Source organism: Neovison vison, chromosome 7 (genome assembly GCF_020171115.1).
Source record: "Neovison vison isolate M4711 chromosome 7, ASM_NN_V1, whole genome shotgun sequence".
Taxonomy (NCBI): Eukaryota; Metazoa; Chordata; class Mammalia; order Carnivora; family Mustelidae; genus Neogale; species Neogale vison.
Window position 1 is genome coordinate 49,610,126 of NC_058097.1, and position 60,948 is coordinate 49,671,073.

Consider the following 60,948-nt stretch of genomic DNA (forward strand, 5'->3'; position numbering starts at 1 on the left):
TATTATGACTTAGGGACATCTCAAGAGAATTTGGGGGGGGATGAGAGAAATATTCTGTGTCTTGATGGTCGTCATGGTTACATGGCTATGCATTTGATGCATTTGTCCAAAATTTGGAACTATATACCAGAAAGAGTTCATTTACTTGTATTAAAAGAATATGAATATAAATATAAAACATATTAAGCACTTTTTGAAAGATTATGTTCGTAAAGTTTAAATGAGATAATACAAGGGAACATGTCTATGTAATCTCCCTTTTGGGACCCTTAGGCCTACAGTCTCCCACTGCCTCTTTAGCAGACGCTTCTAGCAAATCTCGACTTTCAAGTGGTCTGAAAATCAGTCATAGCCACAAGGCATTAGGGGGATTCCTTTTAGACCTAGCCCACAAATCTGACCCCTTCACTCCAGTAACCTCTTGCCAAGCACTCTGGTCAGCGTGGGGGTGAAAGTGCCCTGCTCCAAGGCCCCACGTGGGACGCAGGCCTGAGCAGTGACTGCTGACCTAAGCATGTTTGACTGGGAGTCTAGTAACCTGGATCCTCCACTTCCTCACAAAAGCCAGCAGGAAAGCCCTTCCCATGTATGAGACAAAGGTACTGGGAACCTGGAGTGTGAATTAGAGTCTGGACGAGGCTGGGAAGGAGTGAGAAGGTTGAGAATCCTAAGGCCAAGTGGACAAGAGAGGGAATTCTGTCTGTGATAAGTGTGAGGAGAAGATCCTTGGGAGCGCCCCAAGGTTAATTCTGGGGGAGGTGTGAGGGCAAGAGCAGGCAGGCCCAGGTGTGGGGGGAAGGGGAGAGTGCAGGAGGTTATGCTGATGAGGTGGAAGGTACAGGAGGTCCTGGGATTGATGGCCTGGATGCTGAAGATGACTCAGGGATGCTAAAAGTGAGTGAGATGATAGGGAAACCAAGGAAAGAGGAGTCTTAGGACAGTGACTGTGGGAGACAGTTGGAAGAATGGGGGTAAGATGCTGGGTCTTCCGGGAGTGTAAGAGGAAGCCCAGGAGAGGGGAAACTGCTGCAGCTAAGGCAGGCCCTGAGAATCACTCTCTGAACCAAGAAGGTTCTGCTCTGAGGGCTGAGGGGACTGTTGCTGAGTTGGGGAGTGCTGTGTGGGAGTTCTCCAAATGTGGGGGAGCTCCCCAGGTGACCCCCTCCTGAATGCAAGTAACCCTGAAAAAAGATGACAATGGAAAGGATTGTCCCAAATGTATGGCAAAGGGAAAGGGGCGATTCCAAAGAAGGGAGAGACCCTCAATTTTACAGACCTCTTGACAGTGCAGGGAGAGGGCTGTGAGAGGGGAGGCCTCAAGAAAGAGGGAAGTTCGCAGGGCAGGAATGACCCCCTTTACGTGAAAGATACCCTGGAGCATCCTGAGTGTGAGGGAGCTAGCAGTGAGGACAGAGGTCCTAGGGAGACAGTGGGATGTCTAAGGGAGGGAACCCAGCAGAGGAGCTGGCAGAGAAGACCCTCAGGTCGAGGGAGTGGGTATATGAAAGTGTGAGGGTGTCCTACAGATGACCTCCTGAATTTCAGAAGTGTCAATAAAACACCTGGAAAGATGGGGTTGGGGGAGGGGAGAATGGCAGTGAGTGGCTGGGCCCTAAGGAATAAGAAGGGGAAGAAATACAGGTCTGAAGGCAGACATGTCCCTGGAGACCCTCTCCCCCTGGATATGAAGGACACCTGGGATCTCCTGAAGGAGTGGGGGCCTTCAGAATGGCTGTCCCCCCTTACAGGGCTCAAGGACTTCCCAAGGGGATGGTGGCTGGGAAGGAAGGGGAAAGGGGCTAGAAGGAGAGGAGGCTGGACTCCTGAGGGTGGGGAGGTCCCATCTCCTTTCTGAAGGGCCTAGAAGTTGGGGGAGGGGAGGCATAAACAACAAGGGGGGAATGCTGACCTTGTGGGCTGGGAACCACTCCTCAGCCTGCAGGACTCTTTTAGGAAGAAGGAGTAACTCTTGGGTAAAAGTCTAGTGACCCCTGGGCTGGGAGGAACGCAGTGAGGCCAGAGCCCCCAGAGATGGGGAGAGTCTCTAAGGGGGGTAAGGAAGGGCAGTGGGGGGAGGCCTGGGGGGGGGGAGATGTAAGGGTAGGGGCGGCAGTGGGAGGAGCCCCCAAGACCCAGAGGGCCTGACACCTACCCTGCACTCCTGAGGGCCCCCAAGTTGGATGGGTTGAAAGAGCGGGTAAGGCTCAAGGGAGAGCAGGGACTCCAAGGGCATCCCAGGGTCCCCTGGAGGGGATGGAAGCGGGGACTTAAGGGAATGAATGGAGGTCCTAAAGGTCCAGTCTTGGGACTTTGCCCGAGGCCCGTGGGGGACGTGAAAGGAAGGGGATCCTAAGGTGGGGTGGGGATGAGGCAGTTGGCTCCCTCATGGGCCAAGAAGACCCCTGGGCAGGATCCCCCCTCCAAGTTTCACACGGCATCTCCAGGCCTGGGGAGGATCTCCACCGCCTCCCGCCCCCCCCCGCCCCGCCCCAGCATGCTACAGACGCCACACAACAGTGACAATGGCATCCGACGACGCTGGACGATGGAGCAAGAAGGCCCGGAGAAGGGCCGGAGGGACCATAACCAATCACAGAGCAAGAGAGCGCTCAGAAATAAACCCAATCAAAGAGCAAGAGGTCATGCTCGCCGACAGGACGGCAGCGGGGCGGGGACTCGAAAGCAGCGCGAGCTCACTCGCCAATCGGAGCCAAGGATGACTATCTTGCGATACGTTACGTAATACGGAGTGGGCGGAGCTCCAACGTACAGCCTACTGCGTTCCCCAGCGAATCGGAAGTTTCGCTGCCCGGGACTCAGGGGTTGATTGGTCGCGGTCAGAAGGTGCCTGTCCAGTTTGGAAGACGCATAAAGGACCTTCCCTTAGAGACCCAAGAGCCCGCCTCCGCTCTCTAGTGCGGGCGGAGGGCCTTAAGGCTCCGGGTCATTGGTAAATTGACGATTGGCGCCTGATGAGAGAAATAGGAGAAAACAGAGCAGAACGGGAAGCAGTTCGTTCTGCTGCAGTAGAGCAGGAAGCGCCAAGTGGCGAAGAGGGAACTCGAAAAGCTTAGGCAGTTTGCCTTAGGTCCCGCGCTCGTCGGTGGCGGAGCGGGGATTCGAACCCCATTTTGGAGACCCGTCTGAACAAAATAGTCCTGCCTCTTCCGGATAGGACATAACGGATGGATGAGACCCGAAGCCTAATCACACTTGCCCGGAAAGGAAAGCCCCTGCTTTGTGATAAAAAAAATCTTCCCATTCCAGGGACGCCTGGGTGGCTCAGTCGGTTAAGCGTCTTCCTTCAGCTCAGGTCATGATCTCAGGGTCGTGGGATCGATCCTGGCGTGGGGCTTTCGTGGGGCTTTCTACTCAGCCGGGAGCCTGTTTCTCGCTCTCCCTCTGCCTGCCCCTCTGCCTGCTGGTGCTCTCTCTGTCCGACAAAGAAATAAAATCTTAAAAAACAATAACAACACAAAAAAAACTTTCAATCCCAGCCACCTGGCCTTTGCTCACACCATTTCTTCTATATCAAATACCCACTCACTCTAGACCTAGACCAAAGGCCATCTTTCCTAAAAACAAAACAAAACAAAACAAAACAAAAAACAAAGAAGCCCCACGCCTGCGCAGCAATGTTTTCCTGGCCCCCAACCTCACCCCTTTAACCTCAGGAGCATCACTCATTGCTCGCCTCCTGTTCCTGTTTGCAAGCTCTCATCACCTGGGAATGTTACCATCCATCTCTGTGTCTGACTCCCACCCCTCAAGACAGACTCCTTAGAGGGCAGGTGACGTCTCTGAGTCACCAGCATCACCCAGCACAGGTCGTGGATTCCAGAGAACTCAATAAATGGAAGGTCTTGGGTATCTGGGCTTTCCCATCCTTAAAGAGGGATGTTGTGAAGTTCTGTTAAAAAAAAAAAAAAAATCATGTTCAAAGATACTGCTCTGGCCAAAAACTCTGCATTATCCTTTAAAGAAAAAAAAATTATTTGGCAGAGAGAGAGCATGAGCACGGGGAGCTGCAGGCAGAGTAGAAGCAGTCTCCCCACTGAGCAAGGAGCCCCATGTGGGACTCAGTCCCAGGACCCTGGGATTAAGATCTGAGCCAGAGGCAGATGCTTAACCAACTGAGCCACTCAGGCATCTGGGACTTTGCATCATCCTTGATTCCTCATTAATCACAACAAATTCTGATGGTTCTTCCAAAAAACATCCTAAATCCGTTCATATCTTCCCACCCCCACTCCCCTACCCACCCCTGCTTGGGCGTCACCACCACTCCTGGCCTGAAGGATATCAGCATGCTCCCTTGCTTTCCACCAGAGCCTGTTCTCCAAACTGCTGACACAGTGGTTTTTCCTCAAACAGAAGTCATAGTATGTCACACCTCAGCTTACAAATGTTTGAAGCCATCTCAGTGTTCTAAAATAAAAAAACAAAACAAAACAAAACAAAAAACCAACACCCCCAAACCTCAAAGTCTTCACTGCAGCCTATCATGTCCTACATAATCTGGCTCTTACTTGAGTCTCCATTAAGAGCACAGAATTGAGGTTCAAATTTCACTTGTGCCACTTCCTAGCTCTCTGACCTTGAGAAACTTACTTAGACTCTCTGAGGCACAGTCTGATCATCTGTGAAGGGAGGATTAAATAAATTAGAATTCTCAAAGAAATAAATTAGAATTATTAATTAAAATGGACCTCTATTTTATAAAATAAGTGAGTAGCATTCCTCAAAATTGTTAAGGTTGTAAAAAGTCAGGAAAGACTGAGAGGCTGCAGCCGATGATAAATGTCAACCTGAATCAGCTTCTGGAACAGAAAATAGATGACCTGAGTGTGAAAACTGGTAAATTTCAAATAAAGTCTGGATTTGGCTAATAGTCATGTTAGTTTCTTAGTTGCAACAAAGTTTCCGCAACCATGTAAGAAGATAACATTGGGGGAAGCTGGGTGAGGACTATATGAGGACTCTCTGTATTAACTTTGTAACTTTTCTGTAAACAGAAATAGAAATTCTGTAAACAGAATACAAAGGCATTCCAAGAGAGGGGCGCCTGGGTGGCTCCATGAATTAAGGTCTGCCTCAACTCCAACCCATCTACTTCTCCCTCTGTCCTAAAGAGCATCCAGATGACCTGATTTCCCTTTGGTCCTAAAGAACACCATCAGGCCCCCAGAAGAAAAGGCCAGAAATACAGGTGGAAAGATAGGAAAGGGCTGGGGTCCTGACTTCTAGGTCTGAGGAAGCAGAGGTCTGGGGGTCCGGATTCCTGGGTCTGAGCATGGAAGACGCTCAGGGACCAGACTTCTGCGTCTCGGGAAGGTGGGGCTGCAGCCTAAAATATGTAGGGTTGAGGCATTAGATCCTGCAACCCTAGTGTACTTGCCTGGGGCTCTTCACGTTCCGCTGGCCACGCCCCACTCCAGACAAAGTCCCGGGCACTTTCTTCGGACCCCTCCGCGCCTCCCTGGGGCCCGGAGAAATCGTGGCGAAGGTGCTAGAAGACGCTTGAGACACCCTTGTAAAGATGGAACAGCAAGAGAAAGGGACTGGGCCCGAGGGGTGAGACGCAAGACCCTCCTCATGGGGAGGACAGAGGCCAGCGAGGGAAGGGGTGGAGAAAATCAGAGGCAGAGTGGACTGACCCAAAGAGAGTATCAGAACAACAACAACAAAAAGGTTCACGTATCATCAGTTAGAAACAGAATCTTAGCGATCTTACCGACAGAGCTGAGCAAGATACTTAGAAATAGGGACACAGCTAGAAACAGATATTGGAGGAAGAGGGAGAAATTTCAAGAAGGAGCCAAGAGAATCAGAGATGTCAGGAACAGCCATAGAGCTGGAGAAATAATAATTTTCAGACCTAGGCCTTGCCTATGCACCTCTGGTACTACCAAAAGCCATCTTTGGATGTGAAAAATGAAGGTTCAGCACAGGGAAGTGATTGGCCTGGAAACACACCTTGAGCGAGGCAGCCTGCAGCTGGAATTTCATTCTGTCTGATTCTGACGTCCTGGCTGAACTGTCTGTCTCTCTGTAAAGAGAGATGGAAAAAAACAGATGAGAGAAAGATTGAGAGACTGAGCGAAAGAGAGAGAGAGATAGAGAGAGAAGCAGGCACGGGAATCAGAGGTGGACGCTGAGCTGAATGGGCTCCCAGGAGAAGGGCTGGACCACAGTAGGAAAGCCAGAGAGAGATGGTGAGAACTACTGACCTGTACTCTTGTCATTCCAGGAACAACCTGTCCCCGCCATCACCCGGGACTGAGCCGTGCCCCCCTGCACCTTTCCCAGCCTTGCCACCTTTCCCCCTGGGCACCCCAGATCCAGCCCACCTGGGGCTCCCTGAGAGCTTGGCCTCTGTCACTGTCCCCATCCGTCTGGACGCCCTCTCCTACCTCCTGCACAGCGCCCTGCTGGGGGCCTACACCCTTCAACAGTCCTTGCCCTCCTGCCCCTGCAACCCCCAGGCATGCTGCACCCCCCAGGCAAGCTACACCCAGCCAGGCATGGCCACAAGGCCACCCAGGGGACGCGGGGGCTGGGGCGTCCAGCGCAGGCCAGGCCGGGGCCAGGTCCAGCAGCGATGGCAACCTGGAAGGGCTGAGAGGGGCTGGCCGCGGGGGTCTGGGGCTGGCCCCAAGACTCCACTGACGATGCCAACATCACCACCAACTCTGCCTGGTCAGGATGGGAAGAAGGAAGCCCGAGGTCAGGAGCCACCCCAGGACACACCGCCTGCTGCAGCAGAAGACTGGGAGGCAGAGTACTAGGACCCCGAAAGTCCAGCTCCCCAGACTCCTGAGAAGGGTCACCAGGAGGGTTTTCCTGGAGCCCAGGGTGACCTCAGTTATGGCAGAAATACCCCAAGAAACACCATCCTCCCATGTTTCTTCTCCCAAAACCACAGCCTCAGGAGTGGGTCTTGCGAGTCACCCCATGAAAACTGGAGCTGACTTGGGATCCCACACCAGCAAAAGCCCTGAGCCTCATATCCACCCAAAGCTATGCCTCTCCCCATTCCCAGCACTACCCCAACTACAGTGACAGCCCCAACCCCATCCCCACCAGCCTCTGTAACCCCAGTCCCATCCCCACTCTCAATACCACATCCCCAGCCCCACTCATTCCCATTTCCGTCCCCATCTCCACCTTCAGTCTCAGCTCTGCACCCTCTTTCTCTACTACCTCAGGCCAACCCAGTTCTCATCCTTAACTGCCTCCTAAACTTGACCCCAAACCCAGCCCATCTTTGATCCCAGCCAACACCGTCCCATCCTTCTTCCGGTCCTAGCCCCAATTGTGACATGCCCTGTGACCCACCTGCAAAGAACATTGGCCCAACATACCCAGATACCTGCTGCCCCGCCTCCCTCACCCCTGGTTGAACAATAAATGGATGGCTGCCCCTATGTCTTGTGTCTCTGTGTGTGCTTACGCAGCTCAGGCTAACCCAGTGGGTGCTGTGAGCAAGGCCTGTGAAAGGGTGGTGGGGTCGTTGGGAGGGTCACAGAGAGAGGCCAGTGGGGCCAGGGGCTGCGGGGAGGGAGCGCCTGGATCCCTGTTTCAGCGAATTCCATTTGGGGCCTCTGCCACCACTGCACTTCTGCCTGCTGGAAGCTGCTAGGTCACAGGGCCATTGTGTGGGGAGGCTTAAGGGATTTGGGGGACCCAGGGAGCAGAGAGGCCAGCAACCTGGCTCGGCTCAGTCTGCAGAGAAGGGCCGAGGCAGACAGAAGGCTTGTGGTAGGCTCTGCCACTCAGGTAAGGACCAGGCATTGGACCTCTAGGTTCCCTCCTCCACCAAGACCTAGGGATCCATGCTCTAGCTCCTTCCTCCCCCAGGGGCCTGCTGGTATTCCAGCCCCTAGCTCCCTCCTCACTTAGGACCCAAGAGCCCAGGCCTCCAACATCCTCCCCATCCAGGACCCGAGGGCCCAGGCCCCCAGCTCCTTCCTCTCCTAGGGACCTGGTGTCCCAGCCATTAGCAACCTCCTCATCTGGGATCCGGGAGTCTAAGTCTCCAACTCCTCCTCCCTCCACCGGGATTCCAGCTCCTGACCCCACCTCTCCCCATCTCCACAGATCACCATGTACAGCTTCATGGGTGGCGGCCTCTTCTGTGCCTGGGTGGGGACCATCCTCCTGGTGGTGGCCACAGCCACAGACCACTGGATGCAGTACCGGCTGTCGGGGTCCTTTGCCCACCAGGGCCTGTGGCGATATTGCCTGGGAAACAAGTGCTACCTGCAGACAGAGAGCATCGGTAAGGCTCCGGGGCTGGGGCTGGGCTGGGGCTGGGCTCAGAGCCCCCCCCTCAGGGCACACCTTTGCCACCTGTGTGGCCGGTGGGGAACTCTGTGGCTCAGAGAGGGAAAGGGACCAGCCAGAGATCGCTTTGCACAAAAGGGACAGAACTGGGATTTCAGGAATTTTTTTATGAAATGTACTAGAGGTTAAGTAGACAGGTGACATTTCCAGGCACCGGCTCTGTGGAGCAGCTGCAGGGACGGGGCTGTCAGATAGTGTGTCCTAAAAATCCACGATGTATCAGGAACCAGGTTGCGTACTGTGGCATACAGAAGCAATACGGACCCTAAATTTGCTAAATACCGGATGGTAGTTTTTTTTTTTTTTAAAGATTTTATTTATTTAGGGGCACCTGGGTGGCTCAGTGGGTTAAAGCCTCTGCCTTCGGCTCGGGTCATGGTCCCAGGGTCCTGGGATCAAGCCCCACGTCGGGCTCTCTGCTCCGTGGGGAGCCTGCTTCCTCCTCTGTCTCTCTCTGCCTGCCGCTTGTGATTTCTCTCTCTCTGTCAAATAAATAAAAGCTTTAAAAAAAAAAAGATTTTATTTATTTATTTGTCAGAGAGAGAGAGAAGGAGCACATGCAGACAGAGTGGCAGGAAGAGACAGAGAGAGAGAAGCAGGCTCCCTGCTGAGCAAGGAGCCCGATGTGAGACTCGATCCCAGGATGCAGGGATCATGACCTGAGCTGAAGGCAGCAGCTTAACCAACTGAGCCACCCAGGCATCCCCTGGATGGTAGTTTTTAATAGCTACTGTGCACCAGGCTTTGTAATATATATATATATATGTCTGTATGTCTATATATATATATGTGTGTGTGTATGTGCACATTATAATATATGTTGTAAAAATGGCGAAAAATAGCTTTTCTAACATACAGTTCTTGCAAGCTACATTATAATAACATATTATATATATAAGATAATATATAATATACTCTATATCTCTATGTATAGCTCTCCATATGCATATACATATATATGTACATACACACATATATATGGAGATATACTTACATATATTTTATATTACATAATATATAATATGCACTATATAGTAATAAATTAATACACAATATACATTATATAAAAATAAATTAAGAATATATAAGGTGTATTATATATTAATAAATTAAGAATATATAATGTCACATATTTTCTATGTACCAAATAGTAGTAGTAATAATAATAATGATGATGATGACTGGCATTAATTGAAAGTCATTGAGTCCTACATGCTATTCTAAGTGCTTGACGTGGATTAATGCCCTTTGGTCTCCCAACAACACTGAGGGTGGTACCACTGTGTGTGTGAATAAAACAAGAGACTCGGGGCACCTGGGGGGCTCTGTCCTTGAGTGTCTGCCTTCTGCTCGGGTCATGATCCCAGGATCCTGGGATGGAGCCCCTCATTGGGCTCCCCACTCAGCGGGAAGCCTTCTTTTCCCTCTCCCATTCCCCCTGTTGTGTTCCCTCTCTCGCTGTCTCTGTCAAATAAATGAATAAAATCTTAGAACAAAAAACAAAAAAACATGAGCCTTGCCCTCAAAAAGCCAAACATTCTCTCCATGGGGTTTTGGGAGGAGGCGCCAACCCTCCAGAGCCCTTAGGGCAGATTTCAACTGCCCCATCTCACTGAACCTGTCTGGGAGAGGAAAGATGATGCCCGTGTGCAGGAGGGGTAAACCGAGGCAGGAAGCAGTGGAAAGACCTATCCCAACCGCCAGCTCCTGGGCTTGGTCAGCCTCCTGACTTCATGCATCCCTTTCATTCCCGGAGGTCTCATTCGTCACGCTTCCACCATTTCTCCTGCTTCAGCCTGGGAATGCCCTGAGGACGCCCACATCCCAGTCTATCATCTCTCTGTTGGGGATGGAGGAGAGGAAGGCAGGATGCAGGTCTGCAAGTCCATTTGACCTTGAAGCCAAAATCCTCACCCTGATAGATTGCTGGGTATCTGACCACACAGCTGGCTCCCGGTGCAGGTCAACTGTAACTGACTCACCAGGCCCAGAGCAGGCATACGTGAACTCGCCGGGGCCAACTCCAGCCACAGACACGTGTGTATAGTGTTTTATAAAGTTTCTGATGTCGCCAGAAAAATCTGGACTTGCAGCTGTCTTTGAAAAATCCATTTTTGCCTCCTTTGAAGGCAGTCTACCAGTCAGGGGCCCTCAGGAGACAGGTGGCACACCGTGACTTGAACAGGGAGAGTTTTCTCTGAAGATGGAGCTCAGAGGTAGTAATGGGTCACCTGGCATGGGACACACGTGCCTGTTCGCCACAGCCTCCACCTCAGCCTGCTGGGGGACAGATAAGCTGCTCTCTTTTTGCAGCTGGAGGCAACCCTCAGAGACGTTTGCATTTTGCACTCCTACCTCAGTGGGACTACAGGGAGGACATAGGCAAAAACATATCCCGTAAGTCTTCCAGCCTTTTAAATACTCAGAGGCATCCGTAGTTTCCTGGGGCTGCCGTGACAAAGGACCATGGACTGAGTGACTCAAACAACAGAAATGTACCATCTCACAGCTCTGGAGGCTGGGGGTCTGATAACTGAGGTCAGCAGAGTTGGTTCCTTCCGAGGCCATGAGGGAGGATCTGTTGCCTGCCTCTCTCCCGGCTTCTGGTGGAGGCTGTCTGGCATTCTTTGGCATTTATTAGCATGTCAGTGTGTCATCCTGATCTCTGTTTCATTTTCACATGGTGCTCCCCACCCTCCCACATGTCTGTCTTTCTCCAGCTTTCCCCATTTTGTGAGGATACTTGTCAGTTAGGATTAGGAATCCACTCTGCTACAGTGAGACCTTAAATACATTGGCAATGAGCCTATTTCCAAATAAGGTCCTACTCTGAGGATTGCAGCTTCCTTCCACATACGAATTTGGGGGTTTGGGGGTTGCGGGGAGAGACATGGTTCAACCCATGACAACATCCACAGAGAAACAGCCAGCAATTTTTATTTCTCACTGACATTCACACGAGGCAAAAGAATGCATTTTGCAAAGATCCAGACTTTTTATTTTTCAGAGGCAGGATCCAGGCTCTGTCCCAGGGTTGCAGGTGTCCTGGGTCCTCCAAGAGCCAGTGTGGTCAAGCAGATCAGAACAAGGGCTTTGATGCTTGGGTGTCAACGCCAGTCCCACTGCCAATTAGGGCACCCTGGATAAGTTACTTTACCTCTGAGCTTTAGTTTCTTCACCTGAAAAACGGGGATTAAAAATAGTACATACAGCATAGGGCCCTTGGAAGGAAAGAACAGGCTCATTCAAGGAATGCGTGTCTGACACGTATTTGGTAGCTGCTAAATGGAGGATGAAATCTTACCGATTATTCCCAGAGCATGTCCTAAAGGGTCAGCTCAGTGCCAAGCACAAGAGACAAACGGTTCTCCGGGCTCCACGTTCATTCACTCAGCATATGCCCTGAGCCCCCACTATGTGCCAGGCACCCGTGCATGAGGAAGTGAATGAGGAAGCAAGACCTCTGTCCTCAGAGAACTGGGCGATCAGCAGGGAAAGACAGATATAAACAAGTTAAAAATAAATAGGTCATTTTCAAGTATGGGCAAGTGGTTATCCGGGAAATGAAAGCGAGCGATGGGAGAGAGGACAGGAAGTGAGTGGCAGGCAGATAGCGGGGAATCAACACTGATTCATTACCCATCCATCCATCCATCCATCCATCCATCCAACGAATATCTCTCCAGGCCCATTTGCAAACCAGTCTTGTGCTGGGAGTATTCCCAAAGTAGAAACCTGGCCTCAGGGAGCAATCGGACTGGAAGGGGGAACGAGCCAAGAGCCACAGCCCCAAGAGCCACAGCCAGGAGCAGGGGGTGAGGACGATACCTGAGGGGTGAAAGGGTGCTTCCCAGAGGGGATTTGGGAGCTGGGCTGTGGAAGATGATTAGGGGTTTGCAGGTGAAGAGAGGGACTGCAGAGGTGAAGGAGGAGCTGGGTCAGGGACGGAGAGGTAGGCCTCCTGGGCTGGGGGAGGTGCGGGAGTGACCGATCCGTGCTACCACAGCTTATTGGAATGCCACCCGGGCCTTCATGATCCTGTCCTCCCTGTGCGCCACCTCGGGCATCATCATGGGCATCCTGGCCTTCGCTCAGCAACCCACCTTCACCCGCCTCTCCCGGCCCTTCTCTGCCGGCATCATGTTTTTCGCCTCCAGTGAGTGGACCCAACTTCCCCATCTCCCCACTCCCACCCCCAGCTTCCCATTTCCATCCCCAGCCCCATTCCTCATTCTCAGCTCCATGGTTAACCTAGTCTCCCCCCGACCCAAACCCCAACTCCAAGACTGGTTCTAAAGCCTAATGCCAGCCTCTTATATCAGTTGCTGTCCGGTCGCCCGGTGTGGGCACTAACCTCTCCCCCCCGCCGCCAGGTTTAAGGGTGCGATTCCTAACAAGGCTGCCCTTACTTCAGTTGCAAGAGGGGTCCTCAGGTCATCTGCACTTTTGACCCACAGGCTGCGGGTTCGGAGGTCCCCAGAACCCAGTCATGTTCAAAGATTTGCCAGAAGTCACCAAACTCCAGAAAGCACTACACTTACAATTACAGATTTATTATAAAGGCTACACCTCAGCACCAGCTAAATCGAGAGAAGCACAGGCTGAAACCTGAGAGGGTCTTGAAGGCTGAGCTTCTGCACCCTTCCCCCACGGCATCCCACTGAGTGCCTCACCAGCCAGGAAACTCTGGCACATTTGTCGTGTCTGGAGTTCCTGCTGGAGTTTCATTACCAAGGCCCTATTGTGTCATTGACCCTGTGCCTGAACTTGGTCTCTAGCTTCTTTCCCCAGACGGTGGTCCAATACCAAGTGGCTCACAGCCTCTGGTGGCTGCTCTGTTCCTGTGGCTGGTCCTTCTGGGGATCAGGTCCTACCTATTGTCATCTCAGCTCATCAACAAAAACCCAAGAGGCTCAGCAGTAACAAAGACACTCCTATCACTTGGGAGATTCCAGGGATTTAGCGTCTCTGTCCCAGGAACCAGAGCCCAAAACCAGCCCCGGTCAAATTCTTTATTACACAGCACAGCCCCGTCCCATCCCCACCTGACCCCTACTCCCCCGGCACCCTCCCCCTTTTCCCTTCCCACCCCTCCCCAGCCTTTCCCCTTCCTCAATCTAACTCCCACCCCCATCTGCAAACCCCACCCCTACCCCCTTTCCTACCCACCTCCCCCCATCCTCTCCCCTTAGCCTTTTTTGTCCTGTTGGCCTTGGCCATTTACACTGGAGTCACTGTCAGCTTCCTTGGTCGCCGCTTTGGGGACTGGCGCTTTTCCTGGTCTTACATCCTGGGCTGGGTGGCCTTGCTCATGGCCTTCTTCGCAGGTATGAGGGTTTGGGGGTGGGAAGGTCAATGTCTGTGGCAGAGTGGGCAGCACTTCAGAGGGCCAGATGATGGGGTTTCCCACACGGCCCCCCACACTGAGCCAGGAGACAGAATCGAGATGCTGCAGACACCCAGGAAGAAAGGGAGTGCTGTTTTGGGGTCTTGGGCTAGGAGCCCAGGTTAGGAGGACTTGGTGGGGGGCCAATGGGATCTCTTCTCATGCAGGGATTTTCTACATGTGTGCCTACCGGATGCATGAATGTCGGCGCCTGTCTGCTCCCCGCTGAGCCAAATGTACCCCCAACTTCTGGAGGTTAAATGGGACCACAGAAAAGGAGGGGGAAGGTCTAGAGGCTTGAAGTTCTGGTTCCTGTGGGCAGGAGGGGGCTCAATCGTGGACTCTGGGCGGAGGCCTCTGACTCCTGTGTCCCAAGAGGGAGGGAGGAAGATTGGGGCCTGGTGGGAGGCAGTTGAGAAGACCCAAGGCCCAGCCCATGAAGGGGGGGGTGTTAGAGAAATGGGATCTCCATTAGAGCGACTTTTTGAGAATCTAATAAAACTGATGTGAAACTACTAAGGTGTGGTCCTTGAGGGATTGGGGTGATGAGAAACAGGTGTGAGTGGTGGACAGGGTGGGGGTGTCTGGATGACTGCAGGCCAACCTGCTCAGTCTCTGTAGGGATGGGGACAGACATGAACCACAGAGTTCCCACCCAGGGGTTAACTATGACTTCTAGGAAACAGATGTGTAGATCCAATTCTGTATTTTTTTTTTTTAATTCCACATCACCAAGCAGCTCAGTTCTTACACTCTCTATAAGGAGGTATTGTCAGATCTCACAAGTGAAGGACTCAGTCCTAAAGACTGCCCCCCACCCCCACCTCAGATGCCCTCACAAGTGCAGCTTGTCACTTGGGCTTCTGGTCAACCAGCAGTAGTGTGGAGGTTTCCATGACTCACTCTTTGGGTTTGAATAATTTGCTAGAGTGGCTCACAGAACTGGAAGGAAGATTCCACTTACTAGATCACCCGTTTACTATAAAAGGATATAACTCAGGTACAGCCAGATGGAAGGGACCCACAGGGCAAGGTATGGGAAAGGGGCAAGGGGCTTCTGTGCCCTTTTCAGGGGGCCACTCTCTCTATTATGCACACATTCACCAACCTGGAAGTTCTCTGAACCCAGTCTTTGTGGGTTTTCATGGTGGCTTCATTACACAGGCATCCTGAGTGTACCACTGGCCACTGGTGATTACTCAGTCTTCAGCCCCTCCCTACCAAGGTTGGGGGCTGGGACTGAAAGTTACAACCCTCCAGACACCTGACTGGTTCCCCCAGCAACCTGACCTTACCTTCCAGTGCTTTGCCACCACCTCCCTGCCCCCAGTTGCCTCATTAACTATTAATGTAGCAAATATACCTTCACGGCCCTCATCGCCTATGAAATTCCAAGGCTTTTAGCAGCTTCATGCCAGGAATGGTACAAAGAATATGTGTTTCTTATGAATCATAATATCAGTGGGATAATACGATAAACGAAAAGGTCTGTGAAAAAAACCACCTGACTGCTCACACCATCTCCAGTCAGCATTCCTCACAGCCCCTCCCCTCCCTGGATGGACCCCACACCTAGAAGCACCAGATCTCTGATCCACACCCTGTCCTGACTCTTCACATACCATTCATGACCTTGACCTTCTCATTCACTCGCTCATTACTTCATTCAATAAGCAGTGCCCAACTGCCGTGAGATTTACTAATATCCACCATAAATTAATAAGACTATTTAGCAAGGCCCATTCTAATAATAAGAATATTAATTACAGCCTATGCTAAAACTGTCATATGAACAGAGACCTACTCCCTAGAAATATTTATTGGGGACTTCACAAATAACAATAGTTCTGTATTTATAGAGGCTTCCTCTACTAATAATGGCAATTGAGGCCTTCTCTAATGGTAATTTATTGAGGCCTATTTAAGGAGACATATTTATTGAGGCTTATTCCAGGAATCATATTTATAGGAGTTTATTCTAGCAATAATAATGATGTGGTAATTCCAGACTCATCTCCAGTGTCCACTTGAAAAGAAGAGGCATCTCAAATCTCAGGTGTCCTGGTCTCTCCCACATCCCACACCAACTCCTCCCATATCTCCCCATCTTGCCCCATTGTCATCCAGCTGCTCCTGCCAAGAGTCCTGGGATCATCAGCAGCTGCTTTGCTGCGTCCCACATCTGATTCACCAGCAAGCAGCGTTGGCTCTACCTTAAAACTGTGTCCAGGTTCCTTGATCACCCAGTTAGGACTCACATCTTATCTCACCTGGCTTATGGCCTCAGCCTCCTAACCAGCTCTGCCCCTCCTCCTGTCCCCCACCCCCCCACCTCCCTCCATAGTCCATTCTCTACAGTGTGTGTGTGGGGGGGGATGAAACAGGTGGGATTGAGATGAATATGAGTAGGGCTAAGGTCGGAATTATAAAGGGTGGGACAGAGCGGGAGGAAGGTTGGGGTGGCGCTGGAAGTGTGATCTGGTGTGAAGTTCCAAACAAGGTTAGCATTAAGTCTCGGAATGAGGATGGGTTTGAGTTTGGGGCTGAACTTGGATTTGGACATGGGGTTGGGGCTGAGTTTGTGAATAAGAGGGCAAACAGGTTAGTTTGGAGGATGAGGTTAAATTAGAGGCTGGAGCTGGGGTTAAGGAGTGGGTTGTATTTGGGGTTGGGGATGGGACTGGGTTTAGGGCCGGTCTTGGCAATGAAAATAGGGTTTGGTTTAGGAATCAGGACGGAGTTGAATTTGTGGGTAGAGCTGGGTTATGGACAGGGTTGGGTTTGGTTTGGAGATGAGGTTAGGGATGGGGCTGAGTTTGGGGTTAGGTCTGGGGATGAGACTGGGGTTGTGTTGGAGGACAGGGGTGGAGTTAAGGGTGGGGTAGAGGTTGCAGGTGACCTCTGCGCTCTGACACTCCCTTCGCTGGGATTCCTGAAGCCTGTCCACTGCTCTCCACTAGAGGTACACATACCGGATTTTTGCGTCGGTGCCCCTGCTGCTTATGACCCGAATCTGCCCCTGAGAGCCTGCATTCGTGAGCACGTTCTCAGGACTGGCCAGTTACCTCGGTAGTGAGGGTCTGGGTGAGAGATTGGGACCTGCAAACTGGAGACTCCAGTAACGGAAGAGGCCCCGGCCTCTTGAGTCCCTCTAAGCCTCCCCTTCACCGGCTGCTGTGGGACTGCTGGCTTGTGTCATCTTTGTGACAGAGGTCTTCTTCTAGGCCATTCCCCCGGTTCGGAAGTCACATGAGCCTGCACCTTCCACCTGGGCTGCAACACCTTCACCTTCTTCCTGCTCATCGGTGAGGTGAGGCTCTGTCTAGGACCTATTGCCGGGATGGGAAGAGGAGGCTAGTGCTGGGAGGGTGGGACAGTCCTGTGTGCCCACCTCTGCCCCTGAGACACCCTGATCCTGGGATGAGGACCTGCTCAAGTCAGAGCTGTCTGCGAACTCTTATCAGAGGATGATGTGGACATGTCTTGCTCTCCACAGACTTGCAGGATTGTGATCCTCCACCATTGGTTGCCTTTGGGATAAGCTCCAGGCAGGGATCCACGACTGCCTGCCTCCTGCTCAGGACCCGAGTCCAGGCCTCCAGCCCTCTTTTCCTTCAGCTGCAAGCACCTAGTCTCCAGCCCTCCTCCTTCTGTGGACACACTAGAGTTGGGGCCTCCCTCTTCCAGAATGGAAGGTTACAGAACCGACAGGAGAGCATGACACAACCACCAACTGTCCCCTTTGGCCACATCCCCCTGTTTAGCTCACACCCTGGTCTCATCTACCACCTCCCACCCTGGGGCCCCCAAGCCTCTTTCACACCTCTTCCAGGAAGTCTCCTCTGATGTTGAGGGTTCCAAGGTGGGAGGTATAGAACCTAAAGCAGAGGCAAGCTCTGAACCACCACCAAACCACTGATGATGTGACACTCTCCCCACCACATGCTGTGAGGGGAACCCAACCTATGTGGGGGGAGGAAGCTGTCAAGGCAACCGGGAAGGGGGGGGTACCGAGCAAGACTCATCAACCCGGAACTGTGTGAAACCAAACGGCCTGGTTTTAAAATCTTAAAAGCTTCTCTTTCTTGAGCTCAGAGGGCCCAAGAGTCCAGATCACTGGCCCCTTCATCCGCAGGACCTGGACACCCAGGACTCACTTCGATGGAGCTCTGTCGGTCCTTGGGCCTCCTCACTGGCTCCCTGGCCTTGGTGACCATCCTGATTGCTCTGAGCACGGATTTCTGGTTCGTGGCCATGGGGCCCACCTTCTCGTCTCACTCGGGGCTCTGGCCAGAGAAGTCTAACAGTGAGGTACCAGGTAAGGGACAGTGTGTCTCCTATTGCGGATGGTGGGCTGCCCGAGGGCAGGCACTGAAGTCTTACCTTGGGGCAGGCTACATCCGCGCGACGCAGAGCCTCAGCATTCTGGCCGCGCTGTCGGGGCTGGTGTCGGTGATCTTCCTGATCTTGTCCTACGTCCCCTCACTGTCCATTCGAGGCTACGGGCCCCTCTCCTCCTCTATCATGGCTTTTGCTGCAGGTAGGCTCTGGGCTGCACTTGGGTTCTGGGGACCGGTGAGTTTCCGCAGAGGGTCTGAGCCCTCTCTCATCTTCATCCCCAGCCATTTTTGCTGTGGTGGCCATGGCGGTCTATACCAGTGAGCGGTGGAACCAGCCTCGACACCCTCAGATCCAGACCTTCTTCTCCTGGTCATTCTACCTGGGCTGGGTTTCAGCTGTCCTCTGTCTCTGTACAGGTGACTACTGCTCCGGGACCTGGAGAGGCCTGCTGGGGGCTCTGAGAGAGCAGGGTGGGGGCTAATGTTAACCTCTCTTTGCTCCCCCCTCCCAGGCAGCCTGAGTCTGTGTGCTCACTGTAATGGCCCCCAGTCTGGCTATGAGACCTTGTAAGCCAGAGGTGAGCCAGGCAGGATGAAGCATTGTTCGGGGAAGACCTCGTCAGGAGCCACAGGAACCCACAGCCCTCCTCCTAGCCCCTACCCCAGCCCTCCCACAACCCTGCTGTTTGTTTCTTCATCCATTCAACAACAATTTGCTGAGATCTGGTTATTCTGAGATTAATTCAGCCAAGACATAAGCTGAGGGCAGGGCAGCTCCCTGGTGGGTGACCCCAGGAGCCCAGGAAGGAGTCAGAACCCCTATGTGCCCTCAGGCAGTCCCCACGTGCGGATGGGCACAGATGGGCATGGAGCTGGGGCTGGCGTGGACTCAGGCACGGCCCCATGTCGGCTCCCTTCTCCGGTCCTTTTCTTTCTCCCTGTTTCTACCTTGAGACCCTGTCTTTTCTCTTTTCTCCTTTGTCTTTCCCACTCTGGTGCTTTTTCCTTCTCACTCCCTCTCTGATTTTGTCACCCTTGTCTTCACTCTGGTCCTCCTCACTTACTTCATTAATTCATTTACTCCTTCAGCTGGCTTTTCCTGAGCTCATCCTTTATCCTTGGTCTCACTGGGGATGCTGATGAGAGGCTGCCCCAGGCTCTGGCCACTGGGGGGCTGCAAGTCCAGTGGGGGACTGACTCTGTTGGATGGGGTGGAGGGGAGCTTTCTGGGGGAAGGTTGTTCAGGGGCTTCTTGAGGGCCAAGGAAAGGTCATCCAGACAGAGGGACGCAAAGGGGGAGGTGTGGAAAGGCTCAAAGTTTTCAGGGGATGGAGAAGGAGGTGGGAGCAACAGCCCCAATGGTCACAGTGACTCCCTCCTGAGGCCAGTGGGAAGCTAGGAGAAGGTTGTGAGCTGGGGAAGGTCAACACCAGTTCCATGTGCCAAGATTCCTCTGGGGCATGGAGGGAGGCCCAAAGGGAGAGAGGAGCTTGGCAACCAATGGGTGCGACTGGGACCAGGGCGTGAGATGGGAAAGATGGAAGGAGCCAGATGCAGGGGGGCAGAAGGAACCAGACACAGGGATTCGAGGGCTTCGTGGATTGATGGGTCAGAGGGGGCAAGGACAGTGCCAAGGGGTCTGGCACAACCAACTGGGTGGGATGGCAGAGTCAGCCCCAGTTTGGTGGAAGATGCTGAGCTCAGTTGGGATGTGGTTGTCGGGGGTCTGGGACAGAGACTCGGTGAGGTTGCTCCTCTGGTGAGAAGGGGCAGGATGGGGGCTCCAGGCCAACAGGCATGAAGTGGAGGGAGAAGGAGCGGGAGCTTGCATGGGAACCTAAGAGGGCACAGTCACAGAGACGGGGACCTGCAGAGGTATGGAATCAAGGGAAGAGTTTTCACAAGGCTATGGTCTGTTATGGCATGGCCTTTTGGCTCTCCCCAGACCTGTTATCTGACTCTGAGCGGTCTCTCTGCTAGTAGAGTTGCTTAGGGTGTGTGTGTGTGTGTGTGTGTGTGTGTTGGGGGAGGTTTATCTCTTGAAATGACTGATGGGAGAGGGGATTTGAGAACTCCTCCTGTGTCACAGAGACGTGGGGGAAGGGAGACTGGACTCTGTGTCTAAGAAGCTCTGGGAGCTGAATGTGAGTCACTTAGGTGGATGTGTGCATGGAGGGGGTGGGGGGATGGAGAAGAGGGCACTGGACAGACTATAGGGACATTCCTGGGGGCATGGAGATCTTCCAAAGACAGGGAGGTCTCTAAGTACTGATTCCTTGGGGGTAAGGTCTCAAGGCCCCCAGTAGGAGCAGAAGGCCATGAAGGTCTCGGGAAGGGCCTGAAGGAGGCAGCGGTGCTGGGGTGCAATCACACATGGAGGGACATGTGGGAGGGTGTCTCAAGAACTTGAAGGACCCGGGAGAGGGGTCTGGGGACGGGAGGAGTATCGGCCAATCTTGCGTGTGTGGCCCTCCGCAGCAGCCGCGCAGGCATGGGCATGAAGCGGAGCCTCCAGAGCGGGGGCACCTTGCTGGGCTTCTTGGCCAAAATCCTCACGATTTTCTCCACTACCACCAACTACTGGATCCGCTACCCTGGGGGCCACAGTGGCTTGTGGCAGGAGTGTAATGGTGGCACCTGCTCCAACATCCCCTGCCAGAGTGAGGTCCGACCCGCCCAGATGTCCTCTACTGGACAGACAGCCCCCAGCACAGACCACAGATGGCACAACAGCAGGACACATCCTGTGGCGCCAAACCCTTACCCCTTCCACTCCTGTCTCAGGCCCATCTGCTCCACTGCGACAGAGACTACCACCATCCCCCAACTCGGTACCCACTTCCCTCATGAAGTAACTTCCAAGTCCCCATCCAAACCGTCAGCTCTGCTCCCAGCCCCTTACCGGCTGAGGCGGCCCCTCTCCCCAGCCATGCTGGCGGTGACAGGGGCGTGCATGGTGCTGTCGGCATCAGGTGTTTGGTGATGGGGCTGAGGATCCTGTGCCACGAGGGCGACTCACGGGGCCAGACTACGAGCGGCATCTTCTTCCTCTACGGTGGGACGGCAGCGGGCCCACAGTCATAGGATGGGCCTGGGGGTTGCAGGGGACAGGGGCCCAGGGGTCGCGGGGATGCGAGTGGGGACAGGGACCAGAGACCCAGAGGGGGCGTGGCTGAGGGAAAGGGGCGTGGCCCTGGATGGGCGTACTCTGGGTGGGGCCTGGGTGCGCCCCCCACCTCCCTGCCCAGGCCGAGCTCCCCTGGTGCGCCGAGCGCAGGCCTGCTGCTGCTGATCGCCTTGACAGGCTACACAGTGAAGAACGCGCGGAAGAACGACGTCTTCTTCTCGTGGTCCTGTTTTTCGGGGTGGCTGGCTTTACCCTTCTCTATTCTCGCGGGTAACCTGGACAGCGGGAAGAGGGTGGAGGAGACTGCCCGGTGGTCCCCCCGCCGCCCGCAGACTCCCAGCCGCCCTCCCAGGGACTCCTCACCAAACTCCGCTCCCGACACCCGCAGACCCGGCAGGAGCACCCTTGGGGATCCAAGCCCCAGTCCCGGGGCGCTCCCGGCCATCTGCCCCAGGACAAACCGTCTCCCAGGCTTCTGCCCTCCGTTCCCCTCCCGCCGGGCTTCTGCTTTCTGCTGGCGGACAGGGTCTTGCAGAGCACGGATGCCCTCAGTGGATTCCCCGTGTGCTTGTGACCGCGGCCTGCCTGGGGCAGAATAAAGGAACGGCTTTCACCGCCGCGGCTCCGCGTGGCTTTCTGGGGGCTGTAAGGACACGGGGGACAGGAACGCACGCGGGAGCAATGTGGATATGAAGAGGACGGGGGACTGGGACACGGGGACACCTGGGGGTTCAGGGAGGACATAAGCACATGAAGCTATAGGGAATGAGGAACATGGGGACACGAGCTTGGGTGGAGTGGACAAGGCGCATGGCTTGAGAGGGGGAAAGGGGCACAGGAGTGGTGCGGTCAGGAGAGCACATGGGTGCTCGGAAGGGATGTAGGGACATGGACGCGGAAAAACGGATATAGGGGGACGGAAGAGGCATGGTCGTGGGACCAGGAACATGACAAGAAGAAGATGGGGAGACAGACACAAGAGGGCGCAGGGGATGCGAGCACAGCGACTTAAACAGGCGAGGAAACAGTGGGGAACTGGGGGATGGATAAATGCGAGGGCGTTGGGAAAGGTTTGGGAGGCTCCGGAGGAGCTGCGCTGCAGGAGCACCTCCCTACGCGCACGACCTTTGCCCTAGTTCCCGGCCACGCCCCCTTCACTAAGTCCTTTTCCCCTTCCCTCAGGTCCCGCCTCTTTCTCCGGACTCTATTTTCCATTGGTCCGGATCCTCTTGCCACACCTCCCTCCCCTCCGGGCCCCCGATTGGTCCTTTGTCGGGGCGGAGGCGGGCATCGTCGCGGTTGATTGGCCGGCGGCGCGGGGCGCAGGCGCAAAGAGGGGAGCGGGAGAGGGGGCCGGGACGTCCGGCTCCAGAGGCCGAGTGACCCCGCAGGTGGGAGCCGCAGGAAGATGGCGGAGCTGCGCGCGCTCGTGGCTGTAAAGAGGGTCATCGACTTCGCGGTGAAGGTGACCGGGCCCCTCCTTGCACCTCCCGGGGATCCCGAAACTGTATGGGGGGTCTTCTCGTACGTCTGATCTCTGCCGCTCTTCCTCCTAAAAGTCAAAGTCACACCTGAGGGCAAAGATCAAGGACCGTGAGGTTCAGACTTCAGACCCTCCTAATTCAGACCCAGCCCCTTTGGGGTCATGACCCCGCTCCCTTTTCTCAAGGTTTTGGACTCACTGTCTTAATAATTGTGTGCAGTACGAGTTACTTTCTCTGTTTCTTACCGGCTGGAGGTGCCGCGGCCCCTGTGTAACATTTGGAGAAACCGAGGCGCGGAGAGGTCACTCCGCTAGGATGGGGTAGAGCTGAGATTCCCCTCCAGGTCCGTCTGTCTTCTCAGCGCGACTAGTGCTTTGCACACAAGCCACACTTCACCTGTTATGCTGCACTGCCCACTCAGTTGCCTTAACTTGGGAACCCGGAAGCCTTCACCCTACAGAGCCGCGGGGTGAGCGAGGAGGCTCTAGCCAGGAAGGGAGGGAGAAATGTTTGCTGGAGATGAACTTCTGTTTGAGCTGGTGGAATGGCTCCTATTCCCCATGAGAGGGCTTGGCGGGGGTGGGAGGCAGCGTCTTTGAGGTCCTGGCTTGACTCTGAGAGTAGCTGGTGGGGACAGAGGTGAATCAGAAACAGCCTCTCCGGCCAGTTTCTCAAAATACTTGGCTTAAACCAGACTGTAGGTGGTCTCCCCATCTTCTGTAGATGGGTGACTGCGCATCCATGTCTGTCCCCACCATCAAACTGGGATTCCACCTATATGTCCCCAGCATTGTGCAGTACGGGCCTGCCATGCCAGAGGCCTCCTGGTGCATGAAACCGGGATCCCTGCCCACTTGGGGAGTGAGGGCCTGGGAGCCCGACTTGGCAGGGAATCTTCAGTGATCATAACTGCTCACGTTTAGTGAGTGCTTACTGTGCGAAGGGCAGCACTCCAAGTCCTTGACAGACACTGACTCATTCAGTACTTTTCAGTATCCTCTTGCTTGATATTATGAAGCCAGTTGGGCGGGTGAGGAGAGTGAGGCCCTCGGAGATCCTGTTGCTTGCTGGATCACCCCACTCCAGGCAGGTATCGTCAGGATCAAAGTGCACCAGTTCCTGCTCCTCTTTTTTTTTTAGATTTTATTTGTTTATTTGAGAGAGTGAGCAAGCGCACAATAGGGGGAGCGCAAAGGGAGAGGGAGAAACAGACTCCTCACTGAGCAGGGAGCCTGATCCCAGGATCTTGAGATCATGACCTGAGTTTAACTGACAGAGCCACCCAGGCGCCCCTCCTCCTTTTTCACTGTCGGGTCAGGGCTGCAGCAAAGCCCTGACAGCAAAGGGCAGGGGTGTTCTCTTTAGCTGCTCTTGGGGGTCCTGGGACCTTCTCTCCTTGGTTTCTTCCTACTTCTAGCTGTTGCTTTGGGCTCTTTTGCTCTCTGGGCCTTCCTGTGCCCCAGCCCTGGTCTCCATGGCTTGAGGTGCCTGTGTCGTATCTTGTTTTCCCCACCGGCAGACCCGAAAATGACCAGCTTTGGGTCCCAGCCTTATCCAGCACAGGGCCTGGCACACAGGTGTGTGCTGAATGAGAGAACAAAGAGAAGGTATCAGCCACTGTCCTATCCCAGGGGTGTGTGCTGCCCCGGGGCTCCCAACACTGCATCCCATCTGTTGGCTGTGTGTGTAGGTGCCCTTTCTGAAGAAATAAATAAACATTGCCAACTACCTGATCACCGGGCCAGAGCCCCAGCACCATTGTCCTCCCTCCCTTACCAACCCCACCACCTATTACTTGACAGCTGGTCCCCTTCTCCATCCTCATGGGCCCAGCATTTCAGGCTTCTCTTGCTCCCAGCTGGCCCCACACAGGGTCTCCTCCCTGGTTCTCAGTGGTTCCTTTGGTCCATCCTCTCTCAGCTTCAGGGCTCTTTCTCCCCTACTCCCCGAATTGCCCTGAAGCTCCCCAGCATCCTAAGAACAAAGTCATAGCCCTTCAGCCTGGTGTTTGAGACCCTTATGGTCTGACTGCGGCTTCTGATCTGCTATCCACAGTGCCATGTCCCATGCTGACCCTTTGTGCTTCCATGGCTCCCTCACCTGGTCTTTCCTGACAGACCTGGCCCCTTTTTGCCTTGGATCTTTGCCCTTCGCTGTGCCTTCTGCCTGGGCACCCTTCCCTCCATCTCTGCTCCTTGTTCCTCCCTTGTCCTGCCTCACTCTGATCTATCAATTGTATCAAAAGTTTAATGATTCTCTGGGATCACCTCCTCCAGGGAACCCCTCTACCCCAATCCTCTCAGGCTTCTTGATGTGTCCTTGGACACTCCTGCAGCCCCCTGGGCTTGCCTCTCTCAGCTCTGCTCAAACACTGGATTGGGATCCTCTGCTCACCCAGGTGTCACCCCCACGCCCAGAATGACAGCCCCTTGGGGTGAGTGCCGGGTCTCACCCACTCTGTTCCCGGCATGGATTTTCATCTCCTTCCAGCCTTTGCTCAGATGTCCCCTTCTCTGTGAGTCCTTCCCTGGACACTGACCTAAAATTGCAGCCTTCGCCATCCCTGTGCCCTCCCTTGCTGTAATTTCTCCCATACTCTTATCACTTTGTAATCCACAGGGCGATTTTCTGATCGCTCACTTTGATGTCTGTGTCCTTCCAGAATTCGAGGCCCAGGGTCCGGAGGAGAGTCTGTCTGACGTAGTCAGCACTGCCTTAGATACCCGTTAGGCTCTCAGTTCAGGGCCCACTTCAGGCCAGCCACAGCTGGAATCAAGTCTGCTTCCTGCTGTGTGACCTTGGGGGAGTTGCTTAACCACTCAGAGCCCGATTTTCCTCCTCTCTACCAAGGGGATAACAGTACTACCTCCTTTATTGGGTGGCAGTGAAGTTTAAATGGGCCACTAGTATAGCGCTTGGCTCAGGGTAAGAGTCGGCGTTGGCTGGCCCTCAGGAAGGGTGGCTATTATTGGTAGAACTGGTAATGGACATTCTTTTACTCGTCCGTTCAGAACACAAATGCTCTGCTCAGTGTGTGTCTGTGTGTATGTTTACGATTATTTGTCTAGGGTTTTAATTCATAAGCATTTGGCAACCCAGGAATACTCAGTTCTGGCCAGGATACATCTTCCATGAGCTGATGAGGTTGTAACCTTCAGCGTTTCTTTCAAGGCCTAGGCAGAGACTGGATCAATTTTGCATTCGTGATTTGGTATGCATTTTCCTAAAGAGGCTCTCCCAAAGGCTGGAAACTTCAGGCCCCAGAAAACCTGTTTCCAGCTCTGGGCCTAACCCTACACAGCCACGCCTTCCCTCAGTTCTGGGAGCCCCTGGGCTTTCCCCCTTGCCCCTCCTGCTCTCGGCAGGGCTGGCCCCTCCTCATCCCTCAGGTCACACGTGTCAGCTCCATGAGGCTGTTGGTCTTCTTTGCCTTCTCGAGATGAGATCTGCTGTAGAAGGGTCTCAGTGTGGTGACCACCGCCTTAGTAATCTGTCACTGGCATCACTCCCTGGCCACTGTCTCCCGCTCTGGCCTTGGCTCTCCTGGTCACTCTGTGTCCCGGGTGCTCTGTGCCCAGAGTCCCAGCACATGCCCAGTGAGTGACTCACTTGACAGAAAAAAACTAGAGGACAGAACCACAGAGAAGTCCTTGAGCTGTGTCAAAAGTTCAGGGAGAGCTTTCAGAAGTCACTTTATATACACCTGCTCTGAGACCGAGGGCCACGAATAAATGGCCAGGAATAAAAGGACTGGCTCCCTCACCTCTTGAGGGCCCATTTCTCGTCCTAGAGAGTCTCATGATTCCCAAGTCAGACTTGGAGTTAGGCCCCTGGTCCTGCCACTTCCTTGTTGTGTGATCCTGGGCAAGGCGCTTGACCTCTCTGTGCTTCAGTTGCTCCATCTGGTCACTGGCATGGTAATGGCAGCAACCAACCTCCCAGGCAGTTAGGGCAGTTAAATGAATTAATATATTTAAAGCCCTTGGAGCACTACCTATCTGGCTCATGGCTGTTTCTCTTGAAGGTTCACATTTTGCAAATTCAAGAGAAAGAGTAAAAGCTTCATGCAGGATTATCTTCTTTGATTTATAAAACCTCATTATTTAAAATAATAATAATAGAAAAAAATGACTGGCCCTGATCTTTCAGACCAACCATGGTTTCCTGACTTACGTAATTTAACTAAACAGTGTTTTTGAAGCTTGGAATCAACTCAGGCTTAAAATGTCTTCCACCAAGAAGATGGCGCTGGCACGTTTCCCAGGGCCAGAGGCTCTCATCCCTTGGTTCATGGGCGTCAGGAGCTTGGTGTAAGGAGCCCCCTCAGAATAAGAGCAGGATTGGCGCCCTCCACCAGCCGCTGGCTCACCAGCTCTGGCCTGTTACTGGTGGGGCTGCTTTTCTTGTTGAAAGGGGAAGCCTCTGACTTGGATTTTATTTCGGTAACGAGAAGGCTTTTGTGGTTTAGTTTCCCTGCTGTTTCCAAGTGTTTGAGTGGTTCTCATGCAGGTTCTCATGCATGGTTCTGGAAGGTGCTTGGCCTTCGCGTACAGTCCTGAACAGAGCTGATGGAAGTCCCTGTCTGTGGGCAGTTGACATTCTGGTGGGGAGAAGACTGATAGTTAATCAGTCCAGCTTATGTCGTATGTCAGGGGTGGTCAGTGCTACGGTGAGAGTTAAACAGGGTTAAGGGATGCGAGAGTTGGAAGGGACGGGGTTTACACAGGAGGTGAGGGACAGCGGAGGAGGTCAGGGTCAAGCCAGTGTCTGTTCTGGCAAATTCTGGGGATCGTGTGCCACACACTCAAGGTAGGTCCTAGTGGAAAAGCATGGATTCAGAACATGGTGTTGGCTCCAGTTGTATTTTGTAAAATGAATTTATTTAGTTCTGAAATTTGAGCCTTATTTTTGGTGTTAAAATGACTTTTAGGGACCCGTGGGTGGCTCAGTCAGTTAATAAGCATCTGCCTTCAACTCAGGTCATGATCTCAGGGTCCTGGGATGGAGCCTCGTGCCTGCTGCTCCCCCTTCTTGTGCACGTTCTCTGTTTCTCAAATAAATAAACAAAATCTTAAAATGACTTTTTAAAAAAATGAACTAACAGTGATAGAAAATGATAGCTGTCCTTTTTCTCCTCCTCCTCCTCCTCATCAGTGTTATGGGTCCATGAGGTGCATCCAGACTGGGAAGAGACGAAATGTGCAAGGAAGTAATAAGAGATAGTGTCACAGAGTCCCCAGTTCGGCCAGGCTGTCATCCCGGGTCTCTGCTGCCTGAGCCCTTGGTGGCAGTCACATGGGAGGAGAGAGGCAGGCCAGGTCCTGGGCTGGATCATGCAGGCGTCCAAGGAAGGCTACCCTGGGCATCTCGTGGGCTTCTTAGACGCAGAACCCACCTGCCTTCCCCGTCCCGCTTGTAGGATGTAGCCACAATACGCCCCAGAGTCCTGCAGGATTCTTCCCTCTCCCTGCGCCTGCCCAGCACAGAGCTCTGTCACTCCCACCTCCAGGGACCCCTGCGGTCCGTCCATCGGCTTCTGCTGGCTCTGCTGATGATGATGGCTTCATCGTCTCTGCTGGCTCTGCGGTCCAAGGCACTGTCATTCCTCATTTCGTTGACTAACAGCTGCCCAGCCATCTCCCCACTTTCCACCCTTGCTGTGCTCGCAGTTCCCCACCAAGAACCCGGAACGACATCCACTCGCCTCTTTATCGGCCTTGTTCTTTGTCTCTTGACCTATTCAACTCCAGTTCATCTTTCAGGTGTCCCCTCTAGTGCCACTGCCTCTGGGAGGCCTTCCTGATAGCCTCCCACGTCAGACTGGGTCACAGGCCCCCATCATCTTCTCTGAGTTCCCCAGACTTCTTCATGGATTCGCAGGTGGCAGAGCAGGGGATTTGAGCGCTTGGGTCCTAGAAACCACTGACTGGCCAGCTACTTTGCTTGGGCGCCTCAGTTTCCTCATCTGTCCACAGGGACAATGACTGCTCCTCCCTCGCTGGGCTGTCACCAAGATTAATGAGTTAGGTTCTTTGCTTAGAACAGGGCTCCTGCGTGATTCTCCTTCAGTGCTGGTGGCCAGTAATATTCTCTCCGTTGGCTGCTAAGAGGAATATGGTGGGCTAGGAATTGGCCCCAGCAGGCTATCCAGGCCCCAATCCATGGGTGAATGGTAGCTGATTTGGAAGCAGGGTTTTTGCAGTTGGGCCTGAGTTAAGGCTCCTGAGATGGGGAGGTCACCCCGGATCACACAGGTGGGCCCTAATGCCATCTCCAGAGTCTGCATAAGAGAGGGGCAGAGGAAGCTGGAGGAACTAAGGGATAGATTCTGCCCTAGAGCCTCCAGAGGGACCCCACCCTGCCAAACTTGCTGGCAGCCCAATGAAACTGATTTTGGACTTCGGGCCTCAGGAGCTATGAGACAATAAGCCACTGAGTCAGCAGTAATTTGGAATGGCAGCCATGGGAAATTAATAGAGGGACGGTTAGTTGTTCATACTGCCTTCCACCCCATGCTAGACCCAGAGCTCCCAGGCCAGTGGGCCTCACTCCCTTGCTGGTGGCGGTGTCCCCAGAATTTGGCTCTGGGCCAGCCCATAGTCGGTGCTCAGTTAAGACAGACCGTGTGAGGAAAGGAGTGAGTGGAGTTTGCCTGTTTGGCAGAATAGGCCTTTAATGCTAGTGTTTTGCAAACTAGATCAGTCATGAGATCCGTGTGGAGGGTTGACATTTAAAGAAAGAGCAGAAAATGTCAGGGTACAGTGTACAAATCAGGGGAAGCATTGTTCACTAAACCTTGTGTTGCCATATTTATGTTGGTATGGAAGTATATGTTGTGTATTTGTAATACACTCCGGAGAATCCTAAAGTGTATTTCACACTGTGGTTTACAGTAAACCAAAATTCAGGAAACATTGTCTTGGGCCCTAGGAGCAGTGACAGAGTCAGACAAGCATGTCCGATGTCCCCCAGTGCTCCACAAATGCATGAGTGACATCATGAGAGGACGACCCTCTGGCTGTGAATTCTCATCTGCTATGACCCCAGAGCTGCGGGACCTTAACAAGGCCCTGCCCCTTTCAGGGTCCCGGTTGTCCCCATCCAGCCCTTACCTTCTTGCCTGTTTCCCCTGACCCCGTGCCTTCCCTTGCTGATTCGGCAGATCCGGGTAAAGCCTGATAAGACAGGCGTGGTCACGGATGGCGTGAAGCACTCCATGAACCCCTTCTGTGAGATCGCTGTGGAGGAGGCCGTGCGGCTCAAGGAGAAGAAGCTGGTGAAAGAGGTCATCGCCGTCAGCTGCGGGCCCGCCCAGTGCCAGGTGCTCAGGTCCTGGGGAGAAGGTGCCATCCAGGGCCCCGAGTCCTGGGTCTGGGGGAGGAGGGCCTGGGACCAGGCTCCTGGGTCCCCTTGGGGCTGGAAGCTGCGTCACATCCCTTCTCCTGGCAGGAGACTATCCGTACTGCTCTGGCCATGGGTGCGGACCGAGGCATCCACGTGGAGGTGCCAGCTGCAGAGGCAGACCGCCTGGGTCCCCTGCAGGTGGCCCGGGTCCTGGCCAAGCTGGCAGAGAAGGAGAAGGTGGATCTGCTGCTGCTGGGCAAGCAGGTGAGTGCACTTCCACCCCTGCACTCCCTTCCCTGCTCAGCACCCCAGAGGTGGGGGCAGGCGCTGTGATGACAGTGGGCCCAGGCCTAGTGGAGGGTTTGAACAGGGTGGGCAGGATGACTGTGGACGTCAGAAAGACTCCTGGGGTCCTGTGAGGTAGGATCGGAGCCCCAGGGGTTGTGGTGATGGTCCACGTGGAAGAGGAGGCCGGTGGACCATGGACAGATGTGTGGCCAAACCCGCATCTAGACAAAGGCCTGAATGGTATGTGAAAAGCCATATTGTCATACAGTCTTCTCTCTTTCTCCACCGAGGCCATTGATGATGACTGTAATCAGACGGGACAGATGACAGCTGGATTGCTAGACTGGCCACAGGTGAGGTTGGAGTGGGGAGCATCTCCTAGGGGCCAGATCTGGGGGCTCAGAAAAGGGCCACTCTTGTCCCTGCCCTTTTGGAGGGAGGCAGGCTTAGTAAGACAGGGTGGCTTCTCCAGCGGGCAGGAAAGAAATGTGCACAGCCAAGACACTAGGCCTTATCTAGGCCTTTGGTGCTCTGTTTTCATCAGCTCTGTCACTCCACAAGTGCACCAAATTCATCCCCGCCTCAGGGCCTTTGCACTTGCTGTTCCCCCGCAGTCTAGGACATGATTCTCTCAGACTGCCTCATGGCTTTCCCACTCTTTCCTTCAGGTCTCTGCTCAGTTGTTAGCTCTTTAGAAAGGCCTTCCTTCCCCACCCTGTATGAAATTCCAGTGCCCCCTCCCCACCTATGCCAGTCCAATAGGAACATAAGCCACCTTTGCTCTAAAATGTTTCATAGCCAGACTAAAAAAGTAAAAAGACACAGGAAAAATTAATGGCAGTAATATTCTATTTAACTGAACACATCTAAAGTGTGATTATCTTAGCATATAATCAGTATAAGAAAATACTGAGCTATTTTATATTCTTTTCTCTTTTTGTATGAAGTCTTCAAAATCCACTGTGAATTATATATCTACAGCACATCTCAGTTCAGATGCTGAATTTCTATCAGAAATACTTAGTTTAGATTCCCAAAGCTCACAGTTGAAAAAGTAGGCTCACATACCCCAGGTTGTTCCAAATAGACTTACAAGTTTTCTGGAATTGCATCAAATATCTTTTTTTTTAATAGCAACTTTATTGAGATTAAGTGACTTAACGATAAACTGCACATATTTAAAGTGAAAGTTTGGTAAGCTTGGACACACATACACACCCATGAAGCCATCATCACGATCAGGATAATATATTTGGCTTACGGATATTTAAATATATTTATTTATTAAAAAGATTTATTACTTATTTGAGAGACAGAGAGAATGGGGGGAGGGGCAGAAGGAAGGAAGCAGACTCCTACTGAGCTCACTCTTATGACCTGGAGACCATGACCTGAGCTGAAATCAGGAGTCAGGCGCTTAACTGACTGAGCCACCAGGCGCCTCTCGGTCTTTAAATTTAAATGAATTAATTAAGAGGAAAAATCCCATCCCACAATTGCACTACTAGCCACATTTCCTACATTCAGAAGACACTCTAGTCCTGTGGCTGCTGGGTATGTATTTGGTTTCTGGCGGCCTTCCCGGCCAGAAAAAATGCGCACGAAAGCCTGGGCCTTTTTGGTCGTTTTCACAGTGTATCCGAAGGCTAGTTCACGGGGCCCTCGGATGAGACTGGGAGTGATGGAACATTCCAGCTAAGACTTGAAAGGCTTGTCCAGTGAGTGAGTGAGTGGAGAGAACAGGTTGGTTGGACAAAGAGAAGGTACAGGTCTATCAGCCAGTGTTGATATAGGACTGGGGGACCAAGGGGCTCGGCCAGAGCTTGGGCACCGAGCAAAGAAAACCGGATGCTGGCAGATGTTTCTAGGGTCAGCCTAGCAGAGGGGCCTGGAAGGGAGCCCCAGGGGACAGAATGGTGGGTACCGGCAGCAGGGCATGGAGCCAGTTCTTGGCTTGACCGCTGGTGGGTGACAGTGAACACATTTTGGAGTCTTTCTCTGCTTCAGTTTTCCTCATCTGTCAAGTGGGGACAATAGCATTGACCTTACAGTGTTCCCATGAGGGCCTGATGGCTGTTTAGAACAGTGCCCTTCCCTTCCATACATGTTCATCATTATTAAGGTAGGCTGATGATAGGCAGGAACCTAACTGGCAGGTTCAGGTCATTAGGACCCGCATCTTGGTTCCCAGTGAAATTACAGATACCCGCCCTAGATTTTTGAGCTCCCTTTCTGTGGCTTTGTCCTGTTTATGAACTTGTGTCTATAGGTTACCTTGTGGGACTCTCTCCTGTTCTCTCATTCATTACCTCATCCGTGCATGCACTCCTGCTGCTCTGTACCTGTCTTAAGTTAACCTCACCCCCACCCTCCTCTCCCCAGGGCACATTCGCCTCCCAGGTGATACTGGAAGGGGACAAGCTGAAAGTGGAGCGGGAGATCGATGGGGGCCTGGAGACCCTGCGGCTGAAGCTGCCTGCCGTGGTGACCGCTGACCTGCGGCTAAATGAACCCCGCTACGCCACGTTGCCCAACATCATGGTGAGTGCTTGGTGGTGCATGGGTCCCTGAGGTCCCGGGAGTGGGTGAGTGCATTGCAGGCCCAGTGCCTCTCTGGGCCTTCTCTCAAGGGACTTCTGATCCGAAGGAACGGCTCATCTGGCTAAAAGGAGAGTTCACTGACCGTCATGGCCAGTAGGATGGGTTCATTGGGTCATCCTAGCCAATAGGGAGAGCTTAGCATGTCATCCCAGCCAATAGGAGGGCACGGTGGGTCATCTCATCCAGTAGGGTGGGCTCTGTGAGTTAGGTCAGCCAATAGGGAGCATTCAGTGGGTCTGCTTGGCCCAAAGTCCATCGAGTCTTGACTGCCAGAAAGTTGATGTTGACAGTCCATTTCAGCCCGTGAAGGGCCTCCCAAGGCAGCTGACTAAAAGAGGACCCTCAATAGAAGGGCTTCCCGGGCCATCCCCGCCCACAGACATGATCTCTACCGGCCTCAGAAGATGTCCCAGTTGTCTTGGTTGATGGGTGGGTCCCGACAAGTTCGGGCAGTGGGATTGGTTCTGCAGACGTGGCAGTCATGGGGAGGAGGCTGCCGGAGGGGCTGCAGGGGCTCCAGCAGCCCCGTGAACAGCGGGTGCCTGTGTGCAGAAAGCCAAGAAGAAGAAGATCGAGGTGATCAAGGCCGGAGACCTAGGTGTGGACCTGACCTCCAAGCTCTCTGTGGTTAGCGTGGAGGACCCGCCCCAGCGGACAGCTGGCGTCAAGGTAGAGACCACGGAGGACCTGGTGGCCAAGCTGAGGGAGATTGGGCGGATTTGAGCCCCTTCCCTGAAACTCAGCAATAAAACTATGACCCTCCCGATGACTGTCTCTGTTTAACTCATTCCCTGGAGACCTGGTCTTTGGTTCAGTCAACAAACATTTGCTTAAATCTCCTGCGTGCCAGGCCCTGTACTGGGTGATGTCGGTGACCCAGGTGAGTCAAATCCAGTCCCTGCGAAGCTCCATGCTGAAGGGGGCTGTGGCGGGGGGAGGGGGGGGTGGGGGTGGGGGTGGGGGGGTGGTGGTGACGGACACGGACAGAGGCAGCTGCATGCAGGGTGCTGTACGCTCCGAGCACAGGTGACATCATGCGCTTGGGAGCCCACCTGGGGCACCTGAGCTGGCACGTGGGGCAGAGAGCTTTGCCAGAGAGAGGGCATCGCGGCTGAGTCCTGAAGGACGCCTTTCCATGAGGTGGGGAGAAGGGCTTTCATCTACAGAGTGTTTGCCAGGGCTCCCAGGTGCCAGGCCCCTACAGAGACTCCGGGTACAAGAGGGAAGGAAGCTGGAAGTGCAGGGTCTGGTTGGGGAGACAGACAACAATGAAAACCTTGTGTGGGGATGGAGAGCTGGGGCCCAGAGTCAAACTTGGGGATCTGAGAGCCTCACTCGCAGTTACCGGCTGGGGGGTCTTGAGTGAGTGATGTCCCATGTCTGAGCTTCGGTTTCCCATCTGGCTGATCAGAATAAGAAGGGCCTAGTGCAGTGGTTAAAGGCTCGGGGTCTCGCTCTCGAGGCCCTAGCCAGGCCACTCCCTGGCTCTGGGAGGACTCTGGCAGGTTCCCACTCCCTGAGCCCCAATTCCCTCCTCTCTCAGGGCAGTAAGTAATAACACCAGTGTTCTGGTTGTCTGGCATGGCATAACGAACTACACCAAAACTCAGAGGCTTAAGCCAGCGATCATTTATTTTGCCCATAAATCTGAAATTTGGGCAGGGCTTGGAAGGACAGCTCACCTCTCCAGGCGGCCTCAGTTGGGGTCTCAAGTGGGGCCAGAGGATCCACATCCAAGATGACTCAGTTATGCAGCCTACAAGCCGGCCGGGGTTGTTGGCTTGAGCTGGCTGCTGGCCAGAGGCCATGACTCCTCTGGGGCGATGGGGGTGGGGCGCTGCAGGAGCTTTGTCACAACATGGCTGGGTTCCAAGAGGGAGCGTTCCATCACACGTGAAGTGGAAAATGCCAGTCTGTGGGCCGAGATGCAGACCCTGGCATGGGGTCCCTTCTGCTGTGCTCTCTTGGCCTGGTAGTCAGAAGCCAGCTGGATCCGAGGGGAGGGGACATAGACCCCTCCTTAAAGATGCAGGCATCTTTAAGCTATAAAACTTAGCCCATTAGTGCAGCCCCCCCGCCCCCCCAACCACACTTGACACAAGGAAGGTGCTCACTCTATGATTACCATTGTCATTACCATCAGTATGGTGAGAACTCACTGATAAGCTCGGAGGACTGACTATGAGCTGAGCAGAGGCCCTGAGCCCAGCCTGGAGTGGTCGGAGCTTTCTGAAGGGAGTGAGCATCTGACCGCCTTGAGCCCAAGCCCAGCTCCACCCTCTGGCTGTGCAACTTTCTTCAGGTCCCTGGACTTCTCTGAGCCATAGTCCCCTGGCCTGTAAAATGAGGATAATGATACCCCAGCTCATAGGGCATTTGGAAGTGTTTGGGCAGATAATGCCTGGGAAGCATGTCACATGGTTCTTGGCGCAGGAAAAGTGGTAATTATTATTATGATTCTTAATTAGGTGAGGCCGCTGGACAAGTTGGGGGGTGGCGGAGGGAGTGAGCAGAGCAGTCCATGCAGAGAAGAGACTGCCTGCAAATATGGGAGGGGAGAGATGGGGCATAGGAATGGCTGGATGTTCAAAGGGTAAGAGGCTAGATGGTGTGACCAGAGTGGGTAGGTCTGGGCCACTCTGGGTCTGGAAGGGATCTTGGATGTTTCCTGAGGGCACAGGGGAGCCACGCACAGGAGGGGTGGGGTAGAAAGGGGTCAAGTGTGGATCAAGGGGTCAGGTGGTGGAGGCTGGAGGGAGGAGGCTGGGAGAGAGGATGGATCTGGCCAGTGGGAATGGAGAGGAAGGGACAGAGCAGAAGGGGAGAGGAGGGAAGAGGGCTCCCAGCCTCTGCATAGATGTGGAACCACACTTGAGATGGAGAACCCAAGAAAGGGGTTGTGTTGGGGGAAGATGCTGAGTTCGGTGGAACACAGGGCATTTGAGGCCCTAGGGGGCAGGGAAATGCAACTCTGGGTCTTGGGAGAGGGTGGGAGACAGCCTGTGGAGACTTGTTCTGAGGGCAGCAGGGAGCTGTGGGAGGAGTTGGAGCAGAGTAGGAAGAGGGTCGGATGCAGGTATCTGAGGCTGCAGGCAGGCTAGAGTGGGCTCAGGTCCACAGTCTGGTGAGAGGAAGCGTGAACTGAGGCCAAGGGCATCAGATGGCGCTCTCTGAAGGGTCACCTCGCCCTCCAAGAGGTCTTCCTGGCTTCTGTTCTCCATGAGTTTGCTACCACGTTTCCGCTGGGAGACCCAGCTCTCCCTGTCTTCACGCAGGGGTGGGGAGTGCCTGGGTCAGATGGGGCCAGCTGATGAGGACCAGTGGGGCAGGGTGGCTGGCTCTGCCACTAGATTGGGGGTGGGGGATCCTGTCACGTCCCACTGGGTCTGGCTTCCTTCCCCGCCCAGGAAGCTACCAGTCCTGTCGGACTCGTCGACCAGGGAGGCACAGGTGCAGGCCCCGGAGTCTCGCTGCAGTGTCCTCACGGGTGCGGCCAGCACCATGGACACCTCACGGGCTCTGCTGCTCTTCCTGCTCCTGGGTAAGTCCCCTGCTCAGCCCCTTCCCCACTGGTTCCCCTGCTCAGCAGACCCCCAACGGCCTCTCCTTCTGTCCTTGCAGCCTCCGGAGGAGGGGTCCTCAACCCCCGAGCCTCTTCTGGAGTTCAGCAACCCAGTTTCTCCCTGGACTCAGAAAGCTCTTCCCAGAGCCCAGGTTCAAAAGTCTCCATCCAACCCCCCAGCTGGAAATTTCCAGATCAGTCTCCGGGTCCAAAAACCACTGCTGCTGTTCCTCATTCCAAATGGTTTCCTGAGGCCTCGAATTTGAGTGATGTGCCTCTCTCCATCTGGTCAGATGTTTCTGCTGAGGGCCAAAAGTTGAGCCTGGACCCTGCCTTCTCTGAAATCCCGGGTTCTGAAGTATTTTCTGTCTTGGGTTCTCAAGTTCCTGCCAAAGACTCAGAGCCCTCCTCTGTTAAGACCCCAGCTTCGAACATTTCAGCCCAAGGCCCAGATCCTGGAGCATCCATTGAGACCCCAAGTTCAGAATCCTCCCCTGAGGGTCAAGATCTTGAAATCTCTGCCCAGAACTCTGAATCCAAAGTAACTACAGTAGCCCACCCCGTGGAAAGCCTACCCCAGCAAGTGGGGAGGCCTCTCTCGGTGCTAGTGGGGACCGCCATCCAGCTCCCTCTAGTTCCGGTTCCCAGCCCTGGCCCTCCTGCTCCCCTGGTTGTCTGGCGTCGAGGCTCTAAGGTGCTGGCAGCCGGAGGCCTGGGGCCAGGGGCCCCCCTAATCAGCTTGGACCCTGCTCACCGAGACCGCTTGCGATTTGACCAGGCCCAGGGGAGCCTGGAACTTGCCTCCGCCCAGCTAGAGGATGCTGGGGTATACACTGCTGAGGTTATCCGGGCTGGGGTCTCCCGGCAGATTCGGGAGTTCACCGTGGGTGTGTATGGTAAGTGGGCACAGAGGTCCAGAGTGCAGGCCCTTTAGGAAGGTGGCTGCTGTCTGATCATGTTTTCTCCCCTGAGGTAGGGGTCCCTTGACAGGGGAGAGGGAGGAGGGATAAGAGGGGCTGGGGGTCAAGATAGAGGTTCTTAAGGGAAGTTGGACCTGGGGATCAAGACCCCTGGAGACTCAGAATCCTGAGTCTCTGAGAGGAGAGAGTGGGGGACTCAGACTTATGGGTCTGTGAGGAGGGAGACTCCTGGGGCTGGGCCCGGAAGTCCTGGGTGGGAGGAGTAGAGAAGGCTGGGGCCTGGAGTCCTGACTATACAGCAAGAGGGGGCCTTGGACCGGGTCCTGAACCAGTCTCCCTCTCCCAGAGCAGCTGCCCCAGCTGTCAGTGCAGCCCGAGACCCCTGAGACAGAGGAGGGGGCGGCCGAGCTGCGGCTGCACTGCCTAGGGTGGAGGCCGGGTCGTGGGGAGCTGAGCTGGAGCCGGGACGGACGCACCCTGGAGGCAACGGACCCTGAGGGAGCAGAGCCACCCCGGATCCGCACAGAGGGCGACCAGCTGCTCATCACGCGCCCTGCGCGTGGCGACCAGGCCCGGTACACTTGTCGCATCCGCAGCCCCTTCGGCCACACGGAGGCTGCGGCCGACGTCAGTGTCTTCTGTGAGTGGGGGTGTGCCTCGGGTCGGGGACCGGGACCCGGGAGCTCAGCCTCCTGAGTCCGAGGCGGAGAGGGGATTGGAGGTCCCCGGAGGTCCCCTGGAGCGCCCCAGGCTCGTGGCGGTGTCCCGGATGACCCTGACTCTCCCGGTCCGGATCCCTTCATCCAGACGGTCCGGATGCGCCGGTCATCAAGGTGTCCTCGGATCGCGACGCCGCCCCCGCCCTATATGTCACCGCGGGCAGCAACGTGACCCTGCGCTGCACCGCCGCCTCGCGGCCGCCCGCCGACATCACGTGGAGCCTGGCTGACCCGACCGAGGCCGCGGTGCCCTCGGGCCCGCGTCTCCTGCTGCCGGCGGTCGGGCCGGGCCACGCCGGCACCTACGCCTGCCTCGCCTCGAACCCGCGCACCGGCCACCGCCGCCGTTCCCTGCTCAACCTCACCGTGGCGGGTGAGCTCAGCCCCTGGGTGGAATCAGCAAATAAAGGAATTACCTGGGAAGGGGGCGGAGTCACAAGAGGGGGCGGGGTCGTTCTAGAAATGAGCGAGTTGTCTTTCACTTGGGACGGGGAGCAACAGGAGGGCACACACATCTGGCTGAAGGCCCAGAGTAACTCGGTGGGAGGGGTTATGTTTGCGAGGAAAGAAATCAGTGCCGAGATGTAGTCTTCTCGGGAAAGAGAGGCCGTCGGTGGGGCTGCAGCTGCCCGCTCGGCCCGGACGTTTCTGGGAGAGGGAGCTGGGTGGCAAGAGAATAGGGCCCGGATGGCGCCTACGGGCCGGTTCCAGGTGCAGAAGGGTCGGCGCGAACGCGCGGATAGGAGGGCTGGAGGGGTGAGGGGGGAGAGGCTGGCCCCTTGATCTCACCCTACGTTCCACAGACCTGCCTCCTGGGTCCCCACAGTGCTCAGTCGAAGGTGGTCCGGGGGACCGCAGCCTCCGCTTCCGCTGCTCGTGGCCGGGCGGGGTCCCCGCGGCCTCCCTGCAGTTCCAGGGTCTCCCTGAAGGCGTCCGCGCAGAGCCGGTGCCTTCCGTGCTCCTGGCGGCTGTTCCCGCCCACCCCCGGCTCAGCGGTGTTCCCGTCACCTGCGTCGCTCGTCACCTGGTGACCACACGCACCTGCACTGTCACCCCGGGTGAGAGCCGGTGGGACTTCTTTCCTGTTTCCCGAGGAGGGGCGTAGTTCTTAGTTCCTTTAGGAAATGAGAAAGGCAGACTTCTAACTCCAGGAAAAGAGATTTCCTTTGTCTTAAACCCTACAGAAGGACCAAGGTTGTTCCTATACTGCAAGCAGGGAAAAGGGCCACAGTTTCTTTCCTGGACCCAGGAAGAGGGCTGACACCTTCCTACTTGTCCCGAGCAATAAAGGCTCGAGAACAATATGAATTCCCCAGTCCAGAACCTGGTCCATAGTATTTATCTCATAAGGCCTTATTAAGGACATCCGATAATGACTGAACAAGAGTGAGTGAATGAGCAGTGCTTCCTTGTTTGGCTAAAGTTTCACAGCGGTTTCCTTCCCCAAAGGGTGGGGCTTGGACTCCAGGATGACGTCTTGACTTGGCTGGTTTTCTTCTACCTGCAGAGGCCCCTCGGGAGGTGCTGCTGCATCCCACAGTGGAGGAAACACCATCTGGGGAGGCAGAGGTGGCGCTCGAGGCCACTGGCTGCCCTCCACCATCCAGAGCATCTTGGACCCGGGAAGGGCGGCCCGTGGCCCCTGGAGGTGGGGGTCGCCTCCGGCTCAGCCAAGATGGGCACAGGCTCCTCATTAGCAACTTCAGTTTGGACTGGGACCTGGGAAATTACTCCGTGTTGTGCAGCGGGGCGCTGGGTGCTGGGGGCAACCAGATTACTCTCATTGGTGAGTGCATTCCTTTCCCAGAACCCAGAAGTCCTCCAGCCCTCTCCAACCTCAGATCCAGTCCCCAGCTCCTTCTCCCTTAGATCCAAGAGTTCAAGCCCTCAGTCCCTTTCTCTTGTAGGCCTAGAAGGCTCCCCAGACCCTCTGCTCCCAGGACATATGAGCCCAGGCCTGCAGCCCCCTTCCCTCTCCCCTCTAGGACCCATAAAAATTCAGCCCCCACCTTAATCCTCCCCAGGACCTTCCATCTCCTCATGGAGGCTGCAGAGAGCCCAGAATGCGGCAGTGCTGACCTGGGATGTGGAACGTGGGGCCCTGATCAGTGGTTTTGAGATCCAGGCACGACAAGAGGGCCCCGACCTGGGTAGAGCCACTACCTACAAAGACTGGATCTCCCTGCTCTTCCTGGGGCCTCAGGAGCGGTCAGCCGTGGTGCCTCTTCCTCGCCGGAACCCTGGGACCTGGGCCTTCCGTATCCTCCCCACTCTGGGGGGCCAGCCAGGGACCCCATCACAAAGTCGAGTCTACCAGGCCAGTGAGTTGGGGCTGTTGGAGCCTTTTCCTGGGCCACCTCCCTTCAGTCTGTTTCCTTGTATCCTGCTTGTCTGTCTGTATCCTTTTTTGGGGGCTATGGTCACAACGACCATAACCCACGTGGCTTGAACACACAGCAATGTAGTCTCTCCCAGCTCTGGAGGCCAGAAGTCAGAAATCAAGGGGTCAGTGCTCCATCTCAGGGAAATCGGGGCTGTGCACCCTCTGAGACTTGGGGCAGAGTCTTTGCGGGTCTCTCCCAGCTTCTGAGGGTAACTGTCTGTTCTTGGCCTTCCTTGAGTGTAGCTGCATTGCTTGGTCTCTGCCTCCAGCTTCCCACAGCCTCCTCCTCCCTGTGTGTGTCTCTGTCTTCTTCTTGTGAGGGCTCTAGTCATCTCGGATTGGGCTCATCCTGATGATCTCTTCTTGACTTGATTGGCTGTACTGTGTCTCCCCCCAAAGATAACTGACATCTTAACCCTCAGTACCTGTGAATGTGGCCTCATTTGGAAACAGAGTCTTCGCAGAAAATTGACTCTATTTCTGTGATAGCACTTTATTTCTGTCATAGCACATTTTTTTCTTAGTACAACCTGTAATTGTTATTAATTGGTGCGTTCATTTCTGATTTCCCTAAAAATTAATCCCCATGAGAGTAGGTATCTGGGTTTGCTCACCGGTGGACTGTTACCTTCTGGTAGAACGCCAGGCGCACCGCTTACTTAGTAAATGCTAAAAGAATTGAGAGTCTGGGGTCCCAGGAATTGGGTTCCTAAAGAGTTGGAGCAGGGGGCTTAGGAAACTTGGGTCCAGCCCTAGCTCCTGCTCTCTTATCCTTCATCGCTCTGTCTCTTCCAGGTCCCACCCTGGGCTCCGGGGCCATTGCTGGCATCGTCCTGGGCTCCCTACTGGGCCTGGCGCTCCTGGCAGCACTTCTCTACCTGTGCATATGGGGCCTGTGCAGGCTCAGGGGTAAGTGAGGGCCCACTGGAGAGGGTCCCTAGAAAGAGACCAGGCTGAACCAGTCAGCACGGCCACAGGCTATTCATCCCGCCTTCTACCTCCATATCAGCCTATCAGAGTGAGGCCCCGCCCCTCACCGAGCTCTCCTGGTCATTAGCTGGGTTGGTGTGTTGCAACAGCCAATGAGGGGCTTCTGTTCCTCGTTCCTCCTCTTTCTAGGAGACGCTCTCAAGAAAAAGAAGCATCCGCCCTCCTTGACCCCTGTGGTTCCCCCACTGGAAAAAAAGATGCAGAGCGTAACTCCAGTGCAGACCTCACAGCCTCTGCCCCTCAAAGTCCCGCTGGAGGACCCTAGCCCAAACGGAGCCCATCAAGTGAGTGTCAGTGCCCCAGTGCCCTGGAATGGGCTGGAACTTTTTGTGTTTTAGAGGAGATGATCTGAGTCTTCTTCCTCCAGCTTTACTTGTTGGTTTACAAAGTCGGTAAATAACCCCCCTCCCTTTTTAATACATAAATATTGGACAGGAATTCCCATCACATTTTTGCTGTAGTTCTTACTACAATTTCTTACTCCAATTTCCCGCCAAAGGAGGGAGAACTCCTTTATTCTTTTCCATAAAAATTGGCAAAACTTCCATCTTCTATCAGATGTGGGATGGAATGTCTTCTCCCAGGTGAAAGGTGGGTTGTTTCCTGTCCCAAGGGTGGGCGGGCATTTCTTTTTTCCCTGTTGTAAATGAGGAGAACCTGGCTAACTCTGACTGATGTGAGCTAGCCCTCGAAAAAGGTGAGTCATGTCGCATTCAGCGTGACACCTGAGGTTGTCCTCCTCCTTTCCTTTCTCTTCCAGGCTGCTGGTCTCAGTCCAGTCATCTCTCCAGGTGGGGGCCCGAGGACTGTTCGGGCAGCCACGCAGGTGTGATCAAGGCCCGCACCACGCAGGAATTTTTTTTTTTTTTTTTTTTTTTTTTTGGGGTAGGACCTCCTGTTTCATCCCCAAAGGAGGCAGAGCCCTCCTGTCCTGCTGTGATTGAAGACTGGCTCTGGGCATGGGACTTCCTGTCTCTCTCTCAGGGCAGAAGACTCTGCTTGTATTTGTGCAGCCAAGGCGCTGTGGCTTCCAGGCTGGGAGAGACTGCTGCCGATTTAACCGTGTGGTTTGCACAGCCTCTAGACAGGACCTACAGGCTTGGTGCTGGACAGACTAGTGGACAGGCAAGGCTTGCCCTATGCTGCTTCAAGCCCCAGGGGGCGCCCAGCCTCATTCTCTCAGAAGGTCTTCCTACGTCCCCCGGTCTCCTCCAGGCCATACCCATTCAGCTGCCAGCGTCTGCATCTTGAAATAGCTCAGAACACATCCTCTCCTCTTTAAACCCTTCTGGGGGTGCCCATTGCCCTTCAGATATTGTCCCGACTCTTCACTGTGATTTTCAAAGCCTTGTGGTTGGGCTTCTGTTGACCTCTGACCTCCCCTTCTGGTACTTTCACCCCTGCCACTCAATTAACAACAGGTTCTGTCCACCGGCTCTATTTTGCCTCTGGGCCTTTGCCCCAGAGTTTGCTTTGCCTGGAATCCCACTCTTTGCCCCGGGTTATTCACTTTTCAAGGACAATGCTAACTGAGCTACAACGATTTATAGGAAATATATATTTGCTCATTCAGATGACCAAAATATGTTTCTCAGATATCTTTGGTCTTGCTTGATCCACAGTTCTTGAAAAACAGTTCAGAGCCCTAAAGGCGAATTGAGTGGCTTGTTATTAATGAAGGTGACTTTTGGACCCGACCCAAAGGGGGAGCTGGTTACCTGGAGGACCAAACCTGTGATTAGAGGACTGGAACTTTCTCACACCCCTCCCTGCCCGCCCCTCCAGGTGGGGAGGGATTGGAGGTTGAATCAGCCAATGGCCAGTGACTTAGTCAATCATAACAATATAATGAAGCCTTCGTATAACCCAAGAGGCCAGCTCTTAGGTCCTTTTCCGGAGAGCTTCCATGCTGGGGGAACCAGAATGCTCCCCTGTGCCATAAGCCAGGCCCCAGGCTCCACAAGGACAGAAGCTCCTTTGTTTGGGAGCTTGCCCTGGGTATTTCTTCATCTGGCTGTTGATTCATATCCTTTAATAAACTGGTAAATGTAAGAAGTGTTTCCCTGAGTTCTGCAGCCAGTCTGGGAAATTACTCAAATCCAAGGAAGAGGTCTTTGGAACCTCCAGCTGTAGGCAGTCGCTCAGAAGCCCAGGTAGCAGTTTGGGGCTTGCAGCTGGAATCCAAAGTGGGGAATGGGGGTGTCAGTCTTGTAGGAGGGACTCTTCACCTTTGGAATCTCAAGCTATCTTTGGAGAGATGGTGTCAGAAGGGAAGTGAATTCTCAGACACCTGCTGGTGTATGAAAATTGGTGTGGGGGGGATCCCCCCAGTATTGGAATTGGGTCCAGAAATCCTAAAAATGTAACCATTACCAGCTTAGGAGGCTGACTTGGTTATGGGTTCAGTCTCACAACCTCTGAACCTCTGGCTTCTCTCACGTAAATCTGTATGTACTAAACTCGTATACCCTCTGCCTCCCTCCTTCAGCTGAGTATGTCATGAAGGCAGAGACCATGTCATTATCCCCAGCACTTTACACAGAGCCTGGCACACAGCAGGCAATCAATAAACACTGGTTGACTGAGCAAATGTTTTGGCGCCAGTGAAGGCTGGGCTTACCACTGTTCTCCCCAGCGTGATGCCTTTTCTCTCTTAGCCGGGTTTCTCATTGGAAATGTAGGGAGTGCATCAGTGAAGATTCCCTTGGCTGCAAGTAACAAAATAAACGGTGGCAAAATAAGTGGTGATTTCAGGCTGGCTCAGCAACATAGCGACCCGGGTTGGCATATTGTCTAATGTGGCAATATGGCTGCTAGAGCTCCAGACATCACCTCTTCATGCAACTGTATCTGAAGACAAAAGGAAGGGAGTAAGGTTCTCCTCCCACACTCCTTCCTTCGACCAACCTCGTGACTGAGGAAAGAAATTTCCTGGAAATCCATTAGCAAACTTGCCTTATTGACCCCAAATTAGCCACATCACTGCAAGGGAAGCTGGGAAACCAAACATCTCAGCTTATATCATGGGAGGTGGGTCTTCTAGCAAAGGAGGAATAAACTAATGCATCTGTCTCAGGGAAGAAAAGGATAAAAGTGAGGTATTCTTGTTCAAGATTGGGATGAAAGAGGCCTTTAGGGAAATAGAGCTCTTGGATCTTTTTGGAAAGGTGAAGCCTGGGGTACTGGGTACCTGGGTCCTCTATATCTTTTCTATATCAGCCTTTTCATTTCCTTTTTAATCACTGGTAAGAAACCTAACACAAATTGGCTTATACTTTCAGGGGAGTGTATTGCTTATGTAAATGAAGGTGGGCATCAGGTAAGCTTTGATCCAGCTACTCAAACAATGTCACCATGGACTCAGTTTCTTTAGACCTTCTTCTCTATACTCTAATGTTTCTACCATTCTCGGCCTGTACATACTACGTTCCCCACCACTGCTATTCCCATAGACCCAAGATCTTCCATGTAACAGGGAAAAGCAATAGTGCAGATCTAGATAGATCTCACATCATTGTGTAATGGGTCAATTCCAAATCTACTGAAAGAGAGAGAGGGTAGAAATGAGGCTGAGGAGGCACCACAAAAGACCCTTGGCTCTCCACTCACCCAAATCCTTAATGACCCTGACACTTGCAGGCAGAGACTTTGGAAAAAGGCGTTTATTGGTGTGGTGGTCTCAACACTCCCCATGAGTCGGAACACACGGCCCCCAGGGCCCCCCCACCCCCTCCCTGGTGTCCCTCTCCCACCCCTCCCCAACCCCCTGGACCCTGGGGATGGAAGACAATGTGGGATGGGGCCCACGCCCCCGTCTGAGGTACAGTCACTGCCCCTTGCTCCCCTCCCCCCCACCCCTGTTCTGATCTCTTCCTCCCCAAGCTCTGGGTGTGTGGTTTGGGGTAAGTGTTTCTAGCGGGTCTCCCAGGAGTCAGAGCTGGCAACTTGACATCTTGGTCTGGACTGGGGATGTCTGTGATGCCTCTCTCTTCCCCACTCTGTGTAAGAGGTATGCATACTGCATATTCCTCCCATCAGAGCTGAAGTTACAGCCTCTCAGCGCCTCCTCCTGACAAGTTGCCCACTCTCAGGGGAACTATAAGCTGGTCACCAGCTGCAGGACAGCTGGAGCCGGGGGGCTATTGCTGGTCACAGTCGCTGGTATGTGTGTGTCTATCGGAGTGTGTGTGAGGGCGGTCAGGTCAGCCTTTGGGAGGTACAGTTGGTGGAGAGGTCGGGGGTGGTAGACCAGCAAGCCCACACCTGTGGGTGGCTGCAGCGAGCTGAGGGGAGCTAGGGGTGGGGTAGGGCAAAGCACTGAGACAGACAGGTGACCACGGGCACCAGTCTGACAGTTGGATGGAAGCACCGATTGGCCCAGATGGGGCCAGAAAGTCGGGGGAGGGAAGGAGGGAGAGAGAGAGTGGGAAGGTCTCAGGCTGCTGAGCCAGTGACGGGGCCTCGCTCGGGCTGCAGGCAGCTGATGGTAGACAGCAAGGAGGCCCAGAGCCAAGACAGAGCTCTCCCACCTGCTCACAAAGGCTGAATGAAAGCTTGACAGGCGAGTGCACGACACCCCTCCTCACTCCTAACCTGCCCAGGAGACACTCTCTCAACAGAGAGGGGAGGGGGTGCTGTGCGTGCATATACTGGGGACGAGGGGAACCTGGAAATCTTCTCACAGCTTCTGCCACGAAGCCCACATACCTACCTCCAGCCAGAGGTGAGAGGCAGCAGCATTGGGGGCAGTAGGCGTGGGGGTTTTGGGGGAGGGAAGATTGCTGAGCCCCTCCCTCCCCCACATACACACGCGTGCAGGCTCATGCTCACACACACCCACTACATACACACGATCCGGTTGACAGCCTGAGCTAAGAGAGGGGAGTGGGGTGGCCGGGGGTGGGTCACAGTCGGAAACGTGAACGGTGGCGAAAATGGCTGTAGAAAGATGCATAATTTTGCGTTATCCCTCACAGTGATGGGTTCTCTAAAGAGCTTTCCTCCTCTTCCTCCTCCTCCTCCTCTCTTCTTCCTCCTCGGTGGCAGAGAGCTCTTCCGCCCCCTCGAGACCCACGGCGCTTGCTCTCCCTTTCTCTCTCGCTCCCGGCCTCAGGCCCCGCGCAGGGGGAGGCGAGCTGCATTGGGTTCTTCCTACATCCTCCACCACAGCCAGCCCAGGGCGGAGAGGAGGGTCAGGGGCCCCGGGGGCCTCGGGGCTGAGTTTTCCAGGGATCCTGGGCCTGGGGAAGGAGAGAGCGTCACAGGGGTGGCCTGGGAAGAGGAGAGACCGTGTGTGTCTTGCTGTTCCCTGTGTCTGCCCTGTCTCTGAGGGTGTCTTTGAGCCTCCCTCTCTAGGGGCTTTCCTTGGGCTTTTGTTCAGTGTGCCTGCTCTCCCACTCTGATCTGGGTCTCAGCATCTCGCCGAACATGACTTCACTCTGCCGCTCAGTCCCTCTCTCAGCCCCTGTCTTTCTCAGATCTTCTTCACTCGTGGAGGTCCATCCAGTACGGATACTATCCAGTATGGCTACGAAGCGTCTGGCAGTCAGCGCGCCGGACACGGGACCCTTGGCTTGTCTCCCTAGACTGGCTACGGCCCCCACTTCAATACTTAACTACTACGTTCCCCTTCTCCCGGCTACTGGAGTCAACACCTGCGATTGCCTCGACTCCACTTCCTGCTTCCCTCTGCCTTCGAAACATCTCCACGCCACAGCGACTTTGCGCCACCGCTCCAGGCCTGGTTACCGCCGTCGCCCCTTCCCTGGTCCCTCGGCCTCCATCTTGCGCCCCCTACAGGCTATTCCTCAAACAGCAGTCAGTGACTCTTCAGAACCGTCAACCCCTTGGTCAGTCCCTTGCTTAGCAGCCTCCAGGGGCCTCACCCTGCAATAGAATAAAATCCGAAATCCTTTCCATGGCCCATGAGACTTTGCCTCTCCTTCCCTCTTTAGCCTGAGACTCCACGGTGATCACTCTGCCCAGGTCACGCTAGCCTCCTTGCTGTGCCTTTGCGTACCTACAGCCTTCCCTCGACCTGCAAAGCTCTTCCCGCAGATCTCCGCGGGGCTGGCCGCTTCTTACCATTCGAGTCTCAGTTCCGACCCCTAGTGGGCCCTCAATGAATCGACATCTACTGAATGGATGCGTCTCTCGCTCAGTCACGTTGCTTGGGTCTCAGCTTGGGTCACTTTCCCAAGTTCGAGGTCAGTCTGGGGCAGTCCCGGCCTCGTCCCCCACCCGGCCCCGCCCCTCCCGATCGGACGCACGCAGGAGGCGCATGGAAGCGCTGGACGTTCCCAGCCGGTTGGCGGCGCGGCACGTGTAGTTGCCATAATGCCGGGCGCTCACGTTGGCGAAGAGAAGCATCGAGCGGGTGCGCTCCGTCTGCACCTTCAGGCCCTCGGCTGCACCGCTGATCAGCCTGCCGGGGATCTGGGTCAGCGATTGGGCCATGGGACCCTGGCGTGGGCCTCCCTCGGGGTGCAGATCCCACTCCACCCCTCCAACTCTCATCCTCCCCCATTTCCCGGAAGCCCCTCATTCTGCCCCCTACCTCAAAGACCCCTAGCTTCGGGCTCTAGCTCCCCATGGGTCCCCACCCACTCCCATAGGCACCCCTGCCAGGCACCCCTACCCTTCAGGGTCACTGGACTCTCCCAGTGTGTGCCCCCAATCTCTATAGGCTCCCAGACCCTGCTGGACCTCAACCCCAATGGTCCTCTGAAGCTTCCTCGCCATATCATGAGCATCAACCCCCAAATTTCCCTGAACAGCCCGAAGAGACAAGGTTCCAAATTCATATCGTGGGGCCCAAGATTTCATAAGCTCCCCAAGACCTCCCTGGGGCCCAGAGGACCCCATCCCCTAGAAGCTGGATCCCCAGTTCTCAGGATCTAGGGCTTGGCTACCTTCCCCCTACCCCCACCCCGCAGAGCACGCCAGGGTGCTGTCCTCACAGTCTGTCATCCTTGTACCACTGGAAGTCTGCAGGCGGCACGGCCATCGCTTCACAGCGTAGGAGGGCAGCCCGGCCCAGGGCCGTGCGGGCACTGGTCACATCCGTGATGGTTGGAGGATCTGGCCAGGGGCAAGATTCAGTGAATTCTCCTAGCGAGGTGAGATCTAAGGGGTTCTGTCCCCATCCCCCTCCTCCCTCCTTCCCAGGCGTCCAGCACTCCCATGCTCCTCCCCTGGGACCCAGGGCCTGCCCCCCCTTTGATGAGCAGTGCCAAGGGGGCTCACAGTTGACTGTGACCAGCACACGGCGGCTGTCAGGCGCCGAGTTGACGCCGTTGTGAGTCACGCACTCATATTCCCCGGCCTGGCCTCGCTGGATGTCAGAAATCTCCAGGATTTCGCCCTCCGAGGTGAAGCCGTCTGTTCGGGGAGGGAATGGGAGGGGGTGGGGCCGGACACAAACACTTAACACGGGACAACACGGGCACAACACGGACACACATCAGCGGGGCAGGCACCGCAGGGCCTGGAGTGCCCGGGTCAGTGTGAGCAGGAGGGGTTTGGGGCAGGGGTGTGGATCCCGGCCTGGGATCTCCTGCTAGGGGTGGGGCAAGGAATGAGGGTCAGGAGCCTGGTAACTAGAACCCAATGGGGAGAGTCCTAGAATTTGGGGATGCAACCAATCCAGGGATCTGGGAGTTCACCATTAAGATCATGAGGCTCACAGAACCCAGTGGGGGGGATCCCAGGATCTTGGAGCTCAAAAAGATCCAGAAACTACAGACCAAAGGAGGGGGTGGTCCAGAGTTCTGGGAGCTTATTCTTGGGTTCAGGGAATCAGGATCAAGTAATTGGGATCAGTAATTCAGATATCTTGGGGCTCATGACACATCACCAGGCTTGGAAGACCCTTTGAGACAAAGGGCATCTAGGGATCCAGGATCTCAAGCCCAGGACTGTGGGGCTCAGATGACCTGGTGTGAAAGGATCCAGGATCTGAGACCGAGTTATTGGGTTCTTGGGTCTCGGGGATAGAGTGATTGGCACCTTTGCTCTCTAAAGTCCCAGTGACTGAGGGTCTAGGGATCTGGGGGGTGGGGGTGGAGATCCAGGCACACAAGGTGCTGCATATCACGTTCAGGTACCGTGGGGCTATGTTTGGGGGGAGCCTAGAGTAGTGGTTCTCAGCTCCATCAGCAGAATCACCTGAAGGGCTTGTTAAAACAGACTGGTGGTGGTGACGGTGGGTGAGGGAGATTCTAATTAGGCCTGCAATGGGTCCAGAAGGGGTATTTCTGGCAAGCTCCCAGTGATGCCGATGCTGCTGGTCTGGGGACCACAGTCTGAGAACGGCTGGGCTAGAGCATCTGGCAGAGGAGATGTAGTGAAATGACCAGGAGATGGGAACAGAGGCAGGGGCCATTGGTTATAACCTGACTTAGGGTTAGTGGTAGGGACTGAGGACCCAGAATTAAGTTAGCCGGTGGGGAAGAGACCAGGGCTACTGGGGTGGGGACAGGGAGCAGGCTGGGGTCCAGCAAGTGAATTAGAGACAGTGGTTCAGCCCTGCAGGTGCTGAAGGCTCTGAGGCTCTGGGGGCTACTGGCGACATAACGGGGTCAGTGGGGAAGGGGGAAAGCAGGTCATGACAAGGTTTGGGGGAATGAGGGATGGAAGAAAGGGGGAGTCTGGGAATCTAGCTAGGGATAAGGGGGATCAAGGGGCCCAGATTGCGGAGTAGGGAAAGGGGTTTTGGGCCAGGGTGGGGTCCTCACCTCGGAGCTGCCTCCAGGTGACTGTGGGCTCCGGCCGTCCCACGGCCAGGCAAAGCAGGTTCACACTGCCCCCCTCGTTCACTGTCACAGGCGAGGAGATGTTCACGATGCGGGCAGGGACTGCAGGCCAGAAGGGGAGAGGTCAGTGAGAGGCCGAATATGGCCTCCAAGGACCCAAGAGCCCTGGCCCCCAGCCCCTCCTCCCTTAGACCCAGGGGATCAGCCAACATTCTCTCTTTCTGAGAATTCCTCTGTGTTTCTCCCTTGACTCTTGGGTCTGGCTCCTTGTCTAACTGCTGGTCTCTTTTTCCTGTTCATTTGCAGTCTCTGTCTCTCTGTATCTCTCTGTCCCTCTTCATCCCAACTTGGTTTTTCTGCCTTCTGGTCAGAACTCCTCCCACCTTATCTCTGTCTACTTTTATTTATTAATTGTTATTATTCTTATTTTAGACAATTTATTTCTATAACAAATACTCATACGGTGCTTCTGGCATGGTAACTCTGTTCTCAGTGTTTTACACAAATTAGCTCATTAAACCTTCACCACCCTGCCACCCCCTGGGGTAGATGTCGCTATAGTCATCAATTCTAACACATATGTCTGTTTCTCCCACCCACTGGAACCTTATTCCAATCAGGAAGGTCTGCCAACATAGAATGCCGGAGTTTAATTGGCGGGGTTATTTCTCTTTTCTTTTTTGGCAGAGCATAAAATAAAGATGCCCCTTCCAGCTGACCATGTCTTGGATCTGATACATGACAGAGTCATCCCATTTTACAGATGAGGAGTCCGAGGCCGCCCGGCTTGCTCAGGGCTCCTCAGCAGCTGGGTGGTCCGGCTTCTGAGTCGGGGCTTGTCATGGGCCCCCTGGGCTGTCTCTGTCTCTGGGTTCCTTTCTTTCCAACTGCTCCCTGTCCTCCTGAGCTCTGTCCCCTGTTGATCTCTCTGTCTCCTGCCCACCTTTCCCTCTGAATTCTGGGGCATCTAGCCACATGGGACCTGCTCTGCACACCCGACTCATTTTCTGCCCCCAATCCCCACAGCGCTGCTCTGTGTCTGGTACCAGCACTGCACCCAGCTGAAGGTCTCAGCTCAGATGTTATGTCTGGGAAGCCGCCTCCTTAGAAAGTCAGCTTCAAAAGGGCAGGGAGAACCCGCCCGGCTCCTTCTCTAACCCTCATGCCTAGAGCACTGCCAGCACATAGTAGGTGCTCAGTAAACAGAGTTGAGGGGAGCCGGTCTTCCCTGAGCACCCCCTCACCCCTACAGCTCTCCTGCCCTAGAAGCTGTCATGCTGAAAGGTCACTTTCTGGGTGGCTGTCCCTCCTTCCGCTTGGCTGAAATCTGCGAGGGCAGGGTGTGTGTCTGCCTCCCACACCATGTATCCCCAGGATCAGGAATCAGACAATTGGCAAGGATGTGAGGATTCCCTCTCCCTCGTGCCCTCCATCCCCTCTGCCACCCAAGGCCCAGCCGAGGGCTCACCGTGGACGATGAGGTAGACCTGAGTGGTGTACGGCTGGTGGCGGGTCTGGAAGGAGCAGGTGTAGAGGCCCTCGTCGCCAAGCCCCACCTGGGTGATGAGGATGGAGAACTCTTCGGGCGTGTTAATGAGCAGCCGCACCCGCGGGTCACTGGTCCAGCGGTCATTGCCCGCGTACAGGATGTTGGAGCGGTTCAGCCAGGCCACACGGGTCACATGCTCGTCAATGAAGCAGCTTTGGGAGGACAAGGGTGGAGGGTTCTTCTCTCCCCCACCCCAGAAGGCCCTCCAGGTTCTGCCATCGTGGGGGCTCAGAGGTGGGGAGAGGAAGGCTCACTGCATCACCAGTTCCCACTGAAGCCCTGTGTGGGAGAAGTGACTGGGCCCACTTTACAGGTGGGTAAACTGAGCCTCGAGTTTGAGCCCAAGTGTGCAAAGGAAGGGTAGCTGATGGTTACTGAGTGAATGTTGTGTGCTAGAGACTGGAAAAGTATCTGAAGCACTCTGGGAGAGACAGGCAGAGATGCAGAGATGAGGAAGAGAGACCCAGGGAGAGGGGGATAGAGACCCAGAGCGAGGACAGACCCAGTGTAGGGAGCAGCACTGAGCGGGGGGAATAAGCCTGGCTCCCATCTGTTAATTGGTCACAGTGTGCCGTGCTCTCCGAACTTGGAATGTGTGTACAAAATCTTGAATCCCTGTGGCAGCCCTCACAGTGGTTATCATCCCTCTACCCATTTCACGGATGGGGACACCCAGGCCCAGGCATAGAACCAGGCCCAGTGTCATGCCCCTAACCACCTCTCCTGACTGACAGGGGCCAGGCTGTCCGTGCAAGTCAGGATTGTCTTCTGAGGAAGGCGACAGAGCGGGACTGGGTGATTTCAGAGTCCCTGAGATCAGAGGTACCTGAGGGTGGCGTTGTCACCTTCGCACACTGTGTAGTTGTCCGCGGGAGAGCTGAACTCCAGGCTCTGGGACAGTAGCCCTGTGGACAGTAAGGGCAGCTCAGCGGGGACTGGACACGTCTGGACACCCACAGACATTTCCCACACCCCGTGGCAAACACAGTTATCGATGTTTCCAGAGACGTGCTACAGACGCACTCGGAGCAAACATACGCAGCCTGTCCCTTTCTGCAAGCTCGCGCTGACTCAGACAGACTGGGACACACAGGCCTACATGCCTCCAAAGACACTGAGACCACATCCTAATCACGGCACACAGACACATGCATGCACACACACACATACACATATTCACAGAAGTCACGCCCAGAGGCACACCCATATACGTACGCAGATACACAATGGCATAAATGTGTATGCAGACATGCACACACGTGTCCACACGGTTGCTCACATATTCACAGTGTACACACACACACACACACACTCTAAGTTCAAGGACACACGGAGCCATATATAGACTCACACAGGTGCACATACAGATACACAGATGTACACGTACACAGGCACCTACACATTCAGGCTCATGGCGCACACACATACAGATCCATGTACACATAGCAATTCAGAAACACAGGGAAATACACAGTCACCCACACGTGTACGCAGACCTACGGACACAGAAATGCGGACACATGCTCCCCAACACAGGCGCGTGCGCGTCTCCACTCAGACACGCTGCTATCGCGGATGCACAGATTCGCCCTTGGGCCCTGTGTACAGCCAAAAGGACGCGACTCAGACACACTGGCCTGCCCATGCTTGCGGGGCACACCTGCAGGCACACACCCACGCCAGCCCGCACCCTCCAGCGCAGCTCATGGGCACCATCGCCCAGCAGAGCCCACACCCCCATCTATTCATGTCTGTGGACCGTGGCCAGTGGGCTGGACCAGGGCCAGGGAGTGGGGGCTGGGCACACAGAGGCGGAGGCGGATGGAGCCGCACAGGGCGGGGGAGAGGCTGGATGACCTTGGATGCCTGGGGAAGGAGGGCTCGGCATGGGGCTGCCCTGCCCCCGCCCTCGCATGAGGAGCTAATTAATCTAATGAATTAATTGCCCGTGCCGCCCCAATGACTCCCATGGGCCCTCTCCATCAGCAGCCCCTCAGGACTGGGCTGGGGCAGAGCCAGTGTGGAGGGCTCCCCTGGTCCTGGGGCTTGGGGTGGGCCCTGCAGCCCCTCCCCATGGCCAGAGTCACTTCTGGATGCAGGGAAGGGGCCTGCCTGCACCCGAGCTGTGCAGAGTGGACACGGCCACACACAGCCCTGGTAACAGCAGGAGACGGCCAGTAGACAGACACGCACAGAGACAGACACATCGCCGCGGCCCAGGGAAGACACCCAGAGCCCAGGCTGGGCCAGGAAACAGTCTGACACTCCAACATCCAGAGGGCAATGGGGCCTGCTCGGGAGCCCCGGGTACACACACTCCTGCTGACACACAGCCCAGGACCCATGCCCAGCAGAAGGTCACCCCACTGTACACAGATAGACCCACACCGTCGCACTGACACCAACAGCCCCACACGCAGGTGGGGGCTGTCTACATGCAACCGGTTACAGCCCCATCCGGGGGCCATTGCTGGCTCTCTCTCTCTCTCCCTCTCTCTCTCTCACACACACACATACACACTAGCCTCATCAGTCACGCTGACACTCCAGCCAAAGGGCCATGCTCACCACCCCCCACCCCTGCACTCTGGAAAGTCGTGCAGAAAGCTACAGTGTGCGAGGAAACGGTTACCCTGTCACAGCCTCTCAAATACAAAGGAGCCACCCTGGGCCAAGAATCGGGTGCAGGCAGTCACGCTGTCACCGACGATCAGATCACACACACACACACCTCCCGCACACACACACATGCCACGGGACCTGTCATACTCCTGCTCACACACTCACAGACCTGGGCTTCTCCACTTTGGCCCCACTGACTTTTGAGGACAGGTGCTTCTCCCCTTTGGGGACTGTCTTGTCCCCACCAGGGACTGTGGGGACTCCATACCGCTATCCCTGGGATCTACCCACTGGATGCCAGTAGCTGCCCCCCTTCACAGTGGTGACGATCACAACTGCTCTGGACATTGCTCCATGATGCCCCATAGGGGGAAAAATCCCCCCTCCTCCTCCGGTGACAGCCACTGTCCAAGGTTACAGGAGGCCTAGTCGTGAAGACGGAGCTGTCCAAGGTCCCCCACGCTTCAGGGGCCCAGGGCTCCTGAGCTAACTCCTGGGCTACACCAGCTGCCGCTGGCGAGAGCAAAGCCCGCAGACACAGGCGGACCTCAATCCTATGTCCTGGCAGACGGAAATACAGACACACACTCCTTCCAGAGGGATCTTCCTAACACTCAGAGCTGCCTCTGCTTCTCCCGTGGCTCCCTCCTGCCCCCAGGACAAAACTCAGCCCCCCTCAACCTGGGTCCGAGACCCTGGAGTCACTCTCCTGCTTTGTCTCCCTGGGTGTGTGACCCAGGTCCACATTCCTCACTTTTCTCCTGGTCCCTCTGTCCCACCGCTTATGACAAAAATGCTTCTCCTTCTCCAAGGTCTATTATAATGAGGCCTCTCCTAGGAGAGAGAGCTCGTATGAGCTCCTGCCCTACTCCCAGGGGACCCTGGATCTGAGTCATCTGCTTCCCCCACCCACTCCTGCAGGGCAGAGCCTGGCTCAGACCATCTGTGTCCCCAGCACGCCCAGCTCCAGGCTCAGCTGAGGGCAGTCCCAGGAGGTAAGAGATGAAGGAATCCGAGTCTCAGACAGGTCTTGGATTCTTGGTCCCTGTGTCATGAATCTGCATGCCTGTCTCACACAATTCCCAGATTCCAGGATCAGGACCCTTCTCCCTGCTGTGTGACCTTGGGCAAGTCCCTGCTCTTTCCTGGGCTTCGGTAAGTGGAGGTAGGGGTTGGGTTAGTCATTCCACACCCACTCAGTCCCTGAGCACTGCTCTTCCTTCTGTCTCGATCCTTTTCACCCCGGATCCTGTCTGAGCATGTGTCCCTCACCAGATGGGAGCCCCTCAGGGAGAGGCCTGGGTCTGACCCACCTCCAGGGTTCCAGCATTGCTGGCTCTGGGCCTGGCCCACAGGAGGCCTCGAAAGATGTTTAGTGTAAAAATAAATAAGCCGGTGCACATGAGACCCACTCTGTAGGAATTCTGCTTGGAAAACTCTCCCTTAATTCTGGGAAGCCCTCCTTACCCCCTCTAAGCCTGGTCTGTATTCCCACAGTGCCTGGACTACCTCCATTAAAGCTCACATCACACCATGGTGGCCATCTGTTGTCTGTTTCCCCCTTCAGACTAGAAGTTTCTTGAGGGCAGAGCCTGGGTCTAACTCAGGTCTGTATCCTCAGCATCTCCCAGCATATGGCCTGACCCTGGAAGGCCTTGGGAAATACCTGTTGAAAGAGTAAATGTAAAGAGATATGTACAGCATGTGTCTCCAACTCTTGAACTGCTATTCATCCTTCAAGACCCAAACTCAAATGCCCCCTCCTCCAGGAGGGCCTCCCTGACTGCTCAAGACAGAGAATCTCAACCCTTTCTACTGGATACCCTCTAACTCAGCTGGGACAGTGTTCAGGGGTGCCTGCCCAGCCCGAATCTTGGCTGTGTCCCCCAGAGCTGGGTTTAGCCCAGAACAGGGAAGTGTTTGTAGGAAGAATGAATGGTCCTAAGAGACTGGATAAGAAAGCCGGGAGAAATCTGTGCTAAGAGAACAAATGTCTGCCCCACCATTTCCTGGCTGGGTGAGCCCTAGACAATCTCAGCCTCAGTTTCCCCCATCTATAAAAAGGAAAAAAAAAACCCAACAGTCATTCCCTCTAAGGGTTTTGTGGGGCATTCCATGAGAACATGCAAGCAAAATGTTTAGCTCAGCGCTTAGCATGCAGGAATGGTCCAATAAATGCTAACTGTTCTTAACAGCATCTTCTTTTTTAAGAAACATCTATTGCTATCCGGGGTTCGGTGTCAGTCCCCCGGGGGTGGGGGTGGTGGACCCATTGCTCTGTGCCCTGCACCCACCAGAGTTGAGTCGGCGACTCATGTCTGGTTGCCCTGTCAGCATCTGCTCTGACACCACCATGCCAGCATAACCAGGCCACTGAAAGAACAGACTGGGTACCCGGGCTGCCGGGGTTCGAGCCCCCGTACCACCAGTTACTTGCACAAATTCCTTCACCTCCCTGGGACTCAAGTTTCCCCCTGTGTAAGTGGGGATGATCATTGTGCCTCCTGCATGGCGTTGCGGGTGGAGGGGATGATGACAAGAGGTCACCCAAGCAACAGGTTCAATGCAGAGCCTGCTAGCTGAGTGCCTGCCCACAGCCCCCACGTGTGCTGGCTGATGGGATGATGGTGCGACAGGTGCCCCAGCTGGTCTGGGGGGCCAGTGGTGACTGGAAGGACCCACTCGGGTCCATGCCAGTCTGCACTAGTAGCCTTCATACCCCTTGATAAGTCAAGCAATGAAGGTCACATGTAGGTGAGTTTCCTCCCCTTAAGTGAGAAAGAGATTTCTAACAGATGGAGGGCCTCTGGTTGGAGATAAGCACCTCCTGCTACCCCTCAAAGGGGGAACTTTGGTGAAGCTGGGACTCTCCAGTGGGGGGAAGCTTGGATTCCACAGTTCTGGAACCCACCGATGGGAAGCCAAGGCCCACAAGGGTGGGTGACTTGTGGCGGTCACTCAGGAAGCTGTGGCAGAAGTGAGGCTGGACCCAGGGAGCGGTGGGGGATGCATTGGGAGGGGGTGTGGCTCTGGCAGGGAAGAGCTGGTGAGAAGGGGCTGGAACCCCCAGATCCCCCTTCCTCTCTGCTGACCTCCAAGTGTAGGGGCTGTCCCAGGACAGATGTCTGGACTCCCTGAGCCAAGAACCCTGGAACTATCCATTATACGTTGGCTGCTCCTTTCTGCTGGTTCCCACCTCAGACCTTTGCCTCCACTGTTCCCTTGGGATCTTTCAAAGGCTGACTTCTCTCCTTTCCTTCTGAACTCTGCTCCCTGCAGCTCAGACAGGGCTCTCTCAACCACCAGAGCTCCCATGGTCGTCCCTGAAATCACTCTTAATTTCTTTACACTACCCTTCGTCACTCTCTGAGATTACCTGTTTACTTATTTGCTTGTTTTTCTTGTTTCTAGGTTTTGATCTCTCTCCATCCCACTAAGATTGAGGGCTCCTTGACTGCATTTGGCTTGCTCACTGTCGCGTATATACACATCCCCAGTGCCCAGAACAGAGACTCTGTGCTCAAATATCCAGTCCGGACAGACCGGGTGCTCAGAGGAACATGGACAGTGGCCAGCACGCCCCGTTCTGCCTGCCCCACTCCGTCCAGCACCCCTCACCGGCTGGAAGTGAATATATGTATGTGTGAGTGTGAGTGTTGGCATAAAGAATTTAGAAAAGAAACTAAAGATAGAACCATATCTCTGGATGCCAGGGAGCTTAAGTTAAGTGGGGGGGAAAAAAAAGCCAGTTGCGGAGAAATGGGCTTATTTTGTTTCTGTCTCAGGGAAAACATCAGCCAACAAACCAACACCTTACATGTGTTCAACTGTAATGTGTGTCTGACTTTGAGTGAGGGAAGCCGTGACCTGGGCTTTCTCAAGAGAGTGCAGGGAGTGCATGTCGGAGGGGCGGAGCCAGGACAAGGTGGGGTTTGCTCTAATACATACTTGTAGAGGGTGTATGTGTGTGCTCACTTGCATGCATTCCTTCTGGAATGTGAAAAAGAGCAAATGAATCGGTGAGGAGAGGAAATGCAATTTTGTGTATGCCCCCCCCCCACACCCAGCTTTTTCTCAGAGAGCCCCAGCTGTCAGTGGGTGGGGCTTCTTGCTGCCACTTAGATCTGTCTCAGACCAACCCCCAATGCCTCTTGCCCTAGTCTCTGATGGGGAACCCAAGGCCTGGCAGTGGGAGAGGACTTGGTCCTAGGTCACAGACCGCCTCCTGGCTCCAAGAAGCTCCCAGCTCAGGATGTGTACACGACAGCAATTTCTGGGATCTGGAAGATTCAAAGTAGAAAGTGGGAAGTTATCTTGAGACTGAAGGAAAAGAAGGGGTGGTGAAGGGAGAGGGGAAGAAGAATGGGGGTCACGAGGTTATGAGGAACACGGAAAGGAGGAGAAGACAAGGGACAAGGAAAGGACAAGGACAAAAAATGGGAGGTGTCAGTGACCAAAATGGGACGTGATTTTCCAGGAGTGAAAGGATCGAAGAACAAGGGGGCCAGGAAGAGACAGGTGCGTGTATGACGATGAGAAGCAGGGCCCAAGGCAGGGAGGGCAGATGTGAAATTGTACTGAGGACGGCAGGGATGGAAAGACAGAGACCCAGAGACAGAGACAATCGGGATGTCCCCCAGAGTTAGGGAGCCTCTGGAAATGACCTAAAGAGACGAGAGACACAGACAGAGCGTCAGACGGTGATTCAGACAGGTCAGGCTGGAGGAACATTGGAACCTGCTCCAACCCACTGAGGCTCCAGTCAGCTGAGGTCCTGGGGCTGGGGGGTCCTGCGCGCAGGGCCCTGTTTGTGTGACTGTGGATGTCTGCAGGCGCAGCTCTGGGTCAGACCGGTGACGGGTGTTTATGTGTCTGTGCGAGACCTGGTGTGTGTGGGTGGGAGACTGAGAGTGGCTGCTTCCTTGAGACTGTTGAGGTCTCTAGGTTGTCCCTGACTGTGTGTCCCTGACTGTGATCCTTGGTTCAAGGCAGGGCCTGGGGGAATCCTCCAGAAGCTCTGAGTTAACCCTGATCCCTGCCTCCCGCCTTCTTGCTCTTGCCTCCTCTCCGCAGGGGGCACATCCTGGACCATCCCTGGCTGCCAGCCCACTGGGGAGCCACAGGGTCCCAGCAGCCATCCACATCCTCTTTCCAAAGACTGCCCAGCTCACCCCTCCCCACTCCACACACCAACCCCCAGCCCCACTCCTCTCCACTCTCAGCAGGGCTGAGATTAACCCATTGACCCCAGGTTAACCCTTTCCTTCCCACCCTTCCCAATCTGCCCCTCTCTCATCCTCAGTCCAGCCTCTGAACCCTGCTACTCAGCCAGAGCTTCCTCCGTCTGAGTCCCCAGCCCAGCGCCCCCAACTTCCTGGATCACCAGCTCCATTCCCCTACATAACTGCAACCTCCCAAACGCGGGCACTTTCTCCCCACCTCGATGACCCAGCTGGGAGGCCAGAGCCCCTCTTCTTTTACTGGCCCTGGGAAGGAGGTCTGTGGATACCCCTGCCGCCTTCTTTTACCGACCCTGGGAAGACACCGTCCCCCCACCTTTGCCCAGAAACGCCCACCCCAGCCCTCAGGCCAGGACTCCCTCAGGGAATGTCTTCACTCAGAGATGAAGACCCCCGCGGGGCATCCCCTTCCCCTCCACACCCCAACTCAGTTCAGAGAGCCTGCCCAAGCACCCTTACTTTAGCGTTTGATCCCTCTCCCTGATCCGGAGCCGCAGACTCCCGCCCCCGGGCCGGGATCAGGTGTCCGCGACCCTCTCGCCGGCGGAGAGAAGCCGACCTCCGCCCCTAGGCCCAGGCTTCAGCCCCGGGACGCGGAACGCTGCCCCCGGGGCACGAATCCGGGCGTCCCCTTTCCAGCCAGGGGGTGCAGCCCCCGCCCCCGGGCCCAGACCTCAGCGTTCGGGGGGCCTCCCCTTCCCCGCCTGGGATGCAGCCTCCCACCCCCAATCCCCGCTCGGGACCCCGGCGTCCCGGCCGGGCCCCCCAGCCCCCGACGCTGCGGTACCTCGGCTGATGACGGCCAGGCCGGCCAGGGCGGCGGCGGCGAGAAGCCGGAGCCGGGCCCCGGGCGCAGGGGGGGGCATCGCGGCAGCGGTGGCGCGAAGGGGGAGGGGAAAGGGGGGGCCGGTCCGGGGCGCGCGAGGCCGGGGGGAGAGGGGGAGGGGGAGGGGGACCCCGCCTGCGGCTGCACCGGCCCGGGGGGCGGCGGGGGCGGGGGGAGGGGGCTGGGGGGGCGCGACGAGGCGGCCGGAGCTGCTGCAGACCCGGGGAGGGGGGCGGCGCTGACGGGCAGGAAGGCCGACCAATCAGGGGAGGTGGGGGGCCGGGGAGGCGGGGCCGAGGGGGGGTTGCTTGTTGGAGGGAGAGGCCTTTGTTACTGCGGCCGGGCCCCTACCCCCTCCCGCCCCGGGCGTCCCCACGTCTTCCCATCTCGAATCCCCAGAACCCCGGGTCGGGTACTCTTCTTGAGCCCACCTCCTTTCTGCTTCAGGTCCTTTTACCATCTTCCCTC

At 55.0% G+C, this 60,948-nt stretch overlaps 7 protein-coding genes and 1 long non-coding RNA gene across 9 annotated transcripts; 6 read left to right on the forward strand and 2 right to left on the reverse strand.

Annotated features, from left to right (window-relative positions):
- The first annotated feature begins 5,539 nt into the window (after window positions 1-5,539).
- C7H19orf84 (chromosome 7 C19orf84 homolog) lies at window positions 5,540-6,788 on the forward strand. Its single transcript, XM_044260489.1, has 2 exons — window positions 5,540-5,574; window positions 6,251-6,788. Exons 1-2 carry the CDS (start codon window positions 5,540-5,542, stop codon window positions 6,786-6,788), a joined length of 573 nt encoding a protein of 190 aa, XP_044116424.1.
- Window positions 6,789-8,106: 1,318 nt separating this feature from the next.
- LIM2 (lens intrinsic membrane protein 2) lies at window positions 8,107-13,961 on the forward strand. Of its 2 annotated transcripts, none has more exons than XM_044260490.1 (4): window positions 8,107-8,395; window positions 12,341-12,502; window positions 13,539-13,673; window positions 13,900-13,961. In XM_044260490.1, exons 1-4 carry the CDS (start codon window positions 8,107-8,109, stop codon window positions 13,959-13,961), a joined length of 648 nt encoding a protein of 215 aa, XP_044116425.1. The 2 variants fall into 2 exon arrangements, with proteins under 2 accessions (XP_044116425.1, XP_044116426.1); XM_044260491.1 differs by having other exon boundaries at window positions 8,107-8,281; window positions 12,353-12,502.
- A 3,815-nt stretch (window positions 13,962-17,776) lies between these two features.
- On the forward strand, window positions 17,777-18,892 carry NKG7 (natural killer cell granule protein 7). The gene is made up of 4 exons (XM_044256756.1): window positions 17,777-18,050; window positions 18,126-18,272; window positions 18,355-18,489; window positions 18,585-18,892. Exons 1-4 carry the CDS (start codon window positions 17,894-17,896, stop codon window positions 18,641-18,643), a joined length of 498 nt encoding a protein of 165 aa, XP_044112691.1. The 5' UTR covers window positions 17,777-17,893; the 3' UTR covers window positions 18,644-18,892.
- LOC122911756 lies at window positions 18,417-22,406 on the reverse strand. The gene is made up of 3 exons (XR_006385511.1): window positions 21,661-22,406; window positions 20,975-21,474; window positions 18,417-18,530 (listed from the first exon to the last, which is right to left on the reverse strand). It is a non-coding gene; the product is annotated as an uncharacterized LOC122911756 (long non-coding RNA).
- On the forward strand, window positions 20,407-21,773 carry CLDND2 (claudin domain containing 2). The gene is given in 5 exon segments (XM_044256757.1): window positions 20,407-20,732; window positions 21,000-21,029; window positions 21,032-21,127; window positions 21,350-21,466; window positions 21,697-21,773. Coding segments are annotated over 5 exon segments (489 nt in total). The 5' UTR covers window positions 20,407-20,563.
- Window positions 22,407-22,540: 134 nt separating the features above from the next.
- On the forward strand, window positions 22,541-33,682 carry ETFB (electron transfer flavoprotein subunit beta). Its single transcript, XM_044256758.1, has 6 exons — window positions 22,541-22,664; window positions 29,846-30,004; window positions 30,133-30,291; window positions 30,606-30,668; window positions 32,698-32,856; window positions 33,469-33,682. The coding sequence occupies exons 1-6, from the start codon at window positions 22,608-22,610 to the stop codon at window positions 33,637-33,639; spliced, it is 768 nt and encodes a 255-aa protein (XP_044112693.1). The 5' UTR covers window positions 22,541-22,607; the 3' UTR covers window positions 33,640-33,682.
- A 2,511-nt stretch (window positions 33,683-36,193) lies between these two features.
- Window positions 36,194-42,334, forward strand: VSIG10L (V-set and immunoglobulin domain containing 10 like). Its single transcript, XM_044260492.1, has 10 exons — window positions 36,194-36,457; window positions 36,538-37,374; window positions 37,745-38,038; window positions 38,206-38,490; window positions 38,921-39,175; window positions 39,625-39,903; window positions 40,142-40,438; window positions 41,296-41,409; window positions 41,620-41,774; window positions 42,251-42,334. Exons 1-10 carry the CDS (start codon window positions 36,214-36,216, stop codon window positions 42,320-42,322), a joined length of 2,832 nt encoding a protein of 943 aa, XP_044116427.1. The 5' UTR covers window positions 36,194-36,213; the 3' UTR covers window positions 42,323-42,334.
- A 2,997-nt stretch (window positions 42,335-45,331) lies between these two features.
- On the reverse strand, window positions 45,332-60,520 carry IGLON5 (IgLON family member 5). Its single transcript, XM_044260493.1, has 8 exons — window positions 60,442-60,520; window positions 52,619-52,697; window positions 51,712-51,944; window positions 50,226-50,345; window positions 48,736-48,870; window positions 48,450-48,570; window positions 47,760-47,914; window positions 45,332-46,730 (listed from the first exon to the last, which is right to left on the reverse strand). The coding sequence occupies exons 1-8, from the start codon at window positions 60,518-60,520 to the stop codon at window positions 46,642-46,644; spliced, it is 1,011 nt and encodes a 336-aa protein (XP_044116428.1). The 3' UTR covers window positions 45,332-46,641.
- Between the last annotated feature and the right edge of the window lie 428 nt (window positions 60,521-60,948).

What these genes read in the sequence shown, in the direction of transcription:
- C7H19orf84 (XM_044260489.1), top strand. Translation starts at nt 5,540, where the DNA reads ATGGAACAGCAAGAGAAAGGGACTGGGCCCGAGGG. An exon ending in AAAGGGACTGGGCCCGAGGG is followed by an intron (nt 5,575 to 6,250) that starts GTGAGACGCAAG and finishes TTGTCATTCCAG; the next exon opens with GAACAACCTGTCCCCGCCAT.
- LIM2 (XM_044260490.1), top strand. Translation starts at nt 8,107, where the DNA reads ATGTACAGCTTCATGGGTGGCGGCCTCTTCTGTGCCTGGGTGGGGACC. An exon ending in CATCATGTTTTTCGCCTCCA is followed by an intron (nt 12,503 to 13,538) that starts GTGAGTGGACCC and finishes CTCTCCCCTTAG; the next exon opens with CCTTTTTTGTCCTGTTGGCC. An exon ending in GCTCATGGCCTTCTTCGCAG is followed by an intron (nt 13,674 to 13,899) that starts GTATGAGGGTTT and finishes CTTCTCATGCAG; the next exon opens with GGATTTTCTACATGTGTGCC.
- NKG7 (XM_044256756.1), top strand. Translation starts at nt 17,894, where the DNA reads ATGGAGCTCTGTCGGTCCTTGGGCCTCCTCACTGGCTCCCTGGCCTTG. An exon ending in GTCTAACAGTGAGGTACCAG is followed by an intron (nt 18,051 to 18,125) that starts GTAAGGGACAGT and finishes ACCTTGGGGCAG; the next exon opens with GCTACATCCGCGCGACGCAG. An exon ending in TGTCCTCTGTCTCTGTACAG is followed by an intron (nt 18,490 to 18,584) that starts GTGACTACTGCT and finishes CCCCCCTCCCAG; the next exon opens with GCAGCCTGAGTCTGTGTGCT.
- ETFB (XM_044256758.1), top strand. Translation starts at nt 22,608, where the DNA reads ATGGCGGAGCTGCGCGCGCTCGTGGCTGTAAAGAGGGTCATCGACTTC. An exon ending in TGCTGCTGCTGGGCAAGCAG is followed by an intron (nt 30,292 to 30,605) that starts GTGAGTGCACTT and finishes TTCTCCACCGAG; the next exon opens with GCCATTGATGATGACTGTAA. An exon ending in GATTGCTAGACTGGCCACAG is followed by an intron (nt 30,669 to 32,697) that starts GTGAGGTTGGAG and finishes TCCTCTCCCCAG; the next exon opens with GGCACATTCGCCTCCCAGGT.
- VSIG10L (XM_044260492.1), top strand. Translation starts at nt 36,214, where the DNA reads ATGGGGCCAGCTGATGAGGACCAGTGGGGCAGGGTGGCTGGCTCTGCC. An exon ending in GCTGCTCTTCCTGCTCCTGG is followed by an intron (nt 36,458 to 36,537) that starts GTAAGTCCCCTG and finishes CTGTCCTTGCAG; the next exon opens with CCTCCGGAGGAGGGGTCCTC. An exon ending in GGCCGACGTCAGTGTCTTCT is followed by an intron (nt 38,039 to 38,205) that starts GTGAGTGGGGGT and finishes CCCTTCATCCAG; the next exon opens with ACGGTCCGGATGCGCCGGTC.
- IGLON5 (XM_044260493.1), bottom strand. Translation starts at nt 60,520, where the DNA reads ATGCCCCCCCCTGCGCCCGGGGCCCGGCTCCGGCTTCTCGCCGCCGCC. An exon ending in TGTGCTGGTCACAGTCAACT is followed by an intron (nt 48,571 to 48,735) that starts GTGAGCCCCCTT and finishes GCCCCTGGCCAG; the next exon opens with ATCCTCCAACCATCACGGAT. An exon ending in TGGTACAAGGATGACAGACT is followed by an intron (nt 47,915 to 48,449) that starts GTGAGGACAGCA and finishes GATCCCCGGCAG; the next exon opens with GCTGATCAGCGGTGCAGCCG.